The sequence below is a fragment of the Xenopus laevis genome, chromosome 7L (genome assembly GCF_017654675.1).
Source record: "Xenopus laevis strain J_2021 chromosome 7L, Xenopus_laevis_v10.1, whole genome shotgun sequence".
NCBI lineage: Eukaryota > Metazoa > Chordata > Amphibia > Anura > Pipidae > Xenopus > Xenopus laevis.
Window position 1 is genome coordinate 128,727,722 of NC_054383.1, and position 72,089 is coordinate 128,799,810.

General features: G+C 38.9%; 2 protein-coding genes across 5 annotated transcripts in view; both read left to right on the forward strand.

The window, feature by feature from the left end:
• The first annotated feature begins 9,054 nt into the window (after nt 1–9,054).
• On the forward strand, nt 9,055–27,692 carry LOC108695943 (sialic acid-binding Ig-like lectin 5). Its single transcript, XM_041569708.1, has 6 exons — nt 9,055–9,229; nt 11,518–11,880; nt 15,589–15,954; nt 19,007–19,300; nt 26,258–26,369; nt 27,259–27,692. The coding sequence occupies exons 1-6, from the start codon at nt 9,154–9,156 to the stop codon at nt 27,338–27,340; spliced, it is 1,293 nt and encodes a 430-aa protein (XP_041425642.1). The 5' UTR covers nt 9,055–9,153; the 3' UTR covers nt 27,341–27,692.
• A 24,516-nt stretch (nt 27,693–52,208) lies between these two features.
• LOC108695944 (sialic acid-binding Ig-like lectin 12) overlaps nt 52,209–72,089 on the forward strand; it is a 29,525-nt gene continuing 9,644 nt past the window's right edge. For 3 of the 4 annotated variants that reach the window (XM_041569701.1, XM_041569703.1, XM_041569704.1), the window contains exons 1-8: nt 52,209–52,417; nt 55,125–55,302; nt 58,025–58,390; nt 60,174–60,539; nt 62,322–62,684; nt 64,446–64,739; nt 67,813–67,854; nt 69,596–69,826. In XM_041569701.1, the coding sequence (XP_041425635.1) occupies nt 55,227–55,302; nt 58,025–58,390; nt 60,174–60,539; nt 62,322–62,684; nt 64,446–64,739; nt 67,813–67,854; nt 69,596–69,826 (1,738 nt within the window). In that variant the 5' untranslated portion in view covers nt 52,209–52,417; nt 55,125–55,226. Of the gene's footprint in view, nt 52,423–55,124; nt 55,303–58,024; nt 58,391–60,173; nt 60,540–62,321; nt 62,685–64,445; nt 64,740–67,812; nt 67,855–69,595; nt 69,827–72,089 lie in introns of all 4 variants that reach the window. The other variant, XM_041569702.1, reaches the window with a different exon arrangement.

A 72,089-nucleotide genomic window follows, 5' to 3' on the forward strand; every position in this document is an offset into this window, starting at 1 on the left:
CATGTGCCTTTAATCTGCAAAGACCTAAAACCATTAAATTGTTACTGATTATATCCTGTATCTTCTAAAATTATTATAAATATCAAAAAATATCATTTGAGGGTATTGATTCACAGGTGGGGCACTTAATGTTATGAAACTCTAATTCTCATTTGGTCTTTTTTTTTGGGGATCTGAGAATCAATTTTAACAATGTTTTGTATGTGTATTAGACAGGTCAATGTACAGGCACATTCTTGTCTTATTTATCATATTTATCAAGGGTCGAATTTCGAATTTGAAAAACTTTGAAATTCATAGTTACATAGTTAAATTGGGTTGTAAAAAGACAAAGTCCATCAAGTTCAACCCCTCCAAATGAAAACCCAGCATCCATACACACACCCCTCCCTACCTTTAATTAAATTCTATATACCCATATCTATACTAACTATAGAGTTTAGTATCACAATAGCCTTTGATATTATGTCTGTCCAAGAAATCATCCAAGTCCCTCTTATAGTCATTAACTGAATCAGCATCACAACATCACCCGGCAGTGCATTCCACAACCTCACTGTCCTGACTGTGAAGAACCCCCTACGTTGCTTCAAATGAAACTTCTTTTCTTCTAGTCTAAAGGGGGGGCCTCTGGTACGGTGATCCACTTTATGGGTAAAAAGGTCCCCTGCTATTTATCTATAATGTCCTCTAATGTACTTGTAAAGTGTAATCATGTCCCCGCGCAAGCGCCTTTTTTTCAGAGAAAACAACCCCAACTTTGTCAGTCTACCCTCATAATTTAACTCTTCCCTCCCTCTAACCAATTTAGTTGCACTTAGTCTCTGCACTCTCTCCAGCTCATTTATATCCCTCTTAAAGACTGGAGCCCAAAACTGCCCCCCATACTCCAGATGAGGCCTCACCAGGGACCTATAAAGAGACATAATTATGTTTTCATCCCTTGAGTTAATGCCCTTTTTTATGCAAGACAGAACTTTATTTGCTTTAGTAGCCACAGAATGACACTGCCCAGAATTAGACAACTTGTTATCTACAAAGACCCCTAGATCCTTCTCATTTAAGGAAACTCCCAACACACTGCCATTTAGTGTATAACTTGCATTTATATTATTTTTGCCAAAGTGCATAACCTGCATTTATCAACATTGAACCTCATTTTCCAGTTTTCTGCCCAGTTTTCCAGTTTAGACAAATCACTGTGCAAAGTGGCAGCATCCTGCATGGAACCTATAGTTCTGCACAATTTAGTATCATCTGCAAAAATAGAAACAGTACTTTCAATGCCCACCTCCAGGTCATTAATAAACAAGTTGAAAAGCAAGGGACCTAGTACAGAGCCCTGCGGTACTCCACTAACAACACTGGTCCAATTAGAAATCGTTCCATTTACCACCACTCTTTGTAGTCTATCTTTTAGCCAGTTCTCTATCCAGGTACAAATACTATGTTCCAGGCCAACATTCCTTAATTTAACCAGTAACCTTTTGTGTGGCACTGTATCAAATGCTTTAGCAAAGTCTAAGTAAATCACATCCACTGCCATCCCAGAATCGAGGTCTCTACTTACATTCTCATAAAAAGAAATTAAGTTAGTCTGGCAAGATCTATTACGCATAAAACCATGCTGGCACAAACTCATAGTATTATGATTTGCTATGAAGTCCAGTATCTTATCCTTTATTAACCCTTCGAAAAGCTTTCCTACCACTGACGTCAGACTAACTGGCCTATACTTTTGAGGCTTTTTGATACCTTTTTTTGAATAGAGGCACCACATTAGCAATTTGCCAATACGGCACTATGCCAGATCTCAATGAATCCTGAAAAATTAAGTAAAGAGGTTTGGCAATCACAGAGCTAAGCTCGCTAATTACCCATGGATGAATACCATCTGGCCCTGGACCTTTGTTAATCTTAACATGTTCTAGTCTCTTTTGAATTTCTTCATGTGTGAACCATGCATCATTATTTGTATTACTAGAATTGGGACTGTTAAGAAGGAAACCTTCACTTACTGGTTCCTTATTTTTGTAGACAGATGAAAAATATGAGTTCAGAATCTGCGCTTTTATTTTGTTTTCATCAACCAGCTGACCCCCCTCTGATAGTAAGGGTCCCACCCCTTCCTGCTTCATTTTTTTACTATTAACATATTTTAAAAATAATTTTTTTTACTGCTTGCTGCAATATCCTTTTCTATAGCAATTTTAGCTTGCCTTATAGCTTCTTTGCATGATTTATTGGCCTCCTTGTACCTTATAAATGTTTCGGCTGTACCAGCTAACTTGAAAGCCTTAAAAGCACGTCTTTTCTTACCCACCTCAACACCAACACTTCTATTGAACCAAAAAGGTTTTGCTTTGCAACGACGTTCCTTGCTTACAAGTGGAATATACTGACAAGTATATTTATTAAGCAGCATTTTAAAGACTTCCCATTTTTGTTCTGTGTTTAACCCTGTGAAAAGCATTTCCCACTTAATATGTTGCAGAGATGCCCTTATACTGTCAAAGTTTGCACGTCTGAAATTTAGTGTTTTAGTTCCTCCCTTATTGAATTGCTTCTGCAACAGAATCTCAAAGGAGACCATGTTATGATCAGTATTCCCTAAATGCCCCTCACCCACACAAATGTTAGAGATGAGTTCAGTATTGTTAGTTATTACAAGGTCCAAAAGAGAGTTATTCCTAGTAGGTTCTTGAACGAGCTGGAATAAAAAGTTGTCATTCAGCATATTTACAAACCTACTAGCTTTTTCTGTCTTAGCAACCCCATTACCCCAGTCAATGTCTCGATAATTGAAGTTACCCATAGCAACAACTTGACCCAGCTGTGAAGCCGCTTGTATCTGCAAGAGTAGCTGGGCTTCATACTCGACACTTATACGAGGTGATTTATAGCAAACACCAATGATAATTCTTTTTGTTACCTTTTGCCCAGTCAAAATCTCTACCCAGAGTGATTCTACACCCTCACCAGTGCCAGCTATTTTTATTTCTTTAGTGCATGGCTTTAATTCAGGCTTTACATACAAACACACTCCTCCACCCTTTTTAATCCCTCTGCCCCTCCTAAAAAGGGTGTAACCATTTAAATTCACAATCCAGTCACATGTTTCATCCCAGCAGGTCTCAGTGATACCAATTATATCATAATTTTTAGAGCATGCAATTAATTCTAGGTCTCCCATTTTAACTGACAAACTCCGTGCATTTGCAGCTTACAGTGTAGGTTACTAATTTTACTTTTGAAATTTGCATTACTTAGTGGAGAATTATAACTTAAGTTAGTATTATTCTGTTTTCCTTGTAACAGAGGGACCTCCTTAGCTGGTAAACTGTATGCCCCCCTCACTCCTCCCCCATGACCCCTTACTAACCCCACTGCCCCGTCTACCCAAGCTTACCCATAATTCTTTATCTCACCCCCCTCCTTGCCTAGTTTAAACACTCCTCCAACCTCTAAGCCATTCTTTCCCCTAGCACCGCGGACCCCCTTCCATTGAGGTGCAAACACGACTGTATAGGTTGTACCCCAATGAAAAATCAGCCCAGTGCTCTAGGAACCCAAACCCTTCCTTCCTGCACCAAGACTTGAGCCACGCATTTAGCTCCCTAAACTCCCGCTGTTTTCCTAAACTTGCACGTGGCACAGGCAAAATTTCAGAAAAGATGACATTGGAAGACCTTTCCTTGATCTTAGAGCCTAGATCCCTGAAATCATTCTTTAAGGTCTTCCATCTACCATTTATTTTGTCATTAGTACCGATATGCACTAAGACAGCTGGGTCATGCCCAGCCCCACCCAATAATTTGTCTATCCGATCAACCACATGCCGAACCCTGACACCAGGTAGAAAGCAAACTGTTCGGTTGTAGCGATCCGGACGACAAATTACCCTACCCACTTTCCTAATAATTGAGTCCCCTACAACCACAATCTGCTTAGGCCTGACTCTACTCTCCTCCCCACCACTACTAGAGAAACTGGTCTCCCGGCTGTTAGAGAGATCAGCCCCATCTAGAATTGCCAATCCAGAGTTCATACTCCCATCATATTCACACAATCTGGCAAATTTGTTGCGATGTATAATCTCCGGATCAGCCTCCATTTTCCTTTTGCCCACCTTAGATTTTCTAACTGTCACCCAGCTAGCTGCCTCAACATCCTGCTGCTGTTCTGTTCCCCCCAAACTATCTGACCCCGCTAGGTCCTGCTCAGTGAGCAAAAGACTCCTTTCAAGATTGTCAATCGACCGCAGTGTTGCAATTTGTTGCTCTAGTGCACTAACGTGAGCCTCCAAAGTGGCAATTTGCTCACAACCACCACAGAGGTAAGCATTATGGATCTCTTGTTCCAAATCTGCATACATATGGCAGACTGTGCACTGAGTCAGACCTTCAATCTTGATAGCACTCATTATCCCAGTTACAGATCAAAACAGGAAAAATAAAAAAATAAAAATAAAAAAAATAGAAATTAGGGTTTAGAACAAACTTTTGACCTAGTTTGAACCTCCTTTAGTTTTAAACTCCGGTGTTTATAACTCCACTTACAGATCCCCCACTTAACTCCGGTGTTTATAACTCCACTTACAGATCCCCCACTTAACTCCGGTGTTTATAACTCCACTTACAGATCCCCCACTTAACGAGCAAACACTTAAGAGAAGCTAACACTAGAGCAAGCTCCACTGGAGTCCCAGGGTTCTATTTATACAGTCTGTTCAGGTGCAACTAATCAAACCCCACCCCCTCAAACGGAGGGAAAACTGCAAAGTAAAGCAGGTTGTGACAAACTTGCTGTAAGCACACTAGCACACCAAACTTTGTTGTTTAGCACCCAAGACAGAAAAAAAAACACCTTTAAAAAATAAAACCACAGTAGTTAAATATAAACCTTAATATAAAATAGCAGTTAATAAATACTTATCCTTTTCAGTTGATTTGTTTGCTTTAAGTTGCTTTATTCCAGTTAGCAGCCTGATTTTCTCTGTCTGTGTTCAACACAGGGATTGTTTGTCCATATATTGCAATATATTTAAGCTGGCCAACTACGTCAAAGTCATCCCATATCTGGCCAGTCCTATGCTCAATTTTCATCTGATTCATTAAGAATTCAATTGCTTAATTATACATTTTACAAAGGGACTAAGTTTTACCTGCAACAACAAACTTGGCTGCCCTTTTATTAGACACCAGTGGGATCACCTGACTATAGCTGGGAGGGGTGGGAGCTACAACATGGAGCTGGTCACTGTTCCTGTATAACTATAACAAACAAGGGAAAGTTGTGCTCACCTCTATTTTTTAAAACCATTAGGCGGGGGTGCAATGAGGGTGTGACCACAAAATACATATAGACAATTACAAGAGTCCTCTGCACTCAACCCATTATCAATATATTTAAGACAGAGACATTTTGTGCATACTGCTACTAAAAAATGGCTTCCCCTTTAAACAACACAGGGATTGTTTGTCCATATATTGCAATATATTTAAGCTGGCCAACTACGTCAAAGTCATCCCATATCTGGCCAGTCCTACGCTTAATTTTCATCTGATTCATTAAGAATTCAATTGCTTAATTATACATTTTACAAAGGGACTAAGTTTTACCTAAAGTTTTACCTAAAGTCTATGGGCGTCAAAAATGTTTTTTTTTTTGACGAGCGTTTTTTTTTTGACGCACGCCACCATAAAAGTCTATGGGCATCATTTTTTATGCGAAACGAGGCGAAAAAATTCTGCAAAAGAGCTCAGTCATATAGGTCCCAAAAAGACAGTAGTATTTGAGATTAGTACACTTTTTAGTGGATCAGCATTAAAATAAAGTGTCAAATAAAGTGCTTTTGAAATACCCCCAGTCTGGTCAAAATTACTGTATCAGATGACAATGAAACTTTATTGCGTTGAAGCAGTGTTCCAAATGCAGAAGGTTAAAAAATTAAAAATTTGCCCATGAAGAAACATTAGAGAGGGGTTACCACCAAATAGCAGGGGATAGGGACAAACTCCAACAAAAATTAATTAGCTGTGATGTTTTGAAGTATTACATTTATAAACAAATAATGTTATGCACCTTAATAGTAAAACACAGACAGAGAATATGATAAAAAAATCATAAAATTGCATGAATTGCATGATCCTAAACTGAATAGCATTCTTAAAAGTGTTATCCATAGATTAAAACTTGAAATGTACATGAAGTATGATGCGGATTTTTGACGATACCACTAAGCAACTTTTCATTGGAAATGGAATTTCCATTTTCTTACAAAATACGATTATAATTGTGGCTTCTCTGTCAAGTAGTCTCTTGGTTCCTGAGTATTTTGCAGAACAAATGTGTGGTACATATGAGCTCAGTGGTTACTGTTCTAATTCTGCTTTATTACATTAAAGGGATACTGTCATCGGAAAACATTTTTTTTTCAAAACGCATCAGTTAATAGTGCTGTTCCAGCAGAATTCTGCACTGAAATCCATTTCTCAAAAGAGCAAACAGATTTTTTTTATATTCAATTTTGAAATCTGACATGGGGCTAGACATATTGTCAATTTCCCAGCTGCCCATGTCATGTGACTTGTGCCTGCACTTTAGGAGAGAAATGCTTTCTGGCAGGCTGCTGTTTTTTCTTCTCAATGTAACTGAATGTGTCTCAGTGGGACATGGGTTTTTACTATTGAGTGTTGTTCTTAGATCTACCAGGCAGCTGTTATCTTGTGTTAGGGAGCTGCTATCTGGTTACCTTCCCATTGTTCTTTTGTTTGGCTGCTGGGGGGGGGGAAAGGGAGGGGGTGATATCACTCCAACTTGCAGTACAGCAGTAAAGAGTGATTGAAGTTTATCAGAGCACAAGTCACATGACTTGGGGCAGCTGGGAAATTGACAAAATGTCTAGCCCCATGTCAGATTTCAAAATTGAATATAAAAAAATATATAAAAAATATGTTTTTGAGAAATGGATTTCAGTGCAGAATTCTGCTGGAGCAGCACTATTAACTGATTCATTTTGAAAAAAAAATGTTTTTCCGATGACAGTATCCCTTTAAGCAACAAATACATAACAGGGAGCACAAGAGAATATTATTTGGGGCAAGATAAGAAAAGCAGAAGTATAAAGAGAGATGACTAGAGGAGATATAAATGAGAAAAGCGAAATAGAATGTAAGTCAAGAGGAGAGGAGAGCATTGTGTCAGGAGAGAGAGGAGAAACAATGAGAGAAATAGAAGAATATTTCCATGGAACAGAGTAAGGTCCAATTGTCACACTTTTATTTAGCCAAATGGATTTTACATTCAAAACAACCCTAATTTATTCCACCGTGTTGTTCAGACTGGGTCTTAGAAAGTGCTGAGTACTTATGACCCAGGAATAAGCTGCAATTGATGTCTATTTATGAGGATTTTTCTTCTTGCTTTTTTGCGCAAATACTGTAATGCTGAATATTTGCTGTATTTCTGAGTTCTGGTTTGTAGGAAAGGCAAATAAAGTAAGTACTGTAGCTGCTATTGTATTTATAGAACATATTTCTGTTATTTTTTAAAATATATTTTTTTAGGGCTGATAGAATTACGACATTGTGATAATTGAAATTGAGTGGTTTTGAAAAACATATAATTATTTGATACAGGGGCAACAAAGGAGCAAGCCTCTGGAAAGCTGGAGGAGCAATAGGGGCCATGTCTTGGGAACTGTTTTTTAAGGGGTTTTAAGCAACATGGGAATTGTAGGATTGAGTGAGTTCAGAGGTATGGAATAGGGACCTTTAAAAGGAATGATGTCTGGGGGTTAGAAAGATCTTACGAGAAGCGCAGGGAATGAACAGCTTGGATGGCAGACCCTCTGTAAGTAATGCTGTTTGGCATCTGGGAGGCTGTCATGGGCCACGACCAGGAATAAATTACAGAGGCATCTTCTTGCACTGCTAGATGGAGAGCAGAAGAGAGGTGGTGGCAATGATGAGGTTCAGGAAGCACAGAAGGGATGGCTGTGGAGAACAGCGGGAGGTCTGGAGTAGGTGCCAAGTGGGGGCAGAAATGGAGCCATCAACAAACAGGCATGTAGGTTCAGCAGGAGACTTCAGTGGTCCAAGTGCATGGGGAGAGGTGGGGAATCAACACATACAACACTTGCAAAATCTTGTCATAGTTAACTGTGCAACATTGCCAGAATACAGCCATATCTCAGTTCAGAATCAACCAAAACACTTATTCAGTCTCTTATCATCTTCCGCCTTTATTACTGCAACCTACTCCTCACAGGTATTTCAACAAGTTGCCTTTCACAACTCCAATCTGTTCTAAATGCGGCTGCTAGACTCATTCATCTAGCTCACCGCTCAACATCAGCTGCTCCCATATGTATGTCCCTTCACTGGCTCCCAATCTCCTCTAGAATCAAATTCAAATTACTCACTCTTACATTTAAGGCCCTTAACAGTGAAGCTCCTTCACATATTTCATCTCTGATCTCCAAATACACTCTTTCACGCAACTTTCACTCTGCTTCTGATCTTCGCCTCTCTTCTCCTCTCATCACTTCTGCACATTCTCATCTACAAGACTTCTCTTGGGCTTCTGCTTTTCTCTAGAACTCTCTGCCTCGAGCTGTCAGACTTTCTCCTTGTTTCCAAACTTTTAAATGCTCCTTAAAGACCCACCTGTTTAAAGAAGCTTATTCAATGTACCTTAATTAATCAATCATTGTTGTATCATAAATCATACATTTGTTTCTAAAATCCTAATTTCTCAATTGCACCCTAACCTTTAGTTTGTAAACTCTAATTTGTAGGGCCCTCTAATCTTATTGTACTCTGTAACCCTTGTTTGTTATCCACCATTTTCTCCCTGTTTGTTATAACCAAGGTAAAGCACTGCGTATCTTATCGGCGGTATATAAATAAATGATGATGGTGATGATCTGGTCCTGCAATTTGGAGTGAAGTAGTCTTTACCTACCTACTTTACCAACTTTATATAATAATAATAATAATAGTGCACATAAAATATAACCAATCACAGATATCACTTATTTGTACACAGACAGAGAATGATTTAATGATGGATTCAGCTAAGCCCAGTGTGATCTAATAGATCTAATCTGATTGACCGCTCACTGCCTTGGGAACACCAATAAACATCAGGATGGGGCACATACAGCCTCAGATTTGCCAACATGGGTTTGTGGTTGTGTTCCTTCTCTTGTCCTTGCCTTGGAAGGGTGAGTATGAGCCTCTGTGTTTCGCTGTCTATAAAATGTTGCTGTGGGTCTATTTTCATAAACTATTTGCCTGCTGTAGATCCTAGAGATACAGTTACTGATCTATGCCACACATGTTTACTTGATAGACTTGGTACTACAAGACCAAATATCTCTGTCAGGGAAAGGGTTAAACATTAGAGGGTAAATTTACTTAAGCATTTTGCACCTTGTCCCACCAGCAGATTGGAGTACTAGGACCTACACTGTCACCATGAATACAATGTTGCCTGTGCTTGTCTGCACTGTATATACATGAGGGGTTGGGGAGGCACATAGGACTCATGGAAAGTCTATATCAAGGAAAACAAAGGTCATAGTTGACTCACCCAGTATATGAGGAGGTCCAGGTGCAATGCCCTGAACCTTCAGCTAAGGGAGCGGATAAGGACCGTTGAGCAATTGGACAGGCACTCAATGGAACAATCCTCCACACAGATGTGTAAACGAAAATGTATTTTATTCGGTATCCATAGCACAGCCTTACACATTTCGTAACAACACTGATTCTTAAGGTGTCTATTATTAAGTATCAGTGTTGATACGAAAGATTTAAGGCTGTGCCATGGATACCGAATAAAATATATTTTCGTTTACACATCTGTGTGAAGGATTGTTCCATTGAGTGCCTGTCCAATTGCTCTACAGTCCTTATCTGCTCATGGAAAGTGGTAAGGACAGGAATGCAAAATATTTCCTGGCATCTCAGGACCCCCTTTCTTTTTAAATGGGGAATGTAATTTATTAATAAAAATATGCAATATAATACAGGCCACATCTTCTCAGGGTATTTTTATCCATGAGGAAAAATCAGCACTGCTGGGCCACCAGTTTGGCGGGGTCTGCTGGGGGAGGTTATTGAACCTAAAGTCCACATTTAGGTTTTCAAAGGGCCCACTGTGCTGTTTATCTGTTCACGGGGGGATTAGTAAATAGCTGGCAATGGGAACTGCTTCCACTGCATATAACAACGAAATTCAGCCATATGTACTGTAGAAGGTTACCCACCCAAGTTACAATGTACAATGGATCCCGATTGTGGATTTCCATCGACCGCCTTGACACCTGCATTGAATCTCCTGAGGATTTTAGAAAAACGTTCATTACTGCAGTGTGGATTAAAGGAGAATGAAATGCTAAACACCTGGTGAATGCCAAAATGTGAGGTACTAATGATTGGGTTGGGGTTGGGTTGTACTTGCCCAGCCGCAGCACACATAACTTTTTGTGTGGAACAGTGGAACTTCATGTAGCCCATTCCAGTGACATCAACCATGACGGGGGTGGCTCCATGACTGATTTGGAAAGTGAATTCTGTTCTCAACATCGGGCTAGGTCGGGCCAAGGTTGAGAAAGGGCAGCCGGTATTTCTGTTCACTAAAAACTGCACTGACCAGGGGTATAACTCAAGAAGCACATCCTCGCCATCTTCTTCTGTCTCTGTTTGGGTCCAAGAAGACGCATGTGTAGTAGAGAAGAAACTAAACATAGCAGCAAAATGCCACCTTTTTACTCTACTGCACATACACCTGCCCACACCCAGAGTGAAGAAGAAAAAAGAAGAGGAAGATTGTTCCAAAAGAGGTTCTACAGTACCACTTGGCAGTGCTTTTTTTGCTAACAGGAGTCCTGGCTGATGTATCAGGTAAGGGATTATGGTGTAGAGGGGCTAACATTTTGGAACACCTCCAGTGATTTAAGCTTTTGTTCTCCTTTAAAGCTGCCATATTGATCCCTGCATGGCTCTGCCTCAAAGGATCTGTTCTTGTTTCATTATCACTGAGAATTGGTAAAACACTGGGGGTGCATCACAAAAGTCTGATTACACAACATCGGCATCAGTAGCAGAGCCATAGAGTGCCACTCCCTAGTATTATATGTAGTATTTTTGTGCTTTTCTTGCTAAAATATTTCATTCAAGGGCATATTTATATATTGTGTGGCTTGTATTTTATTTTAGGTACTGCTGCTGCAGTCCTGAGGGAGTTGTATGCCTCTCCTTTACCTGGTTCAGCCCTGGTGGAGACAATTAACATTTCCAACCCCTACAAATTGGGATCTTCTTTGTTAGAGCCCCAGTGTGTCACTGGAGATCAGGACCATGAAAGGGTTACATATTAGTTTTGTGTATTTATTTGTATGATCTTTAATTCATTTTTTAAATTTCTTTTCATTGTTCCTCTGCTTTGAATAAACAGACAGGCGCACTCACAAAAATACAGTCACAAATCTACATATTTTTTCCACAGGTGCTGACTGTCAACTGGAGGGTTACAGACTAAATGCCCAGCGGTCAGTGTCAGTGGAATCTTGTCTGTGTGTGGAAATTCCCTGTACATTTACCATTCCTTTATATAGAACTTTATCTACAAGTGTCACAGGGATGTGGAGGAGAACAGACATTAGTGACATTGTTGCCTCTACAGATGCCTCTAAGGTTTCTCAGAGAACAAAAGGCAGATTCACCTTGACTGGGAAAGTACATAAAGGAGACTGTTCATTCTCTATCAGCAATGCACAACCAGAGGATCAAGGAGAATATGTATTCCAATTTGAAGATGGAGACCATAAATATTCCTATAGTTCATACAAGCTCAATGTGATTGTGACAAGTGAGTGAGAGAAAACCAGTGAATATTACAGGTGGGATGTACAGTGGGATGGGACTAATCTGTACAATATGTCATTATACTCATGTCACATGGAAAGATTTTTCTCACCAAAACCCAAAGACATATTATTGGGCAATGTCAATGTTTAGCACAATATAACACATACATTTTTCAATGGCGAATGGAAAGTAGATAAAGTCCCGCTCTAATCTCAGAGTGGCAGAGCAAGGCTTTAGTTATTTTAGTTAGCAGACATACAGGACTGTGATTGGTTAGCTTGAATGCATACTTAATAGTGAACAGGCAGTGGCTAGAGCAACAGGCAGAGGAAAGAAGTCTATTGAGTCAGTTCCTAAGCTCAGGTCACTGACATCAGCCAAGAGCAGACTGAGCATGTGCAGTAGTTTGGACAAAAGATGGAGAGCTACTGTGGGCATCTTCAGAGGAATGATCTTCATTTCTATAGAGCTTTGGTGGCTTTGGGCAGGGACAAAAGCCTAAAACACAAGGCCAAACATTTCTCACCATATTCTTTTTTTAGGCTTTAGTGCACATTTAAATTTAGTTTCACAAAATGTCCTTCCAAACAAAAACTATTTTAATTAGGGATGCACCGGATCCACTATTTTGAATTCGGCCAAACCCCTGAATCCTTTGTGAAACATTCGACTGAATACCGAACCGATTTGCATATGCAAATTAGGGGTGGGAAGGAGAAAACATTTTTTACTTCCTTGTTTTGTGACAAAAAGTCAAGTGGTTTCCCTCCCCACCCCCTAATTTGCATATGCAAATTAGGATTTGGATTCAGGTCGGCTGGGCAGAAGGATTCGTCCGAATCCTGCTGAAAAAGGCCGAATCCTGGATTCTGTGCATCCCTAATTTTAATTACCAAAGGCATGTGTAAACTGAAAAATTGAATTTTGCCTAATAAAACTAAATGTAATACAGAGAAATTTCCCAATATACATTCATTACCCATTTTTGGTGATTTTAAAGGTATTGGTAAATGTAATTGCAATTAAAAGCAATATTTCTCAGTCCTCACTGCTGATTCTTTTGAACAATGCAGTAGAAGGCAGTTATTTCTGTAGCCCGGATTCCAATTCCCAAACTGTTTCTTCGCGTCTAGAGCTGGAGTCTGCCATTTTCTTTCAATAGTGAGAACCAGTAGTGTAGAAAAGAGCATGGGACACAATTCCACTCTTACTAGCAATTTTAAAGGGGCTGTTCATCTTCCAAAACTATTTTCGGTTTAGTTGGTTTCAGTTATTTCACCAGAAATAAACACTTTTTTCAATTACTATATTTAACAATTTTCTATTTGTGATCATTTTTCTAAAATGAAGTATAAACTGTAATTTTTACCTTCTTATGTCTTTCTGAAGCAGCTCAGGGTGGGTCGCTGACCCTGTAACTGATTTAAATTGATACATTTAGTTGATCCATTTCTTATCTTTGTCCCTGCTGAGTTTCATTAAAGGCAGCTGTTAGAATTGATACAATAGTCGCTAATGTCTCACAGATGCTGCAGAGAATAAACAAATGTAGCAAACTAAAATAATTTAAAAAATGTATTTATATATATTGGAAACATAAATATTGCTTAGCATATGTATGCACTATGAAATAAAAATCAGTTTTTGGGTGGAGGGCCCCCTTTAATTAACAAGCAACAATGCAGTCAGCTAATTAAGTGGTTCACCTTTAAGTTTAAAATTAAGAATGACCAATTCTAAGCAACTTTTCAATTTGTCTTATTTTTTTTAATATTTTAAAAATGAGTTGCCTTCTTCCAGCTTTCAAATGGGGGTCACTTACCCCATCTAAAATGTTCTGCAAAGCTACATATTTGTTGTTATTGCTATTTTTTATTACTGATCTTTCTATTCAGGCCTCTCCTATTCATATTCCAGTCTCTTATTCAAATTAATGCATGGTTACTATGGTAATTTGGATCCTAGCAACCAGACTACTGAAACTTGCTGAACTTGAAAACTGGAGAGCTGCTGAATAAAAAGCCAAAAAAACTCAAAAACCACAAATAATAAAAAATGAAAACCAATTGCAAATTGTCCCAGAATATCACTCTCTACATCATACAGTGTACTAAGATGTAACTAGTATTTAGAAAACTGAACAACTCCTTTAGGAGAATTGGAAATTAATACGTGAGTGTCTGACTAGAAAAGCAAAGCAATAGATGTGATACTGTATGTGGTATTGCATTTGGTAGTTAAGCAGAGGGAGGGAAGGCTTTTTTAAACAAGTGCATTTTAAGAGATTTCTTGAAAGCAGAAAGGTTGGGAGAAAGTCGGACAGACCGTGGGAGAGCGTTCCAGAGGAGGGGTGCAGCCCTTGCAAAGTCTTGAATGAGCATGTGAGGAGGTAATGAGAGAAGAGTTGAGTAGCAGGTCAGTAGAGGAGAGTAGTAAGCGAGTGGGTGAGTATATAGAGATGAGTTCAGAGATGTAGGGTGGGGCAGAGTAATGAAGTGCTTTGAAAGTCAGTGTCATTAATTTGAATTTGATTCTGAAAGGTAGCGGAAGCCAGTGTAGGGATTGACAGAATGGCGAGGCAGAGGAGGAGCGGTTGCTGAGGTGTATGAGCCTCGCAGCAGTGTTCATTATGGACTGGAGAGGTGACAGTCTCTGGAGGGGGAGGCCAATTAATAGAGAGTTACAGTAGTCTAGACGTGATATGATAAGAGAGTGAATAAGAATTTTGGGGCAACTTGGGTGATAAATGGTATTTTGGATATGTTCCTCAGGTGAAAGTGACATGATTTAATAAGTGATTGGATATGAGGAGTGAAGGACAAGGCAGAATCTAGGGGGACAGGGGGTGATAGTGGAATTGTTAACTACGATGGAAACTTCCGGGATGTTACTGGTGTTAGTTGGAGAAAGAGAACTGTTTCAATTTTAGAGAGGTTTAATTTATGGTAGCGTAGCGATATCCAAGTAGAGACAGTGGACAGGCAGGAAGATACTCGAGTTAGGAGTTCTGGGTTGAGATCAGGAGAGGAGAGATAGATCTGAGTATTGTCAGCATAGAGGTGGTAATGGAAACCATACGAGTTGATAAGTTTGGTGAGGAAGTATAGAGGGAGAATAATAAGGGGCCCAGGACAGATATGAGCACATACAGTATAGTGGCATATGCTGAGTCTGCCACTGGTCTACTATGGAGATGGCATAGTAAAACAATTTGTAAAAAGTCTTCATTTCAAAAGATTTTTGGTAGTTTTTTTTGCTAATCAGTGGTTTTTATGGTGAAAGAACTGGAACAAGGTAAAGCTGAGCACACTCCCTCCTTTCTCCAGGTGGCCTGGTGCACAATGCAAGAGGGTACGGCAACCCCCAAAGACAATTGTACAGAAATACACTGGCACTCAAGGCAATTTAAGTGCAGGGTTACCCCTTGCTATTTATTTTGTGCGCACGAAATAAATAGCAAGGGGTAACCCTGCACTTCAATTGCCTTGAGTGCCAGTGTATTTCTGTACAGTTGTATGGTCAAAGAACATATTTTGGTTGCTGGGGCCATGACCTGATATAATTTTACACTGCAAGTTGTAGAGATACAGAGTAAGAAATCATTTAAAACCCTAAGCAAGAAGACCAGCTGATTTAGTTAATTCATATTTCAGCCTGAAATATATTTTTCATATGTATTACTATATTTCATTTGTTGTTGTTTTCACAGAAGCTGACAGTCAAACACCAAGTTATACTCTATGTGCCCAGCGGTCAGTGTCAGTGGAATCTGGTCTCTGTGTGGAAATTCCCTGTACATTTACCTTTCCTTCATATAGAAATTTATCTACAAGTGTCACAGGGATGTGGAGTAGACCAGACATTAGTGACATTGTTGCAGCCTCTACAGATGCCTCTAAGGTTTCTGAGAGAACAAAAGGCAGATTCACCTTGACTGGGAAAGTACATGAAGGAGACTGTTCATTCTCTATCAGCAAAGCACAACCAGAGGATCAAGGGACCTATGTATTTAGAATTGAAGATGGAGACATTAGATATTCCTATATGTGGAACAAGCTCAATGTGACAGTGACAAGTGAGTAAGAGAAAACCAGTGAATATTACAGGTGGGATGTACAGTGGGATGGGAATAATCTGTACAATATGTCATTATACTCATGTCACATGGAAAGACAAGACATATTATTGGGCAATGTCAATGTTTAGCACAATATAACACATCAATTGTTTCAATGGCAGATAGAAAGTAACTTTTACCAGAATGCTTCATGATCATCGCTGATTGGATGCTGTGTTAATAAATTATACCTGGTATGTATTTTTGGGCTGGGAGATATGAACAAGGAAATTACTTTTAAAGGGGACCTAAAGCCTAAAATAAATGATAACTATGAATAATATATTTTTCATGCTGAACATAATCATAAACATTCTGAACTTACTGCACCTGTCCAGAGTTTAAGATGTCCAATAAAAGTAATGATTTATGTCTTCAAAGTTGCCCACAGGGGTGTCACCATCTTGTGACTTTGTTTGACTATTTTTCGAGTTCTTTATTTGGGATCATTACAAGGTAGGAATAGTCACACAACTAGGGATGCATTTGAATTTAGAATCCAGATAAAGTCTTGCTCCGAGATCAGAGCACCAAAGCAAGGCTTTAGTTATTTTAGTAAACAGACAGACAGGACTGTGATTGGTTAGCTTGAATGCATACAGTACTTAATAGTGAACAGGCATTGACTACAGCAACAGGCAGAGGAAAGAAGAATATTGTGTCAGTCCCAGGTCACTAACATCAGCCAAGAGCAGACTGAGCATGTGCAGTAGTTTGGACAAAAGATGGAGAGCTACTGTGGGCATCTTCAGAGACATGATCTTCATTTCTATAGAGCTTTGGTGGCTTTGGGTTGGGACAAAAGCTTAAAACACAAGGCCAAACATTTCTCACCATATTCTTTTTTTGGGCTTTAGTTCAGATTTAAATTTAGTTTCACAAACTGTCCTTCTAAACAAAAACTACTTTAATTACCAAAAGTGTGTGTGAGCCAAAAAAATAGATGTTTTTGCCTGATAAAACTAAATGTAATACAGAGAAACTTCCCAATATACATTCATTACCCATTTTTGGTGATTTTAAAGGTATTGGTAAATGTAATTGCAATTAAAAGCAGTATTTCTCAGTCCTCACTGCTGATTCTTTTGAACAATGCAGTAGAAGGCAGTTATTTCTGTAGCCCGGATTCCAATTCCCAAACTGTTTCTTCACGTCTAGAGCTGGATTCTGCCATTTTCTTTCAATAGTGAGAACCAGTAGTGTAGAAAAGAGCATGGGACATAATTCCACTCTTAGTAGCAATGTTAAAGGGGTTGTTCACCTTCCAAAACTATTTTCGGTTTAGTTGGTTTCAGTTATTTCACCAGAAATAAACACTTTTTTCAATTACTATTCTTAACAATTTTCTATTTGTGATCATTTTTCTAATATGAAGTATAAACTTTATTTTTTACCTTCTTATGTCTTTCTGAAGCAGCTCGATGTGGGGGGGGGGGTCGCTGACCCTGTAACTGATTTAAATTGATACATTTAGTTGATCCATTTCTTATCTTTGTCCCTGCTGAGCAGAATCCCTGAGTTTTATTAAAGGCAGCTGTTAGAATTGATACAATAGTCGCTAATGTTTCACAGATGCTGCTGAGAAATGAATAAACGAATGTAGCAAACTGTAAATGTAATTGGTGTACATTGGAAAGTTGCTTAGCATTTGCACTATGCAAATAAATCTGTTTTTGGGTGGAGGGCCCCCATAATTACCCAAGCAACAATGCAGTCAGCTAATTAAAGGGGTGGTTCACCTTTAAATTTAAAGTTAAGAATGACCAATTCTAAGCAACTTTTCATTTTGTCTTATTTTTTTTTAATATTTTAAAAATGATTTGCCTTCTTCTTCTGACACTCTCTAGCTTTCAAATGGGGGTCACTGACCCCATTTAAACATTTTCTGCAAAGCTACACATTTAGGGGCATATTTATCAAGGGTCGAATTTCAAATTGAAAAAACTTCGAAGTTCGAATTCAAAAAGATCAACTGAAATTAAGTCAAAGTTTTTTTTTTGGTCGAATAGGTCTATATTCGGCCGAATTCGAATCGTAGGAATAGCGCATTCAATCAAATGACTCCAAATAGCTTCTAGGAGGTCCTCCATAGGCTAAAACAGCAATTCGGCAGGTTTTAGATGGTGAATGGTCGAAGTCGTATTTTTTAAGAGACAGTACATAATAAATTTCTATATTCTAATGTTCGAATTTTTTTCAAATTCTAATTTGGGCTGTTCCCTGGTGCACAAAAATATTTAGAAAATACAAATTCTTTTCATTCAAAAATTCACCTCAACCTTTGATAAATCTGCCCCCCATTGTTATTGCTACTTTTTATTACTGATCTTTCTATTTAGGCCTCTCCTATTCATATTCCAGTCTCTTATTCAAATGAATGCATGGTTGCTAGGGTAATTTGGATCCTAGCAACTAGACTGCTGAACTTGAAAACTGGAGAGCTGCTGAATAAAAAGCCAAAAAAACTCAAAAAACACAAATAATAAAAAATGAAAACCGATTGCAAATTGTCCCAGAATATCACTCTCTTCATCATACAGTGTACTAAGATTTAACTAATATTTAGAAAGCTGAACAACCCCTTTAGGAGAATTGGAAATGAATACGTGAGTGTCTGACTAGAAAAGAAAAGCAATACAATAAAATAAGATAAATAAATCTGTTTTTTGTTACTCGAGTCAATTTCCATGAGAACTAGATTTCATTTGCAGCTTGACAAGAAGTCTAATAACTCCAAAATTGTACAAAACAAAAATTGAAGAATGAACTGAAAATGAAAATCTATAACATAATAATGCTAATTTAAAGGTGAACAACCATAACACACTGTAAATACTTTGTATAAATGCGTTATGTCATTTAGAAAGTGATCACGTGCAAAATAATCAAAATTAGTTGGATCGTTTACAGCAGAGACCCACAATATTTTCCCTAATTAATTAAAATACACTGTGTGACAAACATGTCTCATTAATATCTGTTCCATTTTTATCTCCCAATTCTGTTATAGATCTACCAGAACCGACTATATCCCCTGTGGGGAAGCTGATCGCTGGGAAGCAAATAACACTGACGTGTACGTCTCATCCAGCATCTCAAGGGTGCAAGGGAATCATCACATGGGAAGGAAGGAGAAACATAGAGAACACAACTAACTATGAGAGGAAGGATGAGGCTGGGAAAATCACCTCTATATCAGTTATAAGATTTACTCCATCCCAGAGAGATCACAAGAGCTCACTAACATGTACAGTGACTTACAGTGGGGTCTCCACTAACAGCAGCATCACCCTGGATGTTGAGTGTAAGTTTCCTCTCTTCCTCTTCCTCACTGACATCAAATATCTCCTCACCCACATTGGTTTTATTTATCCCCTACATCTCCTCAGACACAGGATTGTTAATCTTTCATATTTCCATTGTTGCATTACATTACCAAAAGACAATTAATTGTGGTTTTAAAAACTATAAAATTACTAGCATTTGAATTTTGATAAATGGGCGTCCCCAAGTTGCCTCTACATCCCAGTCTACATCCTTGTGCCTTTATATTGTCACTGAACAACCCCTCAGTGACTTCTAATATCCTTATCATTTACAGTAGGGGGTACATTATCCCTTATAATACATGAGTGATACTCACAGTTCCCTGTATAACTCAGCCTGCAGCCTTGTGCCTTTATATGGTCACAGAACAACCCCTTAGTGACTTCTAATATCCTTATCATTTAGAGTAGGGGGTACATTATCCCTTATAATACATGAGTGATACTCAGAGTTCCCTGTATAACTCAGCCTTATGCCTTTATATGGTCACAGAACAACCCCTTAGTGACTTATAATATCCTTATCATTTACAGTAGGGGGTGTATTATCCCTTATAATACATGAGTGATACTCAGAGTTCCCTGTATAACTCAGCCTGCAGCCTTGTGCCTTTATATGGTCACAGAACCCCTCAGTGACTTCTAATATCCTTATCATTTACAGTAGGGGGTACATTATCCCTTATAATACATGAGTGATACTCAGAGCTCCCTGTATAACTCAGCCTGCAGCCTTGTGCCTTTATATGTTCACAGAACAACCCCTCAGTGACTTCTAATATCCTTATCATTTACAGTAGGGGGTACATTATCCATTATAATACATGAGTGATACTCACTTCCCTGTATAACTCAGCCTGCAGCCTTGTGCCTTTATATGGTCACAGAACAACCCCTCAGTGACTTCTAATATCCTTATCATTTACAGTAGGGGTTACATTATCCCTTATAATACACGAGTGATACTCAGAGTTCCCTGTATAACTCAGCCTGCAGCCTTGTGCCTTTATATGGTCACAGAACCCCTCAGTGACTTCTAATATCCTTATTATTTACAGAAGGGGGTACATTATCCCTTATTATACATGAGTGATACTCAGAGTTCCCTGTATAACTCAGCCTGCAGCCTTGTGTCTTTATATGGTCACAGAACAACCCCTCAGTGACTTCTAATATCCTTATCATTTACAGTAGGGGGTACATTATCCCTTATAATACATGAGTGATACTCAGAGTTCCCTGTATAACTCAGCCTGCAGCCTTGTGCCTTTATATGGTCACAGAACCCCTCAGTGACTTCTAATATCCTTATCATTTACAGTAGGGGGTACATTATCCCTTATAATACATGAGTGATACTCAGAGTTCCCTGTATAACTCAGCCTGCAGCCTTGTGCCTTTATATGGTCACAGAACAACCCCTCAGTGACTTCTAATATCCTTATCATTTACAGTAGGGGGTACATTATCCCTTATAATACATGAGTGATACTCAGAGTTCCCTGTATAACTCAGCCTGCAGCCTTGTGCCTTTATATGGTCACAGAACAACCCCTCAGTGACTTCTAATATTCCTGTTTTTATTCTTTAATTTGTACTTTTTTCACCTACTTCACTGTCATTAAGTAACAGTGCATCTGTATATAAAATATTGTATTCAGGGGGAGGCCAATTTATCAACATTCTGATTTTAGTGGTTTTAGAAACCACGAAATACTAATATCTCTAAAACCACTAATGCCTAGATATTAATATGAAAAGGGCAAAAAAAATAAAAATGTGGAACTAATCCAAAAACCTCAATATCCTTGTGCAATTACACATGAAAATAATATTGAAAAAGCTTGAATTAGAGAAAGATTTTACAATTTGATAAGTACAACTCCTACCAACTTCTACATGACCTCAACAACTTTTGAATAGCTTTGTAGTACAGCTATGGGATCCATTATCTGGAAACCCATTATACTGAAAGTTCAGAATTATGGAAAGGCCATCTCCCTTAGACTTCATTATAATAAAATAATCCTGATTTTTCATTATTTCCCTTTTCTCTGTAATAATAACACAGTAGCTTTTACTTGATCCCAACTAAACATGATTTTAATAAATAACCCCCTAAAAGTTAAGTGTCAACCCTTTTGGAGATCAGTGCCCTGTAGAGCTTACAATCAAATGAGTAATTTATAGACACAGGATATTAATTGCTGCAGGTTCCAGTATTGCTGATCTCTTTGGAGCAGTAGATCAAAACAGTATTGTATATTGTAGATGGGTCCATAGCAGTGGTGCATAAGGGGGAACATACTGTAATTACCATCTTTCTGTGAATTTTCCCCAATATCTGCTAACCAGCCCTGAGGATTAAAGGGATTAATTAGCTACTTAAACATTTGCACCAATAATTCATAATTACTAATGAGTAAAACCACACTTAAAAACATTGGTGAAATTTTGCCACATGCAGAGAAGTCTATAGATATTTTTTTCTTGTGTTAAAGACATTGTATTTAATGGATTTTTTTTCCCTGGAAAAAATGCATGGAGAAATTCTAATGTTCTTGACATATCTTTTATGACAAAAAACCCTCCATTTCTCCAGATGATACAAAATGCATTGCCGTTGGCATTATTCTTGCATTTCCCATGTGTAATTCAGTATTTCCAAAGGAGGAATAAGGAATTACTTGCTTCAGTTGTGTAACCCTATTTAGACTAGTTATGGGCAAATCTGACCTGTTTTGTTTTGCCCAAAATTTGCGAAACGACAAAAATTTGCCAAAAATCTGCCAAAAAAAAATCTGCCAAAAATTGTTTTCACCTATTGGAGACTATGGGCTTCATTTTCATGGCAAATCTTGGCACTCACCACTTATCGTTCCATCTCATTTAGAATGTAGGATGAACAATCTCAATAAAAACAAATTTTCTTATCAATACAGGGCCTGAATCCCATTTGCTATGTGAAAGATACTTGGATTTTTAATGCAGTGCCTCTCAGTGGGCACTGATGAATTACACCTCAGGGGAATTCCACTAGGACAAATAAATCACATGTGCAACAAACAAATAGAACTTGATATGGTAATAAAGGCAAGCAAAAATGGACTAATAACAATTTCACCCCTGCCTTGGGGAACCTGTGTGGTGAATCCAACCCTGGCACAGTCTTTACAAGGACACAGTCTCACACTCCACTCCAGGTGAACAAAGACAGTCTCCAGTCAGTTTAGTCTCTTCCCCTTGGGGCAGGTAGCGCTACCTGCCCCAAAGTACCTCTCCTTTTGATAACATAGTTGCTCCCCTGTAACACACAGATGCCTGTCTTCACACAGGGGACACACACTGTAGCCTTCCAGATTTTTGGGCAGATGTTTATCTGGGAGGCAGTCAGGTGGGTTAATACATGGGGATACGCTGTTGACTCTGTTTACTGAAGGGGTGATTCTGAAATTTAAATCTCCCTGTGTACAGCCAAAGAGATGAGATCCAATGTTGAATAATGTAAGTTTATGCATTAATAATGTAAAAATAGAAGAAGGTTGAGCACATTCATACATTTCCAACAAAACACTCTCCTATCAGGATGCTAGAATCGGAAATCCCTGATATCTCTTTGGCCAATTGGGAAACACTTGGAATTACAAGTATAGCACAACTGTTTCTGGATAAAGATCTGAATACGTATGAGACTTTACAAACTGATTTTAATCTCCCTAAACGCGATTTCTACAAATATTTACAAATTAGACATTTCCTGAACTCCCACGTAGAAAGCCTATCCAGACCACCCACGCCTTTTGAACGCATATGTTTTCGCAATGCTGGGTGTCGAAAAGGACTGTCCAAAGTATACCAAGCTATTATGCCTGGCCTAGGGCCAACCAAACCGTTACACATTCAAAGATGGGAACAGGACCTCAACATTGATCTCCCAATGATGCAATGGACCCGAATAGCAGCTATTGCTTCCAAATACACCAAATGTACAAACCATGTAGAAAACATTCGAAAGATATTGTATAGATGGTATAAAACACCTTCAACGCTACACAAGATGTTACCTAATGAGTCAGACATTTGCTGGAGGTGCAACACTGCGAAGGGCGACATGCTACATGTTTGGTGGACCTGTCCCAAAATAATGCCGTTCTGGCAGCTAATCAACGACCTACTCTCAGAGATATTCAACACACCGATAAAAGTTACACCAGCGATGGCACTCTTAAACCATGGCATACCCGACCTAATCCCAGAGGCTAGAAAACTAACCTTTCACATCCTCACTGCAGCGCGCTTACTGATACCACGGCACTGGAAATCTACGGCTGTACCTGACAGAGAAAGTCTACTCAATCTAATAGATTCGAACCTTATACATGAAAGATATGCTGCCACGACCCTTGCACAAGTTGAAAAAGGTCTAGCAACACACAAGTTATGGGAGAAATGGAAACAGAAGCATCCAACAACTGACACCTGACCACTCTAGTAGTAAGTTCTTCAAAACTGAGGCACACCATGACTACCTCAGCTTTCCACTGGTCGATCCAACGGCACCGGGTTATCTGAAAATCAGCGAATTATCTCCCCCCTTCCCCCTCCCCAGGATGCTCAGCTTGGATTCATGGACAATGCCAGCCATATCCCCTTCACTCCCCCCTCCTTCCCCTTCCCCTTCCCCACCTCTACTCACCTTCCTTGCTTCACCGCTGTTTCTCTCTTCTCTCCAGTCTCCACTGGAAATTTCTTTGTTATCTGAAAATCAATAAGGCTACTTTTACACTTATTTGGACTACATGGGCCAATAAAATGTGTCTACAATGGGATATAACAGGTATGTAACACCATCTTGGCCACCCCTGTGCCATAGGTTATACATCACACATATCCTAAAAAATACTTTTTAACTGACAAGTCTGCCTGGAAGATTGGTCTTTGGAAGTGCCTGCTCATTTTTTCTATACGGTTATCTGCTCCCTCAGCTGAAAGTTCAGGGCAGTGCAATTGGATCCCTTCTCCAAATTGGTGAGTTTTTACTTTGAGACCTGAGAATTCTACTGCAAACCATCACCTATTAGTGTTTATGACACTATTATCACACATATCTTACCCTTAACAGGTCCTGAGTCCCTTTTGCTAAGTGAAAGGTTACTGGAAATTTACTCTCATGGCAGTGCCTCAACCTAATGGGATCTGGGAATACACCTGCAGATGGCTCCATTAGGAAAATACACTGTTTGCAGTAAAACACAGAAACATTATATAAAATTAAAGGCAAATTAAATATGCATTTCACATATTAATGACCCACTACCCTGGGAATCTCTGCTGTACGATCCTGGCACCTCCTTACCAGGCAAAGTCCCCACTCCATTAATGGTGGACAAAGAGTCTCAGTCCCTTTTCCCCATAGAGCTCTTTAGTCTCCCAGGTAGCGCTACCTGCCCAAATACCTCTCCTGCTGGACAGAGGTAGTTGCTCGCATGTGGCAGGCACACAAACAACACCTGTATCTGTACAGGAATACACACTGGATCCTTTCGGTTCTACCCTCCTTGGGCACAACTCACCCTGGGGATTCACACAGATGGGCAGGCTCATCCAGAGCTGGAACAGGCATCCACAGCGATGAAATCCAGTCAGCAAAGCACATGCAGCTTGCTTTATCCTCATGGGATAGCTCCCAGCACTCTCCATAGTGCAAGCACACAAAAGTCATCCAAGGTATAAAGCTGCATGGTTGAGCTTTCCAGGCTCTGGCTTACCCTACCCCAAGCACCTTCAGTGCTATTAAACTCCTTTTAAGCCACTACATCTGGCAGCCCTTCATAATCACTCTGTTCTCAGTGAAATTCAAAGCAGAGATGGCTGTGAGCACATGGCTCTACCTATATCAAAATAGTTGAGCAGCAGCAACACCTTCTGACACCCTCTGGTATCTGCCAGACACACTGCACAGGGACAAGGGCTTCTGCCCCTGCTGTCACTCTAGGTCCAACCCGTAGCTGGCCAGACAGGGGATTTCCACCATGTGGTACTTAAGGAACAGAGGGGAATTAACCCTTTTGATTGCTACGGGTACTTAAAGGCATGCATACCTCCCAACATTTGGAAAGAGAAAGAGGGACAAAAAGATTTGTCACTCTGAAAATGTTGTTGACCACGCCCATTTAATGGCCACACCCCTTAAATACCATATCCATTTTACAAAATTTGGCAGGTTATGGAAAGTTCGAACACATTTCTGGGGGTTTTAGGGTCAGGTTTTATGTTTTATTACAGTTTTGCTAATGAAGGTACATTGCCCTTTAAGCTGCAATTCACAGTTTCCCCAAGAATCCTGCTTATCATAAATAGTTACCATTGTTTCTTTGCTTATCTTAAATTGTTACAAATGTACCTCGGTGCAACTGTCACATATTCTGGGCTCTCAGTCAAAAGCCTCTTATTTAATTACATTTTAGAAAGTTTGTATCTTTTTCTGTCTGTTCAGTGTAGGAGATCAAAGAGAAAGACAGTACATTTCAGTAACAATCCAGGACTGCAGGTTGGGAGCTGTAAAAATCGGGATAATCAAAATCGGGGCATGCAGTATGATCCATTCAGTGGCCCCTGGGTTAAAGATCACATCAGATTGTTTTGGCCATGTGCATGGGAGGACAACTTTAAGTGTAACATAAATGTTCTTTGTCTTTGTTTATCCAGGACTGGAGGACACATTTAAAATAACTTCATCTTATTCGGCTTTTCTCTGGAGTTAGGATTTCTGTAGACAAAACAGTAAACTTGAAGGGAATTTATTGTAAAACACTGTTACTTTGCAAAACCTTCTACAAATTTTCAAGTTACTTCCTTAAAGTCATATGTAGAGTCCAAATCAACTTACCTAATGTCACCTCCTCCTCCTAATGTTGCACAATTTATTATCTTAGCTCTCCCACAGGACAATCACCTTAAAATATTAATGATACGTGGAATTTCCATCATGGTCCTCTCTGGTATTATAGCAGGGTCAGCAGTTTTGGTGATGAGATGCAGGAAAAAGTAAGTCTACCTTTACCTTCTGATAAAATTTGTGTAATCTGGTGTAAATTTGATAACCACTGTAGGTTTCAAAACAAAACTCTAGGTACTGCAACTCCATTTCAGGTTCAATAACCTTTGATTTATAAAATAAAATGAAATGAATGAATGTACTGTAACCCTTTATTGGTTTACTCACTTACTTTGGTGCAGTTATTACACCAATCAGAGGCCCGGAGTCTCTTTTCAAGATACTGGGAATTACAGTACAGGGCCTCCACCTAGTGGACACTGAGGAATTGCACCTCAGGGGAATTCCAACACACAGTTTGCAGTAAAACAATTATGAACTATATATATATATATATATATATATATATATATATATATATATATATATATATATATATATATATATATATATATATATATAAAACTGAAGAAAAAGAAATGGAGCATCTAATACACAATGCACTCCTGTACTGGGGACAAGTCGGGACCTACCTATCTCACTATTAGGTATCATCGGGCCCGTATTTGTGGTGAGGCCACAAAGGCCCGGGCCTAGGGCGGCAAAGTATCAGGGGCAGCATGCCTCTCCCTTTGGTACCTAGCAGTCGCTCCTATGTGGCTGGTGCACGAACAAGACAGGGGCTCCACCCACACTTGTAGTCTTGCCAATATTCTCCCCTGGGTGGCTCATTCACTGGGGTGCTCTCAGAGGTGGTCACACTGGAGATTACAGGCAGCTCTACAGCAGGGTCAATCCCAAACATAAAAAGTCTTTCCAATTTTCTAAAAATGTAATTAATACTTTTTATGTTCCTATTTCTTTAAATGTAAATGACGTATTTCTTAACACTGAATGATCATAAGTAATTATAACAATTCTGTGGCTGTGTTTTGCCAGGAGAAGGCCACCAAAAAAGACTGAAGACAATCAAAGATCATCGGCAAAAAATTATCAAGTGGTTTATTATAATACAGAATAAGAATGGCAACTGATCCGAGTCAATAGTTCTTGCCCTTTGGCTTGCAGCCCAGTTGGATCACTCTGTTCAAGTACAGGAAATTCTGTAGTTTTGTCAATTCAATTTATGATATGAATACTGGCACATTTAGATAATGTTTCATTAATGTTTAAGGAGATTTTATATTTATACTTTGTGCTCTACAGAAAATAACACATATTTGGAAGCATTGGTTGGTGTGTGTCTCTGTATATACAGTATTCAATGCAAATCAGTAAATTGGCTGTCCATTCATATAATAACTTCAATTTATTACATTACATACATTAGATAGGTTTAAAAAGGGGTTGGGTGTTATTTAGCAAGTGAGGGAATACAGGGTTATGGAAGAGCTCATAGTACAAGTTCATCCAGGGACTGGTCCCATTGCCATTTTGGAGTCAGGAAGGAATGTTAATGGTTCCACAAATTTGGGCCTGTTTGGTAAAAACTAGCAAGAATAAATCATTTTAATGAGAAATTCAAGTTGTGTAAATTAATGACATTTCACTAAAATTATTTTGATATTGTTTTTCTAGTAAGTAGAATAATTTGGAAAAAGGATCTCAATGTTTGAGACTTTCTACTTCATAATCATTATTTGAGCATTTATAGCATTTAAAGGATAAAGTAAATAATATAATGTAATAATATAATGTACTGCAGGTTATGACTAGTGAAACATTGATTTGAAAATCATAATAGTGCCTGACAACACCTGCTGAATGAGACAAGCTGATTTTTAGAAACATATTGTTTGCATTTTGAACCTAGGTTTGCCACCTTTTAGTTGTGGCCCTACTAGCCAGTGACGTAGAGGGTGGGGGCTGCCAGAGAGTGGCGTGGTTATGCCATTTTGGGGCAGGGTTATGATGTTTCAGGGCGGGGTTGTGATGTTTCGGGGGTGGAGTCACGAAGTTTCAATGCTGGTTTGCCCAGGAAGGGACTGCAGCACTTGGATTAGGTGAGTGGGGCAGATCTGAGGTGGGCCAGGGGCGGTAACAATAGGGTTTACACATTTACCGGCTAAATTTGTAATACCAGCCCGACCTTGGCTGGTATTTTACTGGCTAGGCTGGGGAAATACCAGGTGGCAATCCTATTTGAACCACTATTTTTAGCTATACCATAACAATATTGCATAAAAAGGAATACAAATAATTACCAATTAATGTGAAGCAAAATAAAAAAAGTGGACTGAGTTTTTATATTAGATTGCAAATATTTATTTGGATACACTTTTTGTTGATGTCGCACGAATTTGAAGAATAGGTTAATCCTATTTGAAGACACTTTGCAGACGCATGTCTGTACGCATTGTGAAAAGCACATATTATTCGCAGTGAATTTGTTAGTGGCTCTTTTGATCTGAGATTGCTAGGAGAGATGATGTCTGCAGTCTTTGTACAATGCAGGATTAACAGAAAATATTTAAAAATGAGCACATACACCCTAAAACAAATAAATACCTAAAAATAACAACAAATGATCAGCACTGACTAATAAAACAATGATTTTTCAAGTGCTGCTATTGGTGTGTGCATGCTAGTGGGAGGGCAAGTGGAGGAAGTTTGTGTCTGAATCACACGTCTTCAGGCTAACAGTGCGCTCGCGAGTGCTGTTTAATGCGCATGTGCTGCCCTGGAGTTGGTGATGTTCCCAGAATCTACAGTCTCGGTGAGGAACTGATGCATCATGGGAGTTTCAGTACTATGCATTTTTTTTCTTCAACCAGCCTGCAGATGAGAAATGACTTTACACACAGTGGACTTTAGGGCAGAACTCCTTGGGGCGATTCCCCCGCGATCTGCCGCGCTGTTGCACGCTGCGTCTGCATCTGACAGTCGTGTCTCGTCGCATCAATGATGCAACTCGATCCGACAATCAAATTATTTGCCTTATTTCCATCGCATCCGTCGTCACGCCTTCATTTTTGCGCAGCGCGTCAGATCGCGGCAAAATCGTCAGTGGAGTCCTGCCCTAAAGCAAAGGCAGAAACCACAAAAAGATATGCCTATCAAAGAAGCAGCATTTATTGTTAGACTTTCCTTGTCCTTTAAGTAGACATTGATTGCCCTGCTGATGCTCTTCCAAACCACCATATTTATTTAGCAAAATGCTATTTTTCTCTGCTTGCTGTTCTTTCTGCACATTTGACTTGACTATGGATCTCTTCCCACCTCCCTGTGCTTAAAGCAAAATGCAGCAAAGAAGGCCTTGGAATCCCTCCTATTAGAGTTGATACAGTGGATCACAGCAGTTGGATTCACTTACGGTAAGGTGCATGCACTTGTCCAGGGCTGGTGGGTGTTTTCAGAAAAGAAAATCTGGTAATTTGTTATAGATGTAAAAAAGGGGGGATTTCAAAGATACAGAGACACTCAACAAAAACACAGGTGTCTTCTACTGAGGCCATTCTTATACCCTTATGTTGCATTCTATCTTTCCTTGTTCTTTACTCCTTTTGTATTTTGAATTCAATAAAAATGGAATTGTAATATATTGTATTGACAAGAAAGGAGAACTTTCCTGTTGGAGACAGAAAACAAGACCCTACCAAACAGATTATTTGCATCTGTGCCCTCCTGCCATCAGGGCACTGGTATTTCACTTGGTATTCTGGTGATCTTTTTAGTTTTTTAACACAGCGACCACTTTATTAGGTAATATTGCCCTTTGCCCATTTAAAGCTAGTAGGCACATTTTTTTCTAGTGTCAAGGGTATTTGCATTCTACATGGAAAATGGACACACAAAAATATTGAGATTGCTAGAGAACGGCAAGCGTACTGGCTAGTGATGAGCAAATGTTTTCAACAGCCATGGATTCACGGCAACAAAAAAAAGTCACCAAAACAAAAACTGGGGCAAGACAAAAAACAGATTAAATTAACTTTAATGCATTTGCACAAAAAGTCACAGAGACAAAAAAGTTGCCATAAGAAAAAAATACCCATTAACTTTACTGCATTTGTAGAGAGAAATTGTTGCACTTGAAAAAAATTGTTGCACGTAAAAAAAAAAAATGTTTGCACCTATTGACTTCAATGTGTTTTGCAATTTTTTCTAGAAGTTTCACATTTTTTTTGGCGAAGCGAAACAGGACAAATTCCCTCATCGCAAGTACTGACTTGAGTATTTCAGGAATATCAAAACTGCTGCATAGAATCATATGTGTTGGTCAGAAACAAACTGTTCATAAAAGGGGTGGGCAGGTGTCAAAATAATCTGCTCTCACCCTAACTCACTGACATACTCATTACAGGTTTTCTCTGAAGGAGGATAATTTCAGAGAGTGCTACTATTTTTATAATACTTAAGAAACAGGTGGCAGTTTTCAGCAGCTGGCAGGGGGTTCTATAATGTCAAAGCACTAAAGAGTTTCCAGATTATGGGGTCCGTTTACTAAAGAGCGATAAAAATATTCGCACAAAATATAGACAAATTTGTCGCCAAATATGTTTTCGCCAGTTTACTAACCTGCGGTAAATATAAATTTGCGAATTTTCTTGCGCAAAAATATGTTTTTGCCAGTTATCGCATTCGCTGAAAATAAAGCTACGTACACATTAACGCCTGGTTTACTAAACAGCGAAATGTGCAAAAGACAAAATTTACGCAAGAATATTCGCAATATTTTACCGCCATCTATGTAGTGGCGTAAAAGTATTTTTTCACCAGAATATTCTCAAGGAGCAGGAAATATCCCATAATACTGTTTATTTTACCCATCATTCTTTGCTCACAGGAGACAGATCTGTAGCTATTGCTGACAGGATGTTTTGGCTTCTGCTTCTATCTGGTGCAACAGCAGCAGTTTCAGCTCAGAGTCGTATTATTGGCAGCGGCATCACAGTCCAAGGATTCGTCAGCCTCTACGCTTTTTTGGTTTCATTGTGATTGGCTACATTCTATGAAGCGATTGACTGGTATCATTTCTTGTTCATATGATTCTGTTGGCAGAAGGGTTTATATGATGCATAAATGTTTGATTGGTGTTACTCTGGTAATGTTTTTGGATGGTATAATCATCAGTCAATAAAGTTTGAGTTTTGAAGATGCATTTCTGGCCATAAATGTCACAGTAAAAAATTGTCATAATAACCGCCATAAAACAAGACTATTTTATAGCATAAATATTCGCAAAAACGTAATTTGTCACCAGAAAATTCGCAACTCGCTAAAATTACCTCTAACGTAAGCTGGTTCATTAACGCAGTTACCGCAAGCGATTGCAATGACTTCTGAGCGCATCGCTGTTTAGTAAACTTAGTCGTTGCGAATATTCTGTCGGAAAAATATTCTCATGCGGAAACTTAAAGTCAGATTTAGGGATGCACCGAATCCACTTTTTTGGATTCGGCCGAACCCCCGAATCCTTTGTGAAAGATTCAGCCGAATACCGAACCGAATCCGAACCCTAATTTGCATATGCAAATTAGGGGTGGGAAGGGGAAAACAGTTTTTAATTCCTTAATAAATAAAAAATTGGGTGAAGACTGCGCTGTTACACAAGAAGTTTCTAGGGGGAGAGCAGCACCAAAAATAGTGGATCCACACTTCCACTTTCGGTAATAATATTTTTACTTCCTTGTTTTCTGACAAAAAGTCACACAATTTCCCTCCCCGCCCCTAATTTGCACATGCAAATTAGGATTCGGATTCGGTTCGGCCAGGGAGAAGGATTTGGCCGAATCCGAATCCTGCTGAAAAAGGCCGAATCCTGGCCGAATCCCGAACCGAATCCTGGATTCGGTGCATCCCTAGTCAGATTTACCGCACTTTCGTAAACGGACCCCTATATCAGTTACTAATGTAGGCAGAAACTTGCATCACTCATAGCAACCAACCTGAATTGTTTCAATATTTCAACCAATCTGACACAGCCTTTTAAATAAACACTACTGGCCCAGTTAAAGGAAGACTCTTTACTTTAGCAGAGACAATGATTGCCCAGTTTTTAGTCTTTTGCTTCTGCTTATTAATATGACCTTTCCCATTGGAATGATTTCCCTATGCCTTCAATTTCTTACTTTCTTCAGCAAACCAGTATTAATTACCAACATTCTGTTTTTTTGCTTTGAGACTTCTTCCTGGAGATGATTTGTTATTAAGCAGCTGCTACAAGAGTTGTAGAAATTAGCTGGAACAAATGTAAATTGTTGTGCCTCAGTTTAATCTGTAAATACAGATGAAAAAATAAAAATATGTACAAAGATTGCAAAAGAGTTTCTTGGGTGCTCATCAATTAAGGGGTAGAACATAATATTATATGAGGGTGCTTGTGTGTGTTTATATGAGTATGGTTCCTATTTTCAAGCAGCAAAATCAGTGTTAACAAATACATAATTTGCTGAAACAAAACATAAATATAATAACTCATTGAAATCCATTACTCCAAAATCCATTACTCCATGAATACATTACTCCATGAATACATTAAATTTTTTAAAATGTTTTTATTTGCACCTTTTTATTTGAGACTAGTCTACACACTTTCATTGACTATCCCCAATCGCAGAACACATAGCATGTATTTTAATGTTTCAATGTTTCAATTACAAGACAGAGTATATTTAAGATTTACACAGTTAGGTATTTCTTTCCCCCAATCCCCCCGACATTGATATTATCTGCCTACCCAACAGTTCCTCTGACATATACCTTGAAGTAAATCTAAACACTGTAACTATTTTTTGCTGTGTTTGAGGAGACAATGTATGAACATATCTTAACCAGGTATTAAAAAAGCTTGCTACCTGATCTTCCCTTTTAAGTGTAGCGAATCCATATGATATGCAAAATCAAGCTCTAACTTCACTAAATTCAGCGTTGGAGGTATATCTGAAGTCCAACATTTCAATATAGCTTTTCTACTGACTGCTGAAATGATCCCTGCAAATTTCCAAACTGCCTTCAAGATTTTTGTCCCATCACCAAATATCGCCCATGTGGGTGTGGGGGATATATTGATTAGTAGGCTAGTTATACAATAAGGAGTCACCTCATTCCAGAACCTTTGTATAAGTGGACAGGTCCACAAACAATGATAAATATCTGCCTTCGGAGCTAGGCATTTTAAGCAACAGTCTGACTCCGACCAGCCTACTTTTTTCCTGAGTTCTGGGGAAAAGTAAGCCCTATGCAATATTTTAAGGAACATTTCTTGGAATTGACTGGAACGAAGAAGTGCTAACGATTTTACATGTAAGGCCAGCAGTTTATCTTTTGTCAATTCTGGAATTTGATTTATCCATCTACCCATTCCTCTCTCAAATTCCGATCTATTGGAATACTCCACTATATTTATCTTTCAATTCAGATAAAGAATAGAGAGTGTCCGGAGTGCGCATTAGATGTCTCACCTGTTTTACCCCTTGTGCTGCCCATGTGAGAAAAGGATGGCCTCTATAGTTATTCAAATAATGAGGGTTGCTTACGAAAGGCTGAAAAAGGGCATCAGCAGCCGAAAGAGATAATCTATGACATGTCACTTGCCAGGTCTTAATTGTATTGTATAATAGGGGGTTATCTTTTACCTGCAATGGTAGTTGACTCTCAGTTAAATGTAACAAAGAGGCCAAAGAGAACTCTGGCACTAAGCCCTGTTCCAGCCAAGGCACTGCATATAAATCCCTATCCTGAATCCAGTCTGCTACATAACAAAAATTACATGCAAAATTATAGGTCGAAACATCTGGGAGACCTACCCCTCCATATATCTTGGTTTGCTAAACAGCACAATTTAATTTTACTAGGTTGGTGCGTGAGAGCAACACTGGAAGCATATGTAGTGGGTAAAGCAGCCTGGGAATCCAGACCATTTTGATCAAATGGCATTTTCCCAAATAATTAACTGGTAAATGTGACCACACTTTGATCTCTTGAACCATTTTATCTAATAATGGAGTGATGTTCTGTCTGTATAAAGCATTTATTGTCTGAGGAATCTTTCTAATTCCTAAAAATTGTAATGTGGTAATGGCCCACTGGAATGGGAAAGGGGCCATCCCATGATTTTCAAAGTTGTGGATGTAGCGGCATTGCTATAGTTTTAATAGTATTCACTATAAATCCTGCTATTCTGCCAAAGTCTTGGATATAATTCAAGAGTTTGGGGTTGGCCTCATGCGGATTTGTTATAATTAACAAAATATCATCTGGAAAAGCTCGTAATTTAAGATGTTGGGCACCAATATTTATCCCTCTCAAATGTGGAAAAGCTAACAAATATTGGAGAAATGAGTCCAAGGCCAAATTAAACAACAAGGGGGAAAGTGGGCATCCCTGTCTGGTTCCCCACGAAAGGGTGAAGAAAGAAGAGAAATATCCATAAATATATCATTTGGGCGGGACAATACAGTGTTGTTATAGCTTTAATGAAATGTGGTCCAAAATGTCTAATTTTGACCAATTGAACTAAATGAGAATGAAAAATCTGGTCAAACGCCTTGTCTAGGTTTACCATTAACATTTGTGAATTTTTATTGTGGGAGTCAGAAATCACCGCTGCCAGGACAGAGCGTATGGCCGTTACAGCTTGTCTGTTGCGAGTAAAACCTAACTGTTCTGGCACAGTAATCTCCGACAGAATGTTTTGCAACCTAATAGACAAAAGTTTTGTAAATATTTTATAATCATGATTTAGCAGTGAGATAGGTCTGTAAGATTCCACTGGGTCCTCCCTTCTATCTTTTTCTAGAATTAAAATCATTTTTGCCTCATTGAACCCATCCCAAATCCCAGCCCCACCTAAAAGATATTGAAAAAGGGAATATAGGATAGGTCTTAACTCCTCTCGCAGCATTTTATAATATTCCGATGTAAAACCAACCAATCCCAGCACCTTCTGATTAGCGAGTGACTTATATAGTATCACCTATCTCCTGTTCCTTTAGCGGGGCATTAAGAATATCCCATTGTGTTTGTGTAAGCTTAGGCATATTTGCAGAGCGAAGAGAGTAAATTCATGCTTGGTATTGTCTATTGTAGCTTGGTAAAGGGTTTCATAATATTTTTTAAATTCACTCAGAATTCCAGATGAAGCAAATTTTTGTCCCTCTGATGATTGAATCTGGCTAATATGTGAAGTGCCTTTTTTCTGTCTCACCAAGTTTGCCAAAAGGCGGCCTGCTTTATTGCCCCACCTATAAAACCTATAATTTTGATGGTCTTGTTCCCTTCCCGTGATAAGGTAAGTTTGGCAGTGGTGAGGTTATGATTCAACAATTCTTGTTTCTCTTTGAATGTTTTATTTAGTCTAGCTGTGTAAGAAAGTATATGTCCTCAAATCACTGCCTTCGATGCTGACCAGAACAATGGCATATTATCTAAATGCTCAAGATTACCATCAGTGTAGTCTGCCCATTTATTTCGGAGATAAAGCTGAAAGTCGTCAGAATTGAATAGATAAGCAGAGAAACTCCCTTGTCTATCTCTAGAGTTGGATAAACGCGGTGAAATTGTAATTGATATCAATGCGTGGTCAGATAAAGAAATATTGTACATCTTACTTACTGTTATATTATCGACGACCATCTGTGTTATTAGAGTATAATCTATTGGTGAAAAGGATTTATGGGGGTTAGAATAAAAAAGTATATTCCCTCTCATCTGGGTGTAGCAGACGCCGACTATCTAAAACGGCGATGTGGCGACCTGCACTTACGTGCGCGCTCCAATGTCCTGTTAACCAGCTTCTTTCTAAAACCAGAAGTTACTGGTGATGCTGATGTTCAGCCGGTGACTTTTTATTAGCTTGTCTCCTTCGCTGTCGAGCTTGGTAGCTGCTTACTCCCCCCTCCCCTCTTCTTTCCCAGCCACCTCGTTCCCCACACGGACTTACACAGAGCAGGCTCCGCCACAGCACCACATATCGACTCGCTGCCGGAAGTTGCTGGGTCAGCTGCTGTTCAGCCTCTCTGCTCTCTCTCTACACACACACCACGTAGCGGGCAAAGTTCATCGCAGACTGTTCTGTGGTGCCATTCTGTGCACCGAGCAGAGGCTAAACAGCAGCTGTGAGTCACTATGTGATATGTAGTACTGTAGCGGAGCCCGTTCTGCTCTGTGTGAGTCTTTGTGGAGAACAAGGTGGCTGGGAAAGGAGAGGGAAGGAGGGGGTTTTGAGCAGCTACCAAGCTTGATAGAGAATGAGACAAGCTAATAAAAAGTCACCGGCTGAACAGCAGCAACACAGTAACTTCCGGTTTTAGAAAGAAGCCAACTAGCAGGACATTGGAGTGTGCACATAAGTGCAGGTCGCCACATCGCCGTTTTACAACAAACCAGAAGTGAGATTTCGTTGCTTTATTTATGTATTAGATATTAAAGAGAGTTAACTTTGTCCAGGATAGCAGTATTATTGGAGGGGGAGGAATGGATTTTTTACTTAAAATTTTTTAGTGTTACTTGCCCTTTAAAAAAGAAGCCTGGTGGATATGATACTTAGAAACAATGGAACCCCATGGCCTCAATCAGGAATATGATTTACACTCCATAATCCGATAAAATAGTTTTTATTTGGTTTTATTTATGTTTTGATTTTACAGATATTGGGACAAAAGAATCATCTTGATAATTAGTGGACGGAATTTTTGTACCAACCAAAATGTGAATATTTGAAAATGTATCTGTACTATAATGTTTTTTCAGTATTTTGCCAGAAGATGGCGCTATGATATATAGTATAAAATGTTTCAACATGTGTGTAACATTAGCTTGATAAAGGGCCATTTTTTGGCTTGAAACGTTGTAACTGTCCTGATCATTAAACCTAAGAAAAGCAAAATAAAGGCTTTTAAAACAGATATTCCTGTTGGTGCTGCCTGCTACAGTGTGGGCCGACTATCTACCAAACCTACACTCCCTGAGCGGAGGAGCCTTGTGTTCCAGACCGATCTCAAACAGTGTTCATATCACCTGCTACTAGGAGGGTGGGCCCCCATGCTGTAATGGAAGCAATTAAATCTGTGAAGAAGGTTGTGGAGTTGTTATTGGGTCCATAGACATTTAAGCTTGTATACCTGTTTTGTTCTATTTCTAAATCCTCTGCATCTGCTTTAACCCACAGCACCTTATCATTGAAGAATTTACTCAAAAGAATGGCTACGCCCCTTTTTCTGGAATCCATTCCATTTTTAATTACCTATATTAAAAGTAAATTTCCTTGACTGTCTCATAATTTTTAGAAAAAGGAAATACACATACAGCATTGCAGAGCAATTCTATTCCACACACAATTATGTGCAGCTCTCACCAGTAATGGTTTAAATATAAACACCCCAATAGTTCTGACTGGTCAGATATTAGTCTGTAAAAGCCCCCATAATGCAGTCAATTTTTTTTGACAAATTGTCATGTTTCATCTTAAAGGGGAACTATTGCAAAAATGAAAATGTAAGCTTCATCATACTGAAATAAGAAATGTGTTTAATACATTCAATTAAAAAATCTGTACTGTTTCTGAAATTATCAAGTTCATCTTCACTATCCCTCTCTCAGCATCTGTTTCTCTTTATTCTGTCTTCATGCAGCAGTTGGGTGTCAGATATTCATTGACAGTTAGATCCAATATATCTTATAGTGGGGCTCCTTTTCCCTAGAAGATGTGTTAGAGCTCACTATTAAAATCACCAGACATCATGTCTCTCTACATGCAGAATTTGTGCAAAAGGCAGTTTTTTTGTTAGAATTTTGTTTGCACTGGAATCAGTTATTTGAGTGAGCTCTTATTCATCTGCTAGGAAAGGAGGCCCCCCCCTATAAGATATATCGGATCTAACTGTCAATGAATATCTGACACCCAACTGCTGCATGAAGACAGAATGAAGAGAAACAGATGCTGAGAGAGGGATAGTGAACATAAACTTGATTATTTCAGAAACAATGCAGAATATTTAATTGATTGTATTTACAATGTTTCTTATTTCAGTATGCTGAGCTGATATTAAATTTTCGTTTTCACAATAATTCCCCCCTTTAATTTGCAAGCTGATTTATGGAGGAGTTGTTGAATAAGTCAATAATTATACAAACAAGAAAATATATATATGTGACCCCCATTATTTAACCCATATGAGAGACAAACGAAAAGTTGCACAAATACACATACATAGCCCAATAACATTAACCCTGCATCTCTTTCTGGAAATATTCTGTCATTTTGCTTCCACAAGATGGGAGACCAGATTAGTTATGTGCGATTTTGCTTCACCACAAAATTTGCGAATTTCCTGTGAAATTTGCGAAACAGATAAAAACTATGCGAAGCGCAAATTTTGACGCCGACAACTTTTGACACACATTAAAGTCAATGGGCGTCCGTTTAAATGTTGTCGGCATCCAAATTTCGGGAATTTATTCACCGGTGGCGAAACTCGCAAAGTGCCGCAAATTTGCCCATCACTAGACCAGATCCATCCTGCATGTGATTTAGTAAGGAATATTCCTAATAATGCACTTGAAGAACGTTATTTATAAAGAGCCAAAACAGTAAAATCTGTTTTATTTGGTCAAAAGCTCATTTTTCCTTTTTCATAGTACAGTTTTTAAAAAACAGAATTCAGCCAAATTCAAACCCTTTTTTAGAAAATCTGGGTGCCTAGTCTAAATGTAAATTGTTATAGGAAATATAAATATATATGTATTGGGGTTCCCATCTTTTCCAGTGGGGAACTCCAGGCAGAGGGTGGGATGGATGACATTGGGGAGCAGGATGCTTGATGTCGGGGCAGAGTGGGTGCCAATTCAGGGCAGGAATATTGTGTAAGGGGGCAGGTTGTGATGTGGCGATCAGAAATTGGCTGATCACCATGCCATTAACATTAATGTGCTGTCCAAATGTCTTAAAGGAGAAGGAAACCCTTTTGCAAAAAAAATCCATACCCCCCACCCAGGAAGACCCCACTCCCTCCTCCCCCCAGGCTATCTACCCCCCTGGGAAAATGGCCCATACTCCATACTTAGCCCTCGGCGCAGATTCTTCCAGCGGAGTTCGACGCATCCATCTTCCGCTTCCTTGGTAATCTGACTGCGAGATTGTCAATTTCCGTGTAATTTTGTGCATGCGCAGTTGTCTCAAATCTGCAAACTGCTCCAATTGCGCTTCTGCAGAAATACCGATCTCCCAGTCAACTTATAGAGGACGCGGAAAATGGATGCGTGGAAATCTGCGCCGAGGGGTAAGTATGGAGCATTTCCCCAGGGGGGGTATTTAGTCTGGGGGGAGGAGGGAGAGGGGTTTACCTGGGGTGGGGGGTATGGGGTTTTTTCAAATCATCACTTGCAGTACAGAGTATCTATATAATGATATTTTTCTTTCAGCTGTGGGAAAGTGAATTTGACACATTAGCAAATATTGTTAACTTGCTGTTTTTATTTTCTTGAAGTGTAAAAAAAATTTCTTTCTGAGAAGTATATTGGTCACTTCTCTGTTTGTGTGAACAGAAAATTCTGCTTTAGCTTTTTTTTTTTTTTTTAAATTTTTATTGATTTACTTCAATACAGTATAGAGTTCAAGGAATGGTTCATCAAGGAGATATCAGCCGGTGTAACAACATGGAATGTATTTATCCAGTATATCATGAAATTTAGTCTCCATGAAAAGGCTACTTTCATAAAAGTCCTAAAGCGACTGTATCATTAATTAACAGGGGGAAGGAAGAAAAGAAGAAAAGAATAAGAGTATAGGAAAGTGGAAGAAGAGGGGAAAAGGTGCCAAAAGTAGTGAAAGTGTATTCAGCTGTTTCCGTACATCAATTGTGAGGTATCGTTTCCTGCACAATCTATGTGCAGTACCTGATGTTGCAGTATTTGTATCTTAAGCATTTCCAGGTGGTGGGCCCAGGGATGCCACTCCAACTCCTCCTCATAGCTCCTGTCCTAAAGTCTGGCTCTTATGGATTCCATTGCTCTGATCCAATTAACTTTGGTGATAAGTGTTTGCATTCCTGGAATTTGTGTTTTTTTCCAATTAGCTGCTAGTAGTGATCTTGCTGCTGTTAGAATATGTGTGGCCAGCTTGTGTGACCTTTTGGAGTGTATTGCTCGGATTCCCATGCCTTAAAGAAATGTGTGAGGGGAGGCTTGTATAGTGCTGTGGAGGACCTCGAGAGCAGAGTGGCTACCTTCCTCCAAAATTCCTGGGCTACTTTGCAGGTCTTCCAGGTATGTAAGAATGATCCCTGATCCCCACAACCTCTGAAACATTTTGCATGGTCTAGATTGCCGCTAAATGTTCTTATGCGCATTGGGGTGTAGTACCACCAGAATATAATCTTATATGCTCTTTAAGCATATAAGACAAATAGATGTCTTTTTGGCCGTGTCCCATATGCATGACCAGGTTTTTTCAGAAATTGGAAAGCCTAGATCTTCTTCCCATTTCGTCATGTAGGGTTGGTGCAGTTTTGTGGTGTCTGATGCTACACTGCTATATAGACTAGTGATCACGTGTGTGTCGGGCATGATCGGTTTTGACAGATGGTTTCAAAATACGTTAGTGTGTTGTTGATTTTAGTTTTGAGTGCAGTTTCCACGTAATGTCTGATTTGCAAATATCTGAAAAAATGTGAGTGTGGAATGTCATATTTCTCTTTAGATTGTTGAAATGATAGCACTGTCTGGTCTACAAGAAAGGCATTGAGGGTAAGCAGTTTTGCTGCTAACCAGGGGGTAAAGTCAGTCGGGGTGCAGCCCGGTATAAAGTCTGTATTGTAAAAAATCCTACTAAATCTGAAGTTAGGAGTACTTAGGTTCGTTTTTAGGAATATTGCATCCCATAGGTCTAGAGCTTGTTGTGACGTGGGTAGGATACTGCTTTAGCTTCTTAACTACAGTACCAACCAGCTAAGTTGACCAATTAAATAAATATGTTTAGTTTCTATAAATCACTGAAAATAAGGATCAAATCCAACATTTAGGGGCAGATTCACTAACTTCGAGTGAAGGATTCGAATGAAAAAAATTCGAATTTCGAAGTATTTTTTGGGTACTTCGACCATCGAATTGGTTAAATTCGTTCGAATTCGAACGAAATCGAACGATTCAAAGTAAAAATCGTTCGACTATTCGACCATTCGATAGTCGAAGTACTTTCCCTTTAAAAAAAACTTCGACCCCCTACTTCGGCAGATAAAACCTACCGAAGTCAATGTTAGCCTATGGGGAAGGTCCCCATAGGCTTGCCTGTGATTTTTTGATCGAAGGATTTTCCTTCGATCGTTGGATTAAAATCCTTCGAATCGAACGATCGATCGCAGGATTTGCGCAAAATCGTTCGACTTCGATATTCGAAGTCGAACGATTTTAGTTCCCAGTCGAATATCGAGGGTTAATTAACCCTCGATATTCGACTCTTGATGAATCGGCCCCTTAGATTCTAAATAGTGCAACACAATACATACACGTAAAGGGGGTTATTTATTAAAGTCCAAATGCCAAAAACTTGAACAATTAGTTTTTTTTTTTTTTTTTTTACTATAAATCCAAATCTTTTCAATGCATCCAGGTCATGATATGAAGCAGCAATGAGAACCTCAATTAGCCAGTCCACACAGGGCAATGTAGGTGCAAAGATTTCACCCCAGCTCCTAAGGCACTTACAAAAATTGATTGAAAAAAGTTAATCCCGTAAACCACTGATTATAAAAATCAAAGAAATTTTATTAAGTTAAAATAACTTAACTTAATAAGATTTCTTTGATTTATATAATCAGTGGTTCCGGGATTCATTTTTTTCAATCAATTTTTGAAGCAGCGAGGTCCAACTTCAGTGATACTGAGGGTCAGAATTTTTCTGCCTACATGGTGGAGGGCTGATAATTGAGTCCAGTGCTGACCACTCCCAGTTTTTACACTACTACTTTAAACCACACCCATATTATCACAAGAACTTTTAAGACCAAATCCACATTAATGGTGGTAGCACAATAAACATCACAAGATTGGAGCTCACTAGAGAAATATCATCCATCACTCATATTTGAAAAAAAAGTATATTAAATCCTATTAAGATAATCCCTTAAATCTATATTCCTCCTCCCCATAGTTAGCACAGGCTCATCTCCTGCATGTAGTGTAGTGCAGGCTGAGTATGACGCACACAGGCCATGTAGAGCAGGGCAGGCAGAGTAGGGTAGGCACTGTCAGGGCTCATACCCGCAGCAGCGCCGGCAGCAGCGTCTCTCCCTTACAGCGTCGCATCCAAGATGGCGGCGCCCAGGATCCCCACGTGGGTGCAGAGACGCCAGCGTCAGGACTCCGGCGTGATGACATCACTGGCACCAAATTCAAAATAAAGGAACTCCAGAGACGGTTCAATGCCCGATGATAGGTCCTATTTTCTGTGAGTACCTGGGTGTTATTATTACTGTTTATTCTCTGAACTTGACCCTGCTTGGACTTTGGACACTGTTTGTATGCCACCTGCCTTATTGACCCCTGCCTGGACTTTTGATTTTGTTAGGTTATTTATGACTAACGTCTAATATTCGATTGAATAGTCCTGACCCGAATATTTCGAATCAAATTCAAATTGAATGCAAATCTAGTTTTTCTCTGATAAAAAACTTAAATGTCAGGAAGGCAATTAACATATTCAAATGGTTTAATGGACCTCTGCCATTGACTTGTACATTTTTTATGTGGTGATGGTGAATACTTGAATTAGAACTGTTTCCATGGTCGAGCTGTGATAAATCTCACGTTCAAATTTACAATCGAGTTTGTGCTTTTAAATTTTGAATTTGTGAGTTTTGGCAAAAAAAAAATCTAATTCAAATTTACCAGTTGAACCTTAATAAATCTGCCCCTAAGTCTAGTTGCTTTAGACTTATCTTTATTTGATACTATTCTTCTTTTCTTCTTTCCTTTAGAGTTCAGTCATGTTCAGTCTAGAAAAAAAGAGTATTCAGTATTATAGCAACTTTATAATAATGTAAAGAACATTGACAATATCTTAACTATAAAGAATATGATACTGGTGTGTATGTCATTTTTTTAATGAATTTTGGATATTCGGAGCATAATAAATAACCCCCTTTATCTGAAACAAAAATAGTTACAATTGTCATATTAACTTTTCATGTTGTGACTATCTATACTGAAGCACATCTTATTCTGTCATCTTTGCTTGTAGATTGAGATAACTAACTTAGTTTAGTTTAAGAAGCAACTTAAAACCAACTGACCATTTAACCCCTTCAACCGAATGCTAAGTATGGACATGGCTGATTGGCACTAAGTTAGGCATAAGTGGCAGGGGACTTTGTCTGTATTGAAAAGAGAAGCCATACGCTCCATTAAAAATAATAATACAAACATTATCTGAAAGGCTGATACGGGAGGAGCAGTTGTGGTACTGGATTACAGTTATTATAGGCAAGAAATCTTGTCGCGATTGAACAATGAAATCAGTTTTGGGAAATTATCTTATGACCCTACGGACATTTTCCAGAAGGAACTGTGGAATTTATTGGATTTTGCAGTAAAAAATGGTTGGATCACAAAGGAAATGTTTGATTATTTTTTGCCTAAACACCCCGTTAGACCTGTGATTTATACCCTGCCCAAGATACACAAGAACCTGTCCAGACCACCAGGGCAGCCAATAATTTCTTCCAATGGGTCCTTCAATGAGGGTATAGCAGAATATGTGGATTCACTACTCCAGCTCAGTGAACAGCAAATGGATGGCCATTTGAGAGACACTAATGACTTTTACAAAGTGTTGATCTACCTGATCTATATGATATTGTGCTGGTGTAAATGAATTTTAAATTAAACAAATCAGACTTTCAGTGGGTTGAACAAAAAGATGGCATAAAAATGTGAGGAACTAAAGCCTTTTTTAACACAATCACTTCATTTCAGAGCTCAAAAATAATTGGACCATTGACTCAAAGGCTATTTCATGTCATGGGCAGGTGTGGGCAATTCCATTCGTTATTAGGGATGGGCGAATTTGCGCCGTTTAGCTTCTCCGAAAAATTTGCGAATTTCGCGAGAAATTCGCGAAACGGCGGAAAATTCGCGAAACGGCGCCGGCGTCCGTTTTTTCGGAAATTTTTTTTTTGACGCGGGCGAATTTTTGCCGCGAATTTTCGCGGGCGCTTCACCAATTTATTCGCTGGCGGCGAAACGCACAAATTCGCCGCAAATTCGCGCCTGGTGAATAAATTCGCCCATCACTATTCCTTATGTCATTATCAATGAAGCAGATAAAAGCCCTGGAGTTAATTTGAGGGGGGGGGAGGTGCTTGTATGTGGAATATTTTGCTGTGAACAGACAAAAGAGCTCTCCATGCAGGTGAAACAAGCCATCATTAAGCTGCAAAAACAGAAAAAACATGAGAAATTGCTACAATATTAGGAGTGGCAAAATCTACAGTTTGGTCCATCCTGACAAAGAAAGAAAGCTCTGGTGAACTCAACAACGCAAAAAGACCTGGACGTCCATGGAAGGCAACAGTGATGGATGATCTCAGAATCATTTCCATGGTGAAGAGAAACCCCTTCACAACAGCCAAACAAGTGAACAACACTCTACAGGAGGTAGAGTCTCCATATCCCAGTCTACCATAAAGAGAAGACTGCATGAAAGTAAATACAGAGGGAGCACTGCAAGGTGCAAGCCACTCATAAGCATCAAGAATAGAAATGCTAGAGAAAGGCTAAAAAACATCTCAAAAATCCAGGACAGTTCTGGAAAACAGATGAAACCAAGATCAACCTCTACCAGAATGATGGCACGAAAAAAGTATGGAGAAGACGTGGAACAGCTCATGATCCAAAGCATAGCACATGATTTATAAAAGATTTGGGAGGCAGTGTGATGGCTTGGGGTGCATGGCTGCCAGTGGCACTGGGACACTAGTGTTTATCCATCATGTGACACAGGACAGAAGCACAAGAATGAATTGTGAGCTGTTCAGAGACACTGTCTGCTCAAATCCAGCTAAATGCACTCACATTGATTGGGAGGCGTTTCATAATGACCCAAAACATACAGCCAAAGCAACCCAGGAGTTTATTAAAGCAAAGAAGTGGAATATTCTTGAATGGCCAAGTCAGTCACCTGATCTGAACCCAATTGAGCTGCATTTCACTTGTTGAAGACTAAACTTCCGACAGAAAGGCCACAAACAAACAGCAAGTGAAAGCCGCTGCAGTAAAGGCCTGGCAGAGCATTAAAAAGGAGGAAACCCAGAATGTGGTGATGTCCATGAGTTCAACACTTCAAGCTGTCATTGCCAGCAAAGGGTTTTCAACCACGTATTAGAAATGAACATTTTATTTTCAGTTTTTTTAATTTGTCCAATTACTTTTGAGCCCCTGAAATGAAAAAAAAAAAAAATCTGCACTCCACTGTATTCAGCAAGCTACCCAGGTGCTGCTCAAAATCCGCATATTCAATATAAGTCCAAAATGAATGAGTGCACACTGGGATCATATCGACAGGTTTAGTTTAAAAGCATAATTTTATTTAGATAATTAAAAAAACAGGCCTGTTATCTAAATAAAATTATGCTTTTAAACTAAACCTGTCGATATGTTCCCAGTGTGCACTCATTCATTCATTTTGGACTTTTATATATATATATCTCATTTGGAACAATCCATTATTGAACAGGTAAAAAGAATTCGATATTTGTATATAGAGAAATCCAAAGACATTAAAAAGACACATGATTATATGCCCGGGCTATATACCAATTTGAGCAAATGATTTACTGAGTCATAAGGGGTCATTTACAAATGCAAGTGGAAAATGCAATTTTAACACTGAATGACCATATTTTTTTTAACCATAAGTTAGTGTTTTCCAAATAATTGGTAAAAAGGCATATTTGTTAAGACATCACTAAGCAACTTTTAAATTGTTGACTCTTTTGCAGGAACAGATCTGGCACTTCCTTATTATAAATACAGCAACATCTGCTGAGTGAGTTCTTCTTTTTAATCATTCACTTGATTCCGGAGCAGTTAGTGGAATGAATGTGTGATGAACACAGTGGTTACTGCCCTTCTTCTGCATTTACATTGATCAGATAATACATAGGGAGCTCAAGTGTGAGGATATTATTTGGGGGATATTAAAGAAGCAGGAGAATAAGGGGAAACAGCTAGAGAAGATAAAAGTGAGACAATACAAATCTAATCAAAAAAGATAAGATGAGCATCATGTCCAAGAGAGAGTAGAAACAATGAGAGAAAAATACTCCCATGTAACAAAGTCAGAGCTGATTCGTTCTCATGCGGTTGGTTCTTTGTCAATAGGGAAAGGGAACAAACTTTCTTCCTGAAAATAGTCACAGTTCTTATTTATGCAAATATTTTTTAAATGTATTTCAAAACTAAGCTAATTTGTTCCAACCTATTTGCTCAGACTGGGTCTTAAAATCCTTTATCTTAGTTGGGATCAATTACAAGGTACTGCTTTATTATTACAGAGAAAAATTAAATCATTTAAAAAAATGGATTAAAATGGTGTGTATGGGAGACAGGCACTCTATAATTCAGGATAATGTGTTTCTGGATAATGGATTCTATACCTGTTATACACAATAGTCTGTTTTTTCTAAGCTTTTATTTTTTACTTTTACTAGACTAGAACATGGTTATCGCTGTTTCTATGCTGCAGGATCTATTTATACATTGGGAGGCCTATTTATCGGCATTCTCATTTTATGGGCATATTTATCAAAATCAAATGTTACAATTGTAACTATGTTTGTTTAAGATAAAGTGTATCTGTCGCTTCTGGTAACAAAGTATATGATTTGTATTTGCAATCTATACATGGATGGATTTTACTGAACTGACTTTTTCCACTTACAATACTCCGAATTTTTTGATTTGTGCCCGAACAGTCTGAAATAGTCGGATTTTGGGCTAATTATAGAGCTGACCACAGAAACTTCCAAATAGGGGACCTCTGCCATTGACTTATACAACCTCGGCAGGTCTCAGATGTTGGATTTTTAGATTCAGACTTTTTCCATCCTCGGGGTATAATAAAAATCAAAAAAGTCGTTTTTTTGGTTTTTTTCCTATAATAATTCAGATTTTATCAATTTAATTTTTTTTAAAGTTTTTAGCATTCAGACTGTAATAAATACCCCCCCCTTAGTGTTTTTCTCTCTAAAATCACAAATGTCATGTTAGCTTGTGTGCGTTTCATTAGGTTCAAGTCAGTGGAGTATGTCGGTGCTAGTGATGGACGAATTTGTGGCGTTTCATGAATTTACCGAAAAATTTGCAAAACGCATTGAAGGCAATGGGCACCAAAATAATTTTTATACGCACGACTATTTTGTCCAAATGCATTACAGTCAATGGGCGTCCAAATCATTTTGACGCGCGTCAATTCGCCTTGGAATTTTTGTCTCAGTTTTGTGAATTTATTCACTGAATTTGTGTCTGGTGAATTTATTCGCCCGTCACTAGTCGGTGCAAAACAAAAGGGTGCGGTGTTAATTCCAGGGTTAACTTGTATCACTGTACCCCGTCTTTTGCACTTTGCACAAAATGCATTAAAGTAGAATGAACTGGCAGATTGGCACTAGGTGAAGTTTTATAGGAGCTTGTATAGGAGCTAGTATGTGTGATGTACTCAGATATCTACTATTTTATGCCTGATTGTGTGCTTTGTACTTGTGCTTCTTTTTAAAAAGACCCATCAATAATGCACATGAAACACATCTGAAGTTGCTTCTTTTCACACCCTGGTAAAATTCATGGACAAGTAATGCAAAAGTTTTAAAAAGAAAAACATTTTTTTTTTTGCATTTTAATTCATATTACTCATCTTTAGTTGGACTACACAGTGTCTGTCAAAGAGCAGATTTGGAAATCTAATATGAAAGTGCTACCCATAATTTTAGTGAAATAGTTCAATAAACCAACAAAGAACAACTTTCTAATTAACACCATCTGTCATTGCCTGTTTTAATAATAATAATAATAATAATAATAATAATAATATATGTTTGAATTATATGTTTGGAAGGTAATGAAAGTTTAAATATATTTCTGTGTTTTTTTTTCCAGTTATTACAGTTTTGCTAATGAAGGTGAATTGCCCTTTAAGCCGTGAGTCTAACTTTTTCCAAGGGACCTGTTATCTTATATTGTTTCAATTACTTATTTGCTCAAAATTGTTACAAAGTATCTTATCTAAACCTCATGGTTGTTCTGGGCTCTCTGCCAAAAGCCAATTAAGTTAAAAACATTATTTTTTTAGCTGTTTAATGCAGAGAAAATCAAGACTTTCCAGTACAAACCCGTGACTGCGATTGAGCTGTCAAAAGAGGGACTGTGCTGCTGAAAACGGGACAGTTGGGAGGTATGCAAAGAGGTCACAGAGATTTTATAGACTTGGGAACGTATGACATGAGAACATATGCAGATGGAGTACAGGAGTGAAAGGGAGTTATCAGTGGAAAAACATAGAGTTATCACTCCACACCACATTAAAAGAAAGAACTGCTCTTACAGCCAAATAGTTGTCTCTGCCTCAAGGCCAGGGTACTAGTGTTGAAAGCTACTGTAGTTTAAGAACAGAATCCATCCAAATCATGGGGGCTCCATGCGGAATCTGCATACACAGAATTTTATTCTCTTTCAAAACCAAATAGCTTTTCAGAAATACAAGTAAGTTTACATTCAGAAATAGAAAAAATATTGTAAATATTGTCACGCGCATAAATATTGACTCGTGTCAAAATTATTTGGGCCCTATTGACTTTAATGCATTTGGATAAAAACTGTCACTCACGTTTAAATTGACGCGGGTCAAAATTTTTCACCGTTTTACAAATGTTTTTGGAGTTTCACAAATTGTTTCGTCAAAGTGAAACAGGACAGATTCGCTCATCACTAATTCATTAAGGACTTTCATTATACAGATTTTTATGTGTGAGTGACATGCCCACTTTTGCACATTTTCCTGATTTTACATTTTCCTGGGGTTTACACTCTTTTTTTCTGAACCCCTGAAAAAATATAAACTGAAGGTGTAATACCTGGTGGTCCAGTGGGGAGGCAGAGACGCTTGCTGCACTTACTGTGGTGACGTCCGCTGTTCTTCCTCCGGGCGCCGCACTCCAGCCTTATTCAAGGCGTCACGTAACATTATTGCGCAGCAAAATTAAAATATTTACAGGGTTTGAGCTTGCTAACCTGCTGCCCAACGTATCTATTTTCTATCGTTCCTGGTACAATTCCAAGTCTGTTTAAACCTGTTCCTAAAGATTGCCTGTCCCTGACCATCTCTTGTGTTCCGCGTGACCTGACCCTAGCCTGTTCTTGATCGCTCTTTGAATTCTGATTGTGTACAGTGTTCCTGTTTGGTTTTTGGCTGTGACCTCGACTACTCTCTCGTCTCCTGAATTTGTACTGCTTTTCCTGATTGGTATTGACCCTAACTAGTTATCATGCTGAATAAGTAGCCCTCTGAATATAATGAGTTTATATGGCCATGTCATTATGTATAAAGTATGTGTGTATACAGTTTTGAGAATGTAGGTTTGTGTTAGATTATGTCATTGTTTCACGTGCCTTTAATCTTCAAAGACCAGAAACCATTAAATTGTCACTGAATATATCCTTAATCTACTAAAATTATTATAAATATAAAAAATATAATTTTATTCACAGGTGGGACACTTAGGGGCAGATTTACAAAATTCGAGTGAAGAATTCGAATGTAAAAAACTTCGAATTTCGAAGTATTTTTTGGGTACTTCGACCATTGAAATGGTTAAATTCGTTCGAATTCGAACAATTCGAAGTAAAAATCGTTCGACTATTCGACCATTCGATAATCGAAGTACTGTCTCTTTAAAAAATACTTCGACCACCTACTTCGGTAGATAAAACCTACCGAAGTCAATGTTAGCCTATGGGGAAGGTCCCCATAGGCTTGCCTGTGATTTTTTGATCGAAGGATTTTCCTTCGATCGTTGGATTCAAATCCTTCGAATCGTTCGATTCGAAGGATTTAATCGTTCGATCGAACGAAAAATCCTTCGATCGATCGATCGCAGGATTTGCGCAAAATCGTTCGACTTCGATATTCGAAGTCGAACGATTTTAGTTCCCAGTCGAATATCGAGGGTTAATTAACCCTCGATATTCGACTATTGATGAATCGGCCCCTTAATGTTATGAAACACTAATTCTCGTTTGGTCTTCTTTTTGGGATCTGAGGATCAATTTTACAATGTTTCGTAAGTGTATTAGACAGGTCAATGTTCAGGCTCAGTTTGAGTGGGGCACACATTGGCATCCTTTTCTTGGGTGAAAAATCTCCCTGACCTGGTTCTGAGTTTTGGGGAGTTGGACTGACACATACCATTAACTTTCTTCTTTCTTCCCACAGAGGAGAAACATGAAAAAGTCTAAACAGAAAATTCTGCTTTAACTGCCAACCAGCTATGGCAACAAATCAAGTAAAACTCAATGTCCAATCTATACATCACTAAAAATAAGGGAGTTCAAAATTAAGGGGCAGATTTATCAAGGGACAAATTTCGAAATTTGAAAAACTTCGAAATTCAAAAAGACCAACCGAAATTAAATCAAAGTTTTTTTTGGCTGAATAAGTCCATTTTCAATCGAATAGGTCAATTTTCAATCAAATTCGAATTGTACGAATTGAAGTAATAGCGCATTCAATTCGACTCCAAATACATTCTATCAGGTCCCCCATAGGCTAAAACAGCAATTCGGCTGGTTTTAGATGGTAAATGGTTGACGTCGAATTTTTAAAGCGACAGTACATGATAAATTTCAAAATTTGAATTTTTGAATTTTTTTCTAGTCCAAGTACTCAAAAATTAGCTCAAAATTTGAATTTTTTTAATTCGAATTTTCACTTCAACCTTTGATAAATCTGCCCCTAAGTGTGCACATATACAAATAAAGTGCCCCATCTAACTATATATACTGTCTTCCTGCTCATTTACAAAGTAATCATGGCTGGGCCTTACCTAAATGGCTGCCAATACAGTATTGCTAGATCTGCTGATTATATATCAAACCCTGCAGCTGAAATGCGCTCATTTTATTTTTCATTCATGACAACAAACATCTCAGGGAAGTGGAATCACAACCATTGCTAAAATGAATGTCATTTTCTTTCAGTGGAAGAGAATAAGCTCACTCTTAAGCTGAACAAATTGAGAACAGAAACAAAAATGTTCTTGAAATACAGGAAGAACATTTTTAAATAGATTATTTTGTGTCTCTGCAAAAGAGCTCAGTCGTATAGGTCCCAAAAAGACAGTAGTATTTGAGATTAGTACACTTTTTAGTGGATCAGCATTAAAATAAAGTGTCAAATAAAGTGCTTTTGAAATACCCCAGTTTGGTCAAAATGACTGTTTCAGATGACAATGAAAAAGATGACAATAAAAATTTGCCCATGAAGAAACATTAGAGAGGGGTTACCACCATATAGCTAGGGATAGGGACAAACTCCAACAAAAATTAATTAGCTGTGATTACATTTAGTATTACATTTATAAACAAATATTGTTATGCACCTTAATACTAAAACACAGAGAAAATGATAAATCATAAAATTGCATGATTTCTATTCTGGAGCCAAAAATCCTAAACTGAATAGCATTCTAAAAAGTGTTATCCGTAGACTAAAACTTGAAATGTACATGAAGTATGACGATACCACTGAGCAACATTTCATTGGAAATGGAATTGCTGTTTTCTTACAAAATACAATTATAATTGTGGCTTCTCTCTCAAGTAGTCTCTTGGTTCCTGAGTATTTTGCAGAACAAATGTGTGATACATATGAACTCAGTGGTCACTGTTCTACTTCTGCTTTTGTACATTAAGCAACAAATACATAACAGGGAGCACAAGAGAATATTGTTTGGGGCAAGATAACAAAAGCAGAAGAATAAAGAGAAATGACTAGAGGAGATATAAATGAGAAAAGCTAAATAGAATGTAAGTCAAGAGGAGAGGAGAGCATTGTGTCAGGAGAGAGAGGAGAAACAATGAGAGAAATAGAAGAATATTTCCATGGAACAGGGTAAGGTACAAATATTCACACTTTTATTTAGCCAAATGGATTTTACATTCAAAACAACCCTAATTTATTCCACCTTGTTGTTCAGACTGGGTCTTAGAAAGTGCAGGGTACATATGACCTAGGAATAAGCAATTGATGGGGATTTTTTTTCTTGCTTTTTTGCGCAAATACTGTAATGCTGAATATTTGCTGTATATTTTGGAGTTCTGGTTTGTAGGAAAGGCATATAAAGTAAGTACCGTAGCTGCTATTGTATTTATAGAACATATTTCTGTTATTTTTTTTTTTTAAATGTGTCTTTTTATTGAGTTTCAAAAGAAAAACAGTACACATAAATGCAATAAAGGGGAAAATAAAATAAAATACAAAAGCGCAGTATAGAAGGAGGAAAGATAGAGGGGGGGTTTGGGTAGGGGGTATGCGTTCCTAGGATACCGTAAGCGGAGGATTATTGTAAACCAGCCTGTGTCTGTCGGAGGACCATTTCTCCCAATTCCTATAAAATTTAGCTGCACTAGACGTAGCCAATGCAGCCAATTTCTCATATTGATAATGAATGTCCAATTCCTTGATAATCTGTTGAACTGTGGGAACCTTGACGGACTTCCATTGCCTTGCAATCAATCGCCTGACCGCAAAGATCAGGTGGTGTAGGGTTGTGCATGACTCCTTTGGAACGTTCGGATCCAGAAGGCCCAAGAGAATAGTTTCTGGGGTAAACTTTATTTGTAAGTTCAACTGAGCGTTGCAATAGGCCTCCAATTGTTGCCATAATTGCTGGAGCTTAGGGCATCCCCACCAGATATGAAGCATATCACCTTTCTGGTGACATCCCCTCCAGCACGTATTGAGTACATTCTTGTAGATGCGGTGGAGTTTACTGGGGGTCATATACCAATCATATAATATTTTCCTTGAGGTCTCCAGGTGAGTAATACATTTAGAGACTTTGGTAGGAGTAGAAAATACATGCAACCATTCGTCCTCAGATAAAGATATGTTCAATCTTTTCTCCCACTTGAGGATTGTGGAAGTGCTTTTAATCTCAATAGAAGGTTGGAGCGTTTTGTACCAAAGTGATATTCCCCCTTTCAGAGGTGCTAGGGTAGTTAGCCAGCATTCCAGCGCAGTTGGTTTCCTCAGCGGGATACAGCCAGTCGACCACAAATAGTGTCTTATCTGCAGATATTGGTAAAACACCATTTTCGGAAGGAGCAGTTTTCGTTGTAGCTCCTCAAATGACAAAAGTTGACCTTTTTTGGTAAGATAGTGAATAGGAGCCAAACGGAAATCACCCCAGTAGGTTATATTTCTGTTATTTTTTTAAATATATTTTTATAGGGCTGATAGAATTAGGACATTGTGATAATTGAAATTGAGTGGTTTTGAAAAACATATAATTATTTAATACAGGGGCCACAAAGGAGCAAGCCTCTGGGAAGCTGGTGGAGCAATTTGGGCCATGTCTTGGGGATGGTTTTTTAAGGGGTTTTAAGCAAAATGGGAATTGTAGTGAGTTCAGAGGTATGGAATAGGGACCTTTAAAAGGAATAATGTCTGGGGATTAGAAAGATCTTATGAGAAGCACAGGGAATGAACAGCTTGGATGGCAGACCCTCTGTAAGTAATGCTGTTTGGCATCTGGGAGGCTGTCATGGACCACAACCAGGAATAAATTACAGAAGCATCTTCTTGCACTGCTAGATGGAGAGCAGAAGAGAGGTGGTGGCAATGATGAGGTTCAGGAAGCACAGAAGGGATGGCTGTGGAGAACAGCGGGAGGTCTGGAGTAGGTGCCAAGTGGGGGCAGAAATGGAGCCATCAACAAACAGGCATGTAGGTTCAGCAGGAGACTTCAGTGGTCCAAGTGCATGGGGAGAGGTGGAGAATCAACAGATACAACACTTGCAAAATCTTGTCATAGTTAACTGTGCAACATTGCCAGAATACGACCATATCTCAGTTCAGAATCAACCAAAACACGTATTCAGTCTCTCATCTCATTCATATATCTCACCGCTTAACATTAGCTGCTCCCATTAGTATGTCCCTTCACTGGCTCCCAATCTCCTCTAGAATCAAATCCAAACTACTCACTCTCACATTTAAGGCCCTTAACAGTGAAGCCCCTCCACATATTTCATCTCTGATCTCCAAATACTCTCCTTCACGCAACTTTCACTCTGCTTCTGATCTTCGTCTCTCTTCTCCTCTCATCACTTCTGCACATTCTCTTGGGCTTCTGCTTTTCTCTGGAACTCTCTGCCTCGAGCTGTCAGACTTTCTCCTTATTTCCAAACTTTTAAAAGCTCCTTTAAGACCCACCTGTTTAAAGAAGCTTATTCAATGTACCTTAATTAATCAATCATTGCTGTATCATAAATCATACATTTGTTTCTAAAATCCTAATGTCTCAATTGTACCCTGACCTTTAGTTTGTAAACTCTAATTTGTAGGGCCCTCTAATCCTATTGTACTCTGTAACCCTTGTTTGTTATCCACCATTTTTTCCCTGTTTGTTATAACCAAGGTAAAGCACTGCGTATCTTATCGGCGCTATATAAATAAATGATGATGATGATGATCTGGTCCTGCAATTTGGAGTGAAGTAGTCTTTACCTACCTACTTTACCAACTTTATATAATAATAATAATAATAGTGACCATAAAATATAACCAATCACAGATATCACTTATTTGTACACAGACAGAGAATGATTTAATGATGGATTCAGCTAAGACCAGTGTGATCTAATAGATCTAATCTGATTGACCGCTCACTGCCTTGGAAACACCAATAAACATCAGGATGGGGCACATACAGCCTCAGATTTGCCAACATGGGTTTGTGGTTGTGTTCCTTCTCTTGTCCTTGCCTTGGAAGGGTGAGTATGAGCCTCTGTGTTTCGCTGTGTATAGGGTTAAACATTAGAGGGTTCATTTACTTAAGCATTTTGCACCTTGTCCCACCAGCAGAGCTTGGAGTACTAGGACCTACACTGTCACCATGAATACAATGTTGCCTGTGCTTGTCTGCACTGTATATACATGAGGGGTTGGGGAGGCACATAGGACTCGTGGAAAGTCTATATCAAGGAAAACAAAGGTCATAGTTGACTCAACCAGTATATGAGGAGGTACAGGTGCAATGCCCTGAACCTTCAGCTAAGGGAGCGGATAAGGACCGTTGAGCAATTGGACAGGCACTCAATGGAACAATCCTCCACACAGATGTGTAAACGAAAATGTATTTTATTCAGTATCCATAGCACAGCCTTACTCGTTTCGTAACAACACTGATTCTTAAGGTGTCTATGATTAAGTATTCGTGTTGATATGAAACGTTTAAGGCTGTTCCATGGATACTGAATAAAATAAATTTTTGTTTACACATCTGGGTGGAGGATTGTTCCTTTGAGTGCCTGTCCAATTGCTCTACAGTCCTTATCTGCTCATGGAAAGTGGTAAGGACAGGAATGCAAAATATTTCCTGGCATCTCAGGAGACCCTTTCCTTTTTAAATGGGAGAATGTAATTCATTAATAAAAATATGCAATATAATACAGGCCACATCTTCCCAGGGTATTTTTATCCATGAGGAAAAATCAGCACTGCTGGGCCACCAGTGGGGGGGGGGGGTTCTGCTGGGGGAGGTTATTGAACTGTTTATCTGTTCACGGGAGGATTAGTAAATAGCTGCCAATGGGAACTGCTTCCACTGCATATGACAACGAAATTCAGCTCTATGTACTATAGAAGGTTACCCACCCAAGTTAATTTGGGCATAAGAAGAGCAGTCTAATGGTTCTATAAATAGATAATATTAAGGGAAATTTAATACAAATGACTGTGTTTTTATTAAAGTGGTTCTCATTTCTGATTTTAAACAGGGCCACCTGCTCTTATTTTTTGACTTTACATGTCCTTTGATTTTTCAGCCACCTTAGTGACTGGGACTAGTTCAGCAAGTTATTATGTTATTGCCTGTAGTATATTTGGGACTTCAGCCCTGTAGTGTGTGCCCAGCATGTACAATGGATCCCGATTGTGGATTTCCATCAACCACCTTGACACCTCCATTGAATCTCCTCAGGATTTTAGAAAAACGTTCATTACTGCAGTGTGGGTTAAAGGAGAATGAAATGCTAAATCACCTGGTGAATGCCAAAATGTGAGGTACTAATGATTGGGTTGGGGTTGGGCTGTACTTGCCCCGCCGCAACACACATAACTTTTTGTGTGGAACAGTGGAACTTCATGGAGCCCATTCCAGTGACATCAACCACGACGGGGTGGGTCCATAACTGATTTGGAAAGGTGAATGCTGTTCTCAACATCGGGCTAGGTTGGGCCAAGGTTGAGAATGGGTAGGCAAGTATTTCTGTTCACTAAAAGCTGCACCAACCAGGGGTATAACTGAAGAAGCACATCCTTGCCATCTTTTTCTGTCTCTGTTTGGGTCCAGGAAGATGCATGTGTAGCAGTGAAGAAACTAAACATAACAGCAAAAAGCCACCTTTTTACTCTACTGCACATGCAACTGTCCACACCCAGAGTGAAGAAGAAAAAAGAAGAGGAAGATTGTTCCAAAAGATGTTCCACAGAAGTACCACTGGCCAGTGCGTTTTTTTTGTTAACAGGAGTACTGGCCTGATGTATTAGGTAAGGGAAAACCCAAACACACCAGTGATTCCCTTGTATAATAATACAGATTTTTTCCCCTGGATTAACGCAGAGGTCTGACCTAAATCAGTACTTATTAAATTGCAAATTAGAAAGAAGGAGAAAAAGTACCCCGCTTAATCGCTCAAATAACAGCAGTCACGAATTAGGATACCCTGTAGCCTTATTCAATTACCTTATAAATAAAGATTAAATTAGCACTGCACTTTATAATTTAATCTTTATTTATAAGGTAATTGAATAAGGCTACAGGGTAGCCTAATTTGTGACTTTGAGCGATTAAACTTTCATATTAGGTAAGGGATTATTATGTCTAAGAAGAGGGGCTAACATTTTGGCACATCTCCAATGATTTAAGCTTTTGTTCTCCTTTAAATCTGACACCCTGCATGGCTCTGCCTCAAAGGATCTGTTATTATTTCATTATCACTGAGAATTAGAAAACACTTTGTTTATACACCTTCGGGTGCATCACAAAAGCCTTATTATACAACATTGGTATCAGTAGCAGAGCCACAGTGTGCCCACTCCCTAGTATTATATGTGGTATGTTTGAGCTTTTATTGCTAAAATATTACATTTAAGGGCATATTTATATATTGTGTGGCTTGCGTTTTATTTCAAGTACTGCTACTGTACTCCTGAGGGAGTTGTATGCCCCCCATTTACCTAGTTCAGCCGTAGAGGAAACAATTAACATATCCAACCCCTACAAATGTTCCACTTAGTGGAGGCTTGGGATCTACTTTGTTAGTGCCCCAGTGGAGATCAGTACCATGAAAGGGTTACATATTCATTGTGTGTATTTATTTATATGAACGTTAATTCATTTTTTTCATTTCCCTTCATTGTTCCTCTGCTTTGAATACACAGACAGGCGCACTCACAAAAATACAGTCACAAATCTACATATTTTTTCCACAGGTGCTGACTGTCAACTGGAGGGTTACAGACTAAATGCCCAGGAGTCAGTGTCAGTGGCATCTGGTCTCTGTGTGGAAATTCCCTGTACATTTACCATTTCTGCCAGTAGAATTTTATCTCCAAGAGTCACAGGGATTTGGAGGAGAACAGACATTAGTGACATTGTTGCAGCCTCTACAGATGCCTCTAAGGTTTCTGAGAGAACAAAAGGCAGATTCACCTTGACTGGGAAAGTACATGGAGGAGACTGTTCATTCTCTATCAGTAATGCACAACCAGAGGATCAAGGAGATTATGAATTCCGATTTGAAGATGGAGACCTTAGATTTTCCTATAGCTGGTACCTGCTCAGTGTGACAGTGACAAGTGAGTAAGAGAAAACCAGTGAATATTACAGGTGGGATGTACAGTGGGATGGGACTAATCTGTACAATATGTCATTATACTCATGTCACATGGAAAGATTTTTCTCACCAAAGCCCCAAGACATATTATTGGGCAATGTCAATGTTTAGCACAATATAACACATCAATTGTTTCAATGGCAGATAGAAAGTAACTTTTACCAGAATGATTCATGGTCATTGCTAATTGGATGCTGTGTTAATAAATGATCCCTCTTTTTTGGGCTGGGGCATATTATTAACATGTGCCAACATATTACACAGCACTGTAGACGAAATGTGTTTATACAACTAAATCACAAGAATTATATACATAGAACATATTTAGTTACATACATCACAACCAATACAGGTACAAAAGGTGAGGAAGGCCCTGTGCAGAAAGAGTTTACAATCTAAAGGGAAGGGAATAAGACACAAGGTGTGGGAGTGGGCAAGATCAGACTTGAGTGGGTAAGAGATGTGGTATGGTATGTGGTATAGCATTTGGTAGTTTAGCAGAGTGAGGGAAGGCTTCTTTAAACAAGTGCATTTTAAGAGATTTCTTGAAAGCGGAAAGGTTGGGAGAAAGTCGGACAGACCGTGGGAGAGAGTTCCAGAGGAGGGGTGCAGCCCTTGCAAAGTCTTGAATGAGCATGTGAGGAGGTAATGAGAGAAGAGTTGAGTAGCAGGTCAGTAGAGGAGCGTAGTAAGCGAGTGGGTGAGTATATAGAGATGAGTTCAGAGATGTAGGGTGGGGCAGAGTTATGAAGTGCTTTGAATGTCAGGGTCATTAATTTGAATTTTATTCTGAAGGTTAGCGGAAGCCAGTGTAGGGATTGACAGAATGGTGAGGCAGAGGAGGAGCGGTTGCTGAGGTGTATGAGCCTCGCAGCAGTGTTCATTATGGACTGGAGAAGTGACAGTCTCTGGTGGGGAAGGCCAATTAATAGAGAGTTACAGTCGTCTAGACGTGATATGATAAGAGAGTGAATAATAATTTTGGGGCAACTTGGGTGATAAATGATATTTTGGATATGTTCCTCAGGTGAAAGTGACATGATTTAATAAGTGACTGGATATGAGGAGTGAAGGACAGGGCAGAATCTAGGATAACCCCAAGGCATCAGTCCTGGGGAGAGGGGATGTTAGTGGAATTGTTAACTATGATGGATACTTCCGGGATGTTACTGGTGTTAGTTGGAGAAAGAGAACCGTTTCAGTTTTAGAGAGGTTTAATTTATGGTAGCGTAGTGATATCCAAGTAGAGATAGCGGACAGGCAGGAAGATACTCGAGTTAGGAGTTCTGGGTTGAGATCAGGAGAGGAGAGATAGATCTGAGTATTGTCAGCATAGAGGTGGTAGTGGAAACCATACGAGTTGATAAGTTTGGTGAGGAAGTATAGAGGGAGAATAATAAGGGGCCCAGGACAGATATGAGCACATACAGTATAGTGGCATATGCTGAGTCTGCCACTGGTCTACTATGGAGACGGCATAGTAAAACAATTTGTAAAAAGTCTTCATTTCAAAAGATTTTTTGTAGTTTTTTTTGCTAATCAGTGGTTTGTATGGCCAAAGAACATATTTTGGTTGCTGGGGCCATGACCTGATATAATTTTACACAACAAAGTGTAGAGATACAGAGTAAGAAATCATTCAAAACCCTAAACAAGAAGACCAGCTGATTTAGTTAATTCATATTTCAGCCTAAAATATATTTTTTATATGTATTACTATATTCCATTTGTTGTTGTTTTCACAGAAGCTGGCAGTCAAACACCAAGTGATACTCTATGTGCCCAGCGGTCAGTGTCAGTGGAATCTGGTCTGTGTGTGGAAATTCCCTGTAGATTTACCATTTCTTCATATAGAACTTTATCTCCAAGAGTCACAGGGATGTGGAGGAGAACAGACATTAGTGACATTGTTGCAGCCTCTACAGATGCCTCTAAGGTTTCTGACAGAACAAAAGGCAGATTCACCTTGACTGGGAAAGTACATGAAGGAGACTGTTCATTCTCTATCAGCAATGCACAACCAGAGGATCAAGGGATCTATGTATTCCAATTTGAAGACAGAGACATTAAATATTCCTATAGTTTATACAAGCTGAGTGTGACAGTGACAAGTGAGTAAGAGAAAACCAGTGAATATTACAGGTGGGATGTACAGTGGGATGGGACTAATCTGTACAATATGTCATTATACTCATGTCACATGGAAAGATTTTTCTCACCAAAGCCCCAAGACATATTATTGGGCAATGTTAATGTTTAGCACAATATAACACATCAATTGTTTCAATGGCAGATAGAAAGTAACTTTTACCAGAATGATTCATGGTCATTGCTAATTGGATGCTGTGTTGATAAATGATCCCTCTTTTTTGGGCTGGGGCATATTATTAACATGTGCCAACATATTACACAGCACTGTAGACTAAATGTGTTTATACAACTAAATCACAAGAATTATATACATAGAATATATGGAGTTACATACATCACAACCAATACAGGTACAAAAGGTGAGGAAGGCCCTGTGCAGAAAGAGTTTACAATCTAAATGGAAGGGAATAAGACACAAGGTGTGGGAGTGGGCAAGATCAGACTTGAGTGGGTAAGAGATGTGGTATGGTATGTGGTATAGCATTTGGTAGTCTAGCAGAGTGAGGGAAGGCTTCTTTAAACAAGTGCATTTTAAGAGATTTCTTGAAAGCAGAAAGGTTGGGAGAAAGTCGGACAGACCGTGGGAGAGAGTTCCAGAGGAGGGGTGCAGCACTTGTAAAGTCTTGAATGCGACGAGTGTGTGAGGAGGTAATGAGAGAAGAGTTGAGTAGCAGGTCAGTAGAGGAGCGTAGTAAGCGAGTGGGTGAGTATATAGAGATGAGTTCAGAGATGTAGGGTGGGGCAGAGTTATGAAGTGCTTTGAATGTCAGGGTCATTAATTTGAATTTTATTCTGAAGGTTAGCGGAAGCCAGTGTAGGGATTGACAGAATGGTGAGGCAGAGGAGGAGCGGTTGCTGAGGTGTATGAGCCTCGCAGCAGTGTTCATTATGGACTGGAGAGGTGACAGTCTCTGGAGGGGGAGGCCAATTAATAGAGAGTTACAGTTGTCTAGACGTGATATGATAAGAGAGTGAATAATCATTTTGGGGCAACTTGGGTGATAAATGATATTTTGGATATGTTCCTCAGGTGAAAGTGACATGATTTAATAAGTGACTGGATATGAGGAGTGAAGGACAGGGCAGAATCTAGGATAACCCCAAGGCATCAGTCCTGGGGAGAGGGGGTGATAGTGGAATTGTTAACTATGATGGATACTTCCGGGATGTTACTGGTGTTAGTTGGAGAAAGAGAACCGTTTCAGTTTTAGAGAGGTTTAATTTATGGTAGCGTAGTGATATCCAAGTAGAGATAGCGGACAGGCAGGAAGATACTCGAGTTAGGAGTTCTGGGTTGAGATCAGGAGATGAGAGATAGATCTGAGTATTGTCAGCATAGAGGTGGTAATGGAAACCATACAAGTTGATAAGTTTGGTGAGGAAGTATAGAGGGAGAATAATAAGGGGCCCAGGACAGATATGAGCACATACAGTATAGTGGCATATGCTGAGTCTGCCACTACTATGGAGACGGCATAGTAAAACAATTTGTAAAAAGTCTTCATTTCAAAAGATTTTTGGTAGTTTTTTTTGCTAATCAGTGGTTTGTATGGTCAAAGAACATATTTTGGTTGCTGGGGCCATGACCTGATATAATTTTACACAACAAAGTGTAGAGATACAGAGTAAGAAATCATTCAAAACCCTAAACTAGAAGACCAGCTGATTTAGTTAATTCATATTTCAGCCTAAAATATATTTTTTATATGTATTACTATATTTCATTTGTTGTTTTTTCACAGGAGCTGGCAGTCAAACACCAAGTGATATTCTATGTGCCCAGCGGTCAGTGTCAGTGGCATCTGGTCTGTGTGTGGAAATTCCCTGTAGATTTACCATTTCTTCATATAGAACTTTATCTCCAAGAGTCACAGGGATGTGGAGGAGAACAGACATTAGTGACATTGTTGCCTCTACAGATGCCTCTAAGGTTTCTCAGAGAACAAAAGGCAGATTCACCTTGACTGGGAAAGTACATGAAGGAGACTGTTCATTCTCTATCAGCAAAGCACAACCAGAGGATCAAGGGATCTATGTATTCCAATTTGAAGACAGATACTATAAATATTCCTATAGTTTATACAAGCTGAGTGTGACAGTGACAAGTGAGTAAGAGAAAACCAGTGAATATTACAGGTGGGATGTACAGTGGGATGGGAATAATCTGTACAATATGTCATTATACTCATGTCACATGGAAAGATGTGTGTGTGTGTGTGTGTGTGTGTGTGTGTGTGTGTGTGTGTGTGTGTGTGTGTGTGTGTGTGTGTGTGTGTGTGTGTGTGTGTGTGTGTGTGTGTGTGTGTGTGTGTGTGTGTGTGTGTGTGTGTGTGTGTGTGTGTGTGTGTGTGTGTGTGTGTGTGTGTGTGTGTGTGTGTGTGTGTGTGTGTGTGTTCTGCCATTTTCTTTCAATAGTGACAACCAGTAGTGTAGAAAAGAGCATGGGACATAATTCCACTCTTAGTAGCAATTTTAAAGGGGTTGTTCACCTTCCAAAACTATTTTCGGTTTAGTTGGTTTCAGATATTTCACCAGAAATAAACACTTTTTTCAGTTACTATTCTTAACAATTTTCTATTTGTGATCATTTTTCTGATATGAAGTATAAACTTTAATTTTTACCTTCTTATGTCTTTCTGAAGCAGCTCGGGGTGGGGGTGGGGGGGTCGCTGACCCTGTAACTGATTTAAATTGATACATTTAGTTGATCCATTTCTTATCTTTGTCCCTGCTGAGCAGAATCTCTGGGTTTCATTTAAGGCAGCTGTTAGACTTGATACAATAGTTGCTAAGGTTTCACAGATGCTGCTGAGAAATGAATAAACAATGTAGAAAACTGCAAAATAATTTAAAAAAATGTATTTATGTATATTGGAAATATAAATATTGCTTAGCATATGTATGCACTATGAAAAAAAAATTACCCAAGCAACAATGCAGTCAGCTAATTAAAGGGTGGTTCACCTTTAAGTTTAAAATTATGAATGACCAATTCTAAGCAACTTTTCAATTGGTCTTATTTTTTGTAATATTTTAAAAATTATTGACCTTCTTCTTCTAACACTTTCTAGCTTTCAAATGGGGTTCACTGACCCCACCTAAATATGCTCAGTAAGGCTACATATATGTTGTTATTGCTTTTTATTACTGATCTTTCTATTTAGACCTTTCCTATTCATATACCAGTCTCTTATTCAAATCAATGCATGGTTGCTAGGGTAATTTGGATCCTAGCAACCAGACGGCTGAACTTGAAAACTGGAGAGCTGCTGAATAAAAAGCTCAAAAAACTCAAAAACCACAAATAATAAAAAATGAAAACCAATTGCAAACTGTCCCAGAATATCACTCTCTACATCATACAGTGTACTAAGATTTAACTAATATTTAGAAAGCTGAACAACCCCTTTAACAGAATTGGAAATGAATACGTGAGTGTCTGACTAGAAAAGCAATCAATACAATAAAATAAAATAAAAATAACATTAAAACTCTAATAAATCTGTTTTTTGTTACTCAAGTCAATTTCCATGAGAACCAGACAACTTTTTCATTTGCAGCTTGACAAGAAGTCTAATAACTCCAAAATTGTACAAAACAAAAATTGAAGACCAACTGACCCATCTATAACATACTAATGCTAATTTAAAGGTGAACTCCCCCTTAGATGTAAGTGTGACGACCATAACAGACTGTAAATACTTTGTATAAATGCGTTATGTCATTTAGAAAGTGATGACGTGCAAAATAATCAAAATTAGTTGGATCATTTACAGCAGAGACCCACAATATTTTCCCTAATTAATTAAAATGCAAACATGTCTCATTAATATCTGCTCCATTTTTATCTCCCAATTCTGTTATAGATCTACCAGAACCGACTATATCCCCTGTGAGGAATCTGATCGCTGGGGAGCAAATAACACTGACTTGTACGTCTCATCCAGCACCTCAAGGGTGCAAGGGAATGATCACATGGGAAGGAATTAGAAACATAGTGAACACAAATAACTATAAGGAGAATAATACGGCTGGTAAAGTCACCTCCACATCAGATCTCACTTTTACTCCATCCCAGGGAGATCACAAGAGCTCACTAACATGTACAGTGACTTACAGTGGGGTCTCCACTAAGAAAACCATCACCCTGGATGTTGAGTGTAAGTCAATATCTCCTCACCCACATTGATTTTATTTATCCCCTACTTTTCCTCAGACACAGGGCTATTAATTTTTCATATTTCCATTGTTGCATTACATTACTGAAAAAAAACATGTTACTAAAGACACACAACAGTGAGCAGTGCGGTGCAGCAGAGTTTACCACCCTTTTAAACATTGCACTATTCTGCCTGTCCTTCCTGTTTCATTGTGCACAAATATTCTCAAATGGCTTACACACGAGAAGGGTGTTCACTGCATGTGCTCATTGTGCACCAATATGGCACTGACACCAATTTTGCAAATGTAAAGATGCATTTTGTAAAAACTTTTCCACCACCTTAAAATGCAGAGTGTGTGCAACTTGCAATTATGCCATGACAATGTTTGCGCAGATAAAAATTGTGCAGTTATGTTTGTACATTGAATCAATTTGTTGTCCAGCTTTATAAATAGTCATTTTCACAAGGCAGTTATGTTCACCATGCAAATAATTCTGCACTGCTCAGAGTTTAGAAATGAGCCCCAATATTGTAATAACAACAATCATATATTTGTTTTTTTTTATCTAAACACTGCTCAATCACGTCTAACTCAGTTGTTGCTAGACTAGAAATAGACTGAACATTTATATTTTTACATGGTCATCATATTTTTTATTGCACCGTTAAGTGTTTTTTCTTTTGTTTGTACTCTTTATATTCCAATCTTTTATTACGAGGCATTTGAGAAATAAGAGTTTATTGTGGTTTTAAAAACTCTAGCATTTGAATTTTGATAAATGGGCCTCACCAAGTTGCCTCTACATCCCAGCCTACAGCCTTGTGCCTTTATATGGTCACAGAACCACTCAGTGACTTCTAATATCCTTATCATTTACAGTAGGGGGTACATTATCCCTTATAATACGAGTGATACTCAGAGTTCCCTGTATAACTCTGCCTTGTGCCTTTATATGGTCACAGAACCCCTCAGTGACTTCTAATATACTCAGGATATACAGTAGAGCAGGTATCCCCAACCTTTACAACCCATGAGCAACATTCAGAAGTAAAAGGAGTAGGGGAGCAACACTAGCATGAGTACCAAATGAGGGCTGTGATTGGCCATTTAGTAGCCCCTATGTGGATTGTCAACCTACATTGAGGATCTGTGTCGCAGTACACCTGGTTTTAAGGCAATAAAACTCACCTCCAAGCCTGGAATTCAAATAATAAAAAAATAATCACCTGCTTTGAGGCCACTGGGAGCAACATCCAAGGGGTTGGAGAGTAATATGTTGCTCGCGAGCAACTGGTTGGGGATCACTGCACTAGGGGGTACATTATCCCTTATAATACATGAGTGATACTCAGAGTTCCCTGTATAACTCAGCCTGCAGCCTTGTGCCTTTATATGGTCACAGAACAACCCCTCAGTGACTTCTAATATCCTTATCATTTACAATAGGGGGTACATTATCCCTTATAATACATGAGTGATACTCAGTTCCCTGTATAACTCAGCCTGCAGCCTTGTGCCTTTATATGGTCACAGAACCCTTCAGTTACTTCTAATATCCTTATCATTTACAGTAGGGGGTACATTATCCCTTATAATACATGAGTGATACTCAGAGTTCCCTGTATAACTCAGCCTGCAGCCTTGTGCCTTTATATGGTCACAGAACCCCTCAGTGACTTCTAATATCCTTATCATTTACAGTAGGGGGTACATTATACCTTATAATACACAAGTGATACTCAGAGTTCCCTGTATAACTCAGCCTGCAGCCTTGTGTCTTTATATGGTCACAGAACCCCTCAGTGACTTCTAATATCCTTATCATTTACAGTAGGGGCTACATTATCCCTTATAATACATGAGTGATACTCAGAGTTCCCTGTATAACTCAGCCTGCAGCCTTGTGCCTTTATATGGTCACAGAACCCCTCAGTGACTTCTAATATCCTTATCATTTACAGTAGGGGGTACATTATCCCTTATAATACATGAGTGATACTCAGAGTTCCCTGTATAACTCAGCCTGCAGCCTTGTGCCTTTATATGGTCCCATATAATGGCACATAATTTGTGATGAGAGATCCTGTGGCACAAGGATGTTCTCTGGCACACCAATAAAAGCTGGGCCTGGGAAAGGCAGGACAGTGATGCGACAGGGGGCGGGTCATGATGTCAAGGGGCGGGGCTATGATGCAGCAATTGGTCGGTCGCAGCGTCAATTATAGGAAATTTGAAAAACTGGGCAGGCAGTTTTGTCCAGGGCAGCTCTTCAAAAAACAGGCTGTCCGGATCAAAAGCAGGCAGCTGGCAACCCTACAACTGCCTGTGGGTCCAGAAAACTGGAAGGCCCACCAAAAGCAATCATTTTGATCAAGCTAGCACAGGGAAGCCAGATACTGTGCCTGGAGAGAAAAAGAGTATGAGATGAGTTCTGACTGTAGGAAACAGCGTATATAGGGGATTCCCTTCTGAGTATCGAAAGGGGCTGGTAGTCATACTGCTTGGCTGCAAGTGCTGAACTCACCCGAAGGTTCTGTGTAAACCAACCAAAGATACTTTTGGAGTGAGGATTACTATTTAAAAACAGCATCCTAAAGGAGCACTTGAAGATTTCAGAGAACGTGTTTGGGACTGAGTTAATGAACTTGATATATTTACAGTAGTTAGAGAGATAGTTTCTGCTACCAGAGTTAGTTAGTAAGGTGCTTATTGCCACCGTGTTAGGAGTGTTACTGTACTTATATCAGTTTCCCCTTTCTTCTTTTTAAATAAAAAGTTATTTTGTTTACTAAAGTCTGAGTGTGTATTATACCTGTGTCCTGGTGGGGCCACCCGTAGATGCATTCCCAGATCCGGCTAGGTAAAGGCACTGTGCTAGTAGATACCAGGTACCCAGTCTTTCCCAATATCACTGTGGAGTGGCTCAAGTTTATCCCGTGCCTTTAGGTAAACGTCACACCTGGAGTGTAACACTGACAGAAGGAATGTTGAAAGGGTTACACAACTTTATTTCCTTTCCTCGATAAAAATTATAAATTGTCCATTTATTCTCTTTCATTCTAATTTCAGATACTCCAAGAAAACCAACAATTTTGAACTGCACATCAAAGGGTAATGTTATACTTTGTATATTCATCTCTGACATGTCATGCAGTTCATCATCCCCTCGTAAATTTTGCAAACCACAAGGCAAAATAGAAATATTGTTTGGAATCAACAATCCAAATTTAACTTATCCTTCATAATAAAAAATAATAATGCCAAAGGTAGAAAAGAAACGGATTATTCAGGATATGTAAAAGCTACATATTTGGAGCTGCCAATCATCTACTTCTTAGAGAAAATACAAGTGTAGTCTCTCTTACTACATTTTTACTTTGTATGATAAAATTCTGCTAATTAAAGACCATATTGTATAAATTGTCTTTTGGAGATAGAGAGCTGGAATAGAAAAACTAGCTAATGAACCAGAAAAAAACCTGAGATATTTACGAATAATTGAGTAGTTAAGTAAAGCTTTATGTATGTCTTTCTTGTGAAAATTGCGGTCTTAAAGGAAAACTATACCCTAGAACAGGGATCCCCAACCTTTTGAAAGCATGAGCAACATTCAGAAGTAAAAGGAGTTGGGGAGCAACACAAGCATGGAAATTGTTCTTGGGGTGCCAAATAAGTGCTGTGATTGGCCATTTGGTAGCCACTATGTGGACTGGCAACATACATTGAGACTCTGTTTGGCAGTACACCTGGTTTTTATGCAACCAAAACTTGCCTCCAAGCCTGGAATTCAAAAATAAGCACCAGCTTTGAGGCCACTGAGAGCAACATCCAAGGGGTTGGAGAGCAACATGTTGCTCATGTGCTACAGGTTGGGGATCACTGCCCTAGAAATTAATACTTGACCGACAGATATTAAGTGGCCTATTAAAGGATCTGACCAAACTGGAATACAGATACTAGCAAATATTTCCCTGTTACAGGGCAACCCTTTTGCTTTCAGAACATTTTAGTTTATTTTTCAGTAATCAGCTTATAAAAGGAACTAAAATGTTCTGAAAGCTTGCTATGATTATCTTAGTTAGTGAATAAAGGTATCACCTTTATGCCACTTTTGTTATTTTTTTATTTCAAAAGTTGCCCTGTAACAGTTTTACTAGCTAACAAAGTACAACAATTTTACCTAAATATTTCCATTTAACATGGTTTACCTTGAGCCACCATTTTGTGATCATCTGTGTTCTTCCCTAGCAATCACTTGACCAGAAATTCTGCATCTCTAAATAGAGTTACAATCTGGCCGGTATTTCAATTGCCTGGCCTGTAAAGTAACAGCCAAGGCCGGGACCAGTATTACAAATTTACCAGTAATGTATTTGCTGGCAAGTTTATAATTCCTGGTTGGTTCACCCCTGGCCCACCTCTTATACTCCCCAACACCCTCTCCATGCTTTCCCAAACCCTGCCTACTCACCTAAGCAGAAGCACAGCAGTTTTTTCTTGGCCGAGCCTCTGAACATCATGACTCCACCTTAAAGATGTCACAACCCCTACCCCCTACATCATTGGTCAGTAAGGCCTGAAGAAAAAAGTGTGTGAATAAAAGATAGCTCTCTGTCTATTCATCAGCTGATGTGACTTAACATGTCTGCACTTGGTTTGTGTGCACCTTAAATTGTATTATCCCAGGGGGCTGCCCTTAGTTCTTAAAATGGCAGTTTTCTATTGAGGATTGTCCAATGACATATATTGCGAAATAAGTATGTTTTCATGCAAATAGTTAATTTAGATGAAACAGGGTTTTCCATATGAATACAAAGATGTAATTTCCATGTATGTGTGATTTTGTCTATAGGTTGCCTGGTTGAAGTCATAGAAGGAACCTCCCTGTCCCTGCTCTGCTCTGCTGAAAGTAACCCTCCTGCCAACCTGTCCTGGGCAAAACAGAACAGCGCCGACCCCCTAAATTCCTCAAGTGGGAGATTACAAGTTTCAAATGTATCAACTAATAATGAGGGAGATTACATGTGCCAGGCAATGAATAAACATGGAAGTTTAACAACGTCAATCAAAGTCACTATTATCTGTGAGTGAATAACCCATATTCCTAAATGTTTATCATGTTTAGAGAAATAAACTTTAAAATACAAAGGATGCCAAAAAAGGGTAACATTACATTTTTGTTACACATAAAACATGTAAGGACCATTTTGCTGAAGCCATCTTACAAAGAGATAAAAAAGTTACCGGGGAGGATTTAAACTCAAGGCTCAGAGGTTGTCGCCTTAAAGGAACAGTTCAATATAAAAATAAAAACTGGGTAAATAGATAGGCTGTGCAAAATAAAAAATGAATCTAATATAGTTAGTTAGCCAAAAATGTAATGTATAAAGGCTGGAGTGACTGAATGTGTAACATAATAGCCAGAACACTACTTCCTGCTTTTCAGCTCTCTTGGTTTACACTGATTGGTTACCCTGGTTACCAGGCAGTAACTAATCAGTGACTTGAGGGGGGCCACATGGGTCATAACTGTTGCTTTTGAATCTGAGCTGAATGCTGAGGATCAATTGCAAACTCACTAAACAGATATGTCCCATGTGCCCCCCCCCTTCAAGTCACTGACTAACTCAGAGTTATGAGATGTTGTACCATGTTAGCCATTGAAAAAATGCAAAGTTTGGTGATACCTTTTATTGGCTAACTGAATAAGTAACAATTGCAGGCTTTCGGAGCATACAGACCCCTTTTTCAGGCAAAATACAAATGAAAGACTGGAAAGGCACATCATATATACTGTTAGATCATTGAAAAAGGGTTTATGGGCAATAAATTAGAAAGTTACAGATAGACAGACATAACTTGTAGAGATAATAAAAGTAATTAGGGTGGGTTGTAAATAGTCCAGGGATCTGTATTCAGTCAGGTCACATACCGTATATACTCGAGTATAAGCCGACCCGAGTATAAGCCGAGGTACCTAATTTTACCTACGAAAACTGGGAAAACTTATTGACTCTAGTATAAGCCTAGACACAACTACAACCCTGTCTCCCAGCAGCGCACATTCCGCCAAAAAGACTCCCCCAGTGATCAACTGGACTTCTTTGCAAAGTTGATGGTGACAGAGAATTGCCAAACGGATTACTGTGTGCATTGTCCCACTGTCCCACTACCATGTGCAGAGGGTTCTGTGTGATATTGCCATCACTGTTAATCTTTCATATAATCAACAGAGGGCGCTGTGTGATATTGCAGTCACTGTTAATCTTTCATATAACCAACAGAGGGTGCTGTGTGATATTGCAGTCACTGTTATTCTTTCATATAACCAACAGAGGGCGCACTGTTATTCTTTCATATAACCAACAGAGGGCGCACTGTTATTCTTTCATATAACCAACAGAGGGCGCACTGTTATTCTTTCATATAACCAACAGAGGGCGCACTGTTATTCTTTCATATAACCAACAGAGGGCGCTGTCTGATATTGCAGTCACTGTTAATCTTTCATATAACCAACAGAGGGCACACTGTTATTCTTTCATATAACCAACAGATGGCACTGTGTGATTTTGCAGTCACTGTTATTCTTTCATATAACCAACAGAGGGCGCACTGTTATTCTTTCATATAACCAATAGATGGCGCTGTGTGATATTGCAGTCACTGTTATTCTTTCATATAACCAACAGAGGGCGCACTCTTATTCTTTCATATAACCAACAGAGGGCATTGTGGGATATTGCAGTCTCTCCCCAAGTGAACTGTTGGTATAGGAATGATTAAAAGTGACTGCAATCTCAGCTACTGCCCGCTGACCCGAGTATAAGCCGAGGTAAACTTTTTCAGCACATTTTGGATGCTGAAAAACTCGGCTTATACTCGAGTATATATGGTAGTCTGAACTAGACCAAGACAGAATAGGGTAAGGTTAACACAACAGTGCAAATTAGGAATTGGACAAGATACAGGTACATATAAATAGACTATAAATAGGCCTTGTGACCTGTAAAGATAATACAATATTTCAGCCCAGATGGGAGTTCATCCGTTGGCGCAGTGTTTGTCCTGTTTCTCCCACATAAAGTCCTGTAGTGCTGCATTTCAAACACATTATTAGGTAAACCACGTTGTCTGATTTACAGGTAAATTAACCTTTTATCTCGTGTTCCTGTGGACGGTGCAGTATTGGTATTCGGTCTACTTCATATATGTGTGCACAGGTTTCACTCACAGTAAGAGAGCTGAAAAGCAGGAAGTAGTGTTCTGGCTATTATGTTACACATCCAGTCACTCCAGCCTTTATACATTACATTTTTTGGCTAATTAACTATATTAGAAACATT

Coding starts and splice junctions, on each gene's coding strand:
- LOC108695943 (XM_041569708.1), top strand. CDS start 9,154: ATGGGGCACATACAGCCTCAGATTTGCCAACATGGGTTTGTGGTTGTG. Junction 11,881..15,588: donor GCTCAATGTGATTGTGACAA/GTGAGTGAGAGA, acceptor TTGTTTTCACAG/AAGCTGACAGTCAAACACCA. Junction 19,301..26,257: donor CATCACCCTGGATGTTGAGT/GTAAGTTTCCTC, acceptor TTATTATCTTAG/CTCTCCCACAGGACAATCAC.